General features: G+C 47.8%; 1 protein-coding gene across 1 annotated transcript; it reads right to left on the bottom strand.

Annotated features, from left to right (window-relative positions):
- Positions 1–280: 280 nt before the first annotated feature.
- LOC144098954 (uncharacterized) lies at positions 281–44010 on the bottom strand. Its single transcript, XM_077631942.1, has 4 exons — positions 43808–44010; positions 40047–40124; positions 3480–4265; positions 281–2648 (listed from the first exon to the last, which is right to left on the bottom strand). Exons 1-4 carry the CDS (start codon positions 43821–43823, stop codon positions 2128–2130), a joined length of 1401 nt encoding a protein of 466 aa, XP_077488068.1. The 5' UTR covers positions 43824–44010; the 3' UTR covers positions 281–2127.
- Positions 44011–60948: the final 16938 nt, after the last annotated feature.

The following is a 60948-nucleotide window of genomic DNA, read 5'->3' as shown; positions in this document are numbered from 1 at the left end:
ATGGCCCACGGAGCGTGAAAAGCCTTGAATTTTTGTTCTTTTCATTGTATTCTTGTTACCAACAAAATCTAGTGAAATCAGTAGTTGCTCCAGCTCGGGGTAACAGAAGATCACGGGACATTGATGATCTTTAAATCTGCCTGTAAGATATGTTGCCAGTCTAGCTCAGTTTTAGAACAAATCTTTAATTTTGTTCTTGTGGCAGGAGGAACGCGGCACGAGACACAGAAGAGAGAGGCGGGACACGACGCTGACTAACAACAAGATTTTTACTGCACGTTCGTCAAATATATACATATCGCTCGTACAAGAATGAAAAGACAGAAGCTTGAAAAACGCATAAGATGTACATGTGGCAAATGATTAAGACAACGCACGCACATATTCAGTTTCGCTGTCACGAAGCGCTATCGAAGGTATGCTGACGCATACGTCGCTCTTTTGTCGGATGTTGACGGCTTCTTCAATCTCTCTAGTCTGTTAATCTAAGTTTTACGTGATGACGATTGTGTTGCTGAGCTGCGGAGCAATGTTTTGCTAATTCACTGCTGATGGCGCCCTTTAGCGTTATTTTGTGCTCTTGAAGCCGTTCATTCAAATAGCGCCCTGTTTGAGCAATGTAGCTGCGCCCGCATGACAGAGGTATTTCATAAACCACGCTTTTCACACAATTCACATGTTTTGTCCGGTGCTTTTTCTTTCATTGATTTTTTCTTTGTTCGTTGTTGACTTTAGAGCACAGATTTCTTAACGTGTTGGGTGCTGACATGAGCACTTTTACGCCAGCTCTTTGTGCGCACCTTTTTGAGGCTGTGGGAAATATCATGAATGTAAGGATTAAACGCGTACGGCTTCCTTTCTTCTGATGTGGTTGTGACATATTATCTGCCTCTAAGTGCTTGCAGAATCCCTTCTGCGACACTGGATAGCAGTCTCGTCGGGTAACCTGCTGCTTTCAGCCGATGGTTCTGGGCGTCAAAACTGCTTTGAACTTCATGATGACAGGATTTCGTCAATGCGGCTCTCACTTCTGTTTTTGCTATTCCCCGCTTGATGATCTTGGAGTGCGCAGATGTGTAGGGGAGCAGTCCCTTCTTGCTTCGTGAGCCGTTCTGTTGTTCCGGCGGATGCCGATATGGGTAGGTAGGGAAGTCTTGTTGCTTTGTTATTTTAAACTAAGGATAGGATAGCATACATTGCGTGGACTTACGCATATCCTCTCACCATTTCGCCGTGCATGTTTAGAAAATGCGACCACCACAAAAATAATCTCAATGCTGCTATTAGTAGAAGGAAGGCTGATTCGGTCGTATATTAAACCTTTATGACCACACATTAACTGACACAAACAACTATTTAAAGGTGAATACAGTATGCACAGCCGAGTTCTGCATGCCTTCCTAAACTGCATAAAACCTACATGCTCCAGATTGGTGAGTAAAGGTGGTTGCTTTCATGAGCACGGATTTCATTAGCCCGGCACGTCGAATGACTGCACATACCACGGCCGTGGCGTCGGCGCACCGCATTGTTTCCCCCTCGCGTCCTTTACACGTTTGTCATGGCTCCGGCAACAATCACTGACTGCGGCATGAACACGCTGAACTGTCTCACTCGTGCTTTTGATCAATTATTGAGCGGTGCCCGGTTTCACGCCTTTCCGAAATGTTCGAAGTGCGCTCGCTTCACGAATAAATTTTTTTGACAAAATATTTTATACTTAGATTATGCAGGCTGCGATAAGTTTCCACGAATTATTTTGAGAAAATCAGAGGTGGTCGAGCGCCACGGCTGGGACGTTTTGCGTTGTGTGATCTACTGTAAGTAATTTGGATTCAGCCAGTGAAAACAGGTTGTGTTGCTTTAGTTCATAAGTAGCAGCTTCTGTGCTCTTTGACGACATTAGGAAAACATCACTCATTAGCAAGCACTGAGGACTTAATAGATGTAAGGTATTGTTTTATACCTCACCAAATATCAGTATTCCTCTCAGTGTTTGGAAATCATCATTTATTAGCAATAATTGAGGGCCTAATAGTTGTAAGGTATTATTTTATACCTCACCAACAACGAGCAGTATTCCTCCCAGTGTTCGGAAATCATCATTTATTAGTAAGCATTGAGGGCCTAATAGATGTAAGGTATTATTTTATACTTCACCAAAGAGCAGTATTCTTCCCAGTGTTTGCCATACTTCTTCGCGCACACATGCTCGAGGCGGCAAGTCCTGTATGTCAAGAGTCCCACGAGAAATATAACGTACAGGTACGGCACAACACTTTGACCTCCTGAAGGCAGAGCCCAAAAAAGCCCGGTGAGAATTTCGAAGACATAATGCGGATGACGGCAGATAGACCAGAACCCCGATGCCAGCAGCAAGTTTGTACGGCTTTCGTCAGAAGCGTCTTCGTACGTCGCCTTGATGAGCACAGGAGGGGAACCCCATATGGTGCATTTGTTTTGCTTCTCTCTGGCCAAACGCTTTTGGTAGTCGCACCAGTAGGTGAGTGAAATCATCAGCAATCCCAAAGTTACTATAACGGCAGCCGATTCCACGCTTATGCTTGGACTGTGATCCACCATGTAGAAGCTCGTTAGGCTGTACATTGGTCCGAGGAAGGCGATGCCACTCCAACAGAGGAAGAAACCTGAGCGCACACGCAGAAAAAATAAGCAAGATTCAGTTCACTCAGCGCCAAACTGACACGTTTAAGTTCTTTTGTCATAACATGTATTGCTTTGGCAGACTACTGCGCTTAATATGATCTACGACGCAAAAGGTGTGGCAGAATTAAGCTTAGTTTTTTAAGCTGTGCGAGTCCTGTTGCGCAGGAAATTGATGTAGTTGTTGTAGTCCTCAAGAGAACAAAAGTGCATACCCACTGCGGCGGATTGGCGAGGACATAATCGGCCACTCAAAATTGCTCAAAAACGCTTTTCAAAGAAATAAAAATAATAATAAAATAATGCAGATTGGGTTATTATAATTGAGAACAAAATCGTTGCTCTGAAATTGGTGGCTCAAAAGAAGTTTTGCTTGGTTTGATGACAGATTAATTTTGAACATGAGCAGCCAGAATATTTCGATTACACGTCAGTAAAAACAACAAAATCCAGACAATATCTTTGCAAGATGAGTGCTTTGTATGAATGCGCACTGATTTTAAAGCTAAGGTGAATCATTCCGGTCGAGTTGAAAATTATATTGGGTTCGATAGTACATCTGAAAGCGATATGCGAGACACTAAAGAATTAAGCTTCATGTGGAGTTTCTTGAGCACCATTTCTTATGCTTCCTGTGCGCAGTCTTTTAAAATGTGGTGGAATCTTGACGTGAGGTAGTATACTGAGGATATGCCCTGGATTAGCTACCATTTCTTAAGCAGCTAGTTTAAACTTATATGTTTTATATCTATTTCCTTCTGAAACACGCATTCTTGCCGGTGAAAGATATCCGAGGTCACATTATTTCCACTTACCCGCTTTGTCTATACTGATACCAGTGGTCTGCATGTAACCGTCTTCCCACCAGAAGAACTTGGCAATGTACACTGTCTGCAGTGAGGCCGTCGCCGCCATAGCCCAGTTCCAGCCGTACACGTCTACCTGTGCCTTCCAGCTCGCCAGCACCAAGAGCTGCCACAACATCATACCAAACCTCGACATGACCCACTTCTTAACGTCGAACCTGTCGCCGATGCGAGGAAATAGTTCAATGCCCCAGAAAAAATCGTACACGATGTTTCCCGTGCGGCCGTGATCTCCTGCACTGGGTTCAAGAATTCCCTTCGCGTACAGTGCCACCGCCACGATTAGCGCCAAGATTACCAGGACCATGGTGCACCCCGGTAAGCCTTCGTAAATGCTGTAGCAGCGCAGGTTCTTTCCCAAAAGAAAGTACCCCGCGAATTCCATCGTCAAAACGTAGTAGGTGAATCCTGAGTGCCAGTACACGGGTGTGAATCCCGTCGATGTAGGGGGGCCTTGGTATCTGCTTCCTCCCAAGGCTTCGATGGACAGTGAACTGTAGATCATGAACACGATGAGGAACTGCCAAGAGTCTAAGGTGCCAAAGCCTCGTTTCGTCCATGCATCACAGAAGAAGTGCAGGAAGCCAGCATTGAATGCTAAAGATGGCGAGGAACAGTGTGTGATTACGAAGTTGACGGCGCACAGAACAGCACTCGATGTTCCGAAGATGAGAAAAAGTGGCACAGCCGTGGACCAGAAGGAGCCCAAGGGTGGTTCATCCGGTTCTTCAATCTCTGCGTGCAACAAAACATATGCATATAAATTTATACAAGTTTTTAAACAGGAGCTAACACTGGCTGTACTACGTACGCCGCTGAAGAGGAGAGAGAAAATAAACATTCAGTGAAAAGAAGTCAGCCGTCCTGTTCCCACGGGTAGGATCCTCAGTTTAGAATCTCAATGGTTTTAAGTGTCTGTGTTTATTATGGATTGTTTCGGTTTTCCTCTTGTCACTTATATCTCAGTCCAGTGCAGTTTTTGGAATTCTCCGGCTGCTGAAATGCAATCACCATGGCCGTGACTGTACCCATGAAGTTGTACTGAGTGGTACAACGCCACAGTCATTATCAATAACTCTTGAATGAAGAAAGAAGTGGCAGAGGTGCAACGATCTGTTCACTGTGCGAAGGCTGTCATCTATTAAGTGGAACAATTACGCAAATGCTTTAGCTTGCTAGGGTGCTGCCTGTCGCGACTCCCCAGCTTATGGGTGGTTGCCGATTCCAAGCCGTTCAAGTTTTCGAACAATATCGCGTACTAATTAGCGCATACTTAGCGTAAAAAGCGCTTTCATAATTCCTTCGCATAAAAACTTCGAGATTTTTCGCTCTCGTCTTGGCGTTGGCTACTACCTACCTCTATGCTCTAGGCGAGGATTGTGCTCCATAGGATTACAGGTTACTTAGGTGCATTACGTAACAAGAGGCGCGTTGCGTTCATCGTCAAACAGGTAAATAGAGTAATGATTCCTACTGTTTCGTTGGAACGTGTTGACGGCATCCCGAAGGTGTGACGTAATTAACTTACGCGTTCAATAGACATATCATTCATCCTTGAATGACGACAATGGCGCATACTATGAAACTCCGCAAAAACTTACCTGGTACGGCTGCGGCAGTGAAAGTCATATTTGCTTTAAGTGCGCAGTCGAGAATATCTTTCGCGCCCCTTTGCTCATGGAGTGATTTTCGAAATAATAGAAAAAAATTCGGATAAGGGCGCCATTAAAAGTACTTGCACGAAGGATTTCTACTGTGGCACGGAAAAGCCTTTGAAAGTGTCGTCAAAAGCGATTTGGAAAGGATAAGGATGCACCGATGTCTATATCAAGCATTAAACCTTTCAGCACGTGGAGCGCACGAAGTCTGTGCTGTTTTCGATGTGAAACACACGATTCTGTGTGACAAATAAGAAGCAAACTTTAACAGAAGAGAAGCCATCTGCTTGATGTTTTATGTATTTTGAGCTCCCCAGGCGTAACCTCTGCCTACCGCTGAGCGGCTCATTATTTCGCCAAGCACGTGTATTGCGCATCCTTTCTTTCCAAGTTTTCCTTGCTGAGACCAGGAAAGTCGTTATGCTCGAACCATTCTCAGTTCTTGAGCCCAGATGAAGGGTGCGCAAGTCCATTTCATGAAGAGAAATACTTTTATTATTTTTCCGTTCTACGTTTGTATTTCTACCTTCAACAGGGACATAACTGTTTCTAACCCTTTAAGGAATAGGGCATACATGTACTGCATTCCGTGTACCGTTTGCATAAGTAAAAGGCAAAGTCCAGTTTTTAATAACTCGTCTCTTCCTGCACCATTCGCTGAATTCTGACAATGCTCTTATTCTGCCTACGTTATTCAGCTCAGAACATGTGTGCTCCGGCTTAATTTCTGTCGGACCTTCAAGAACAGTGTTCTTGAAAAGAGGCAAAAAAGAACACTGCCAAAAAAATCAGATCCATCTCAGTCGGCCTCGTTATTTTAAAGAAGAGCAGTGTGTTTGCCTCAGCCAGGACGGAGACATTGTGTGCTTAAGCGAGCGAAATGACCAAGAAATAATTCCCACGATCAGCAAGTTAATCTCACGTGCGCGTGCATAGACACACCAAACAGAATATCGGTGCACTTTCCGCTGTTTGTGCAGTTCAGCACCTGTGCACATTATTTACTACGACGTAAACAGTGTGGTCTTAAAAAAATTTGTGCGCTGCTTATAAATTCATTCATATCCACAGAACAACATAAAGGGCAGGAAAATTTGCACACAACGAAGCGCAAATAGCACCTGGCTGCGCCACTGCACTGCCATTGACAATATCGTGGAGCACGCGAAAAACAGAGAAAACGCATAGAAGCGTGCGATAAACGCTGCTAAAGTCATGTCGGCTCATTGTGCTTATTTGGTGCCTAGCCTCCACCTGGAGTTTTCAGGTTTTGGGTATGTGGTGACGGGCGTATGAACCGAGGAATTGCATTTCCTTATATCTCACAAAAATTCGCGGGACTCTTAAGTATACACTGTGGTAAACGCTTCCTGCGTATTTTACAATGATTCGTAGTAAAGGACGCAAGAAGTGTGCAGCAGAGTTTCAAGACAAGTAACAGTCATTCATGTGCGTGAAAGACAGCCTGGCGCGTGGTACACTAGTAGCGCGTAATATAAGCTCCAGAGTACATGGTGCATGCGTCAAGGCCCGTCAATTGCTCTCACGGATTAAAAAATGTAAATCCTCGTCTATGCGCTCATCGCCACGAGGGAAATCGGGCCAAAAAAATGAAAACTTGAGGAGAAATAAACTGACACGACTTCAGTGGAGGTTTATTTAACGTTTTTGAATGTTTTCTTCGTTTCTCACGTGTCGCACGACACTCTCACCTGCGGCGATTTGGCGCAGGCAGTTCGAGTTGCACATCGTTTCGTGCGCTTCGTCCTCCCTTTTTTTTCTCCTCCTGTGGAGGAGGTTTTTTAAGCAGCGCGCAAACGCTTTTCAAAACGCAACCTTACACCAACTAGCACCAGTACAACCTTTTTTTGACGTAAGCAGCAAATAGTTCAGAGGAGGCATATGCTCTTCTTACCTTTACGATGGAGTGAAAACTTAGTTTCAACCTGTTTTCTTTTTTAAAACAATGTTAGGCTGTTCTGGCCACTATTCCATCGTGAGGAAACATTAATTGCTCAGGGCCTTGGTGCGTTCAAGCATGGACCATAAGAACCATTACAAGAGCTTCTATAGTGTGCTCAGCAGTGCGTGACGAGATAAGCTATTAGTCCGGGCCAGTGGGCGTACAATGGCTGACCCTAGCAGCAACACACTCAGTTCACTGCTCGCCAAATTTCGTCACATTTACATAAGTGTGCAATTTATTTAATAGGTTCTTTTTACCTCATGGTGTTGCATTACCCCTTAATTTACTTTTGTTATCGGAGACTTGGGCCTGGTACAACCTGCTTCAGCCGAAGGGCTGGGCCGAAGACGTGTTTCTTCATGTATTATAATTAGTACGAGAACATAAATATAAGGTTGACAATGTTTCTGAAAAAGCTGTCATTAGTGCCCGAGTGAAATGAAAACATTTCCTTTGCAACTTTTCTTTGCAGCTCTATGGGTGCACTTTGGTGGATGCGAATCAGTAATTACTTCCTTTTTACAAATCTACTCCGCTTTAGGGGATTCTCGTAAACATTTGACCAATTAAAAAGCACGTTTCGTGTTAAGAGTTTGCCAACGTTCGTAGCAGAATAACAGAGATACCTCTGTCTAAATGGCGCTTTACATCTATTTTCCCGTGCCTGCAGGAATGAACATTTAATGTAACCTCTAAACTTGACTTCACATTCATTTCGCACGTTACATTTTTCAAAGAAGTTTATCTCCTGCAAATTAATGAAGTTTTTCGCTAATGCAGACCACCATGAGACTTTTACACAAGCCAAAAGAAAGGCTCTTCGTGCATGTGTGGAACAAGACCTCTATTGTATTCGGCTTTATACAGAAAACTGCTGCCTACTAGTTAGCGGAGAGATTACCGGTCCACGATTGGTTAAACCGGTTTCAGAAAGTTAGTAAGGGCTTCTGGGGTTCTGCATGAACTGAGCCTCAAATCTGGGACTCTTTCGCGAACTCGCGGACATTTGCCTTGTAGCTCCTGCACTTAAAATGGCTGGCGTAAATTAAATAATTAAGAAAAAACTTCCAAGGACCGTCTCAAAAAGCCCTCTCAAAGCATTTGTTTGTGCGAGCCCTTTAATACACCGCACTCTTCTCAAAGGCCATCCTGATACCACTGTAAAACTTATTACCCACGTTACTGCGATTCCGCTCGCTTTCTTCAGCAGAGCGGTCAGCTACACACTGCTAACATTTGCAGAGCACACACGCAGCAAAGCCGACACACTTTGAACTTTTGTTCTTTATTTTTAGGATCAATCAAATGGGATCAAACGAGTTCCCTTAAGCCCATTAGCTTCATTAACGCTCTTAGTTAATGCTCAAAAGGAAATCCTTGAACGCGCTAAGCAGAATACGAAAACACACCTAGGCTCAATCCGCATCCAAAAATAATTAAAAACTGGAAGGGACACTCCAGCTCCGCCTTAAGGGTGTGGCCCATAAGCGATAATTGGTTCATTGCCATTTATGCGAAATTGGTCGTTCCCTACATTCATAGATCGCATGCATGGTTCCTCATACCACTCCTATGCAGGTGGCTGCTTGAAACACAGCCACCGGTTGGCCTGGTGAGACTCAGGTTGAGAAATCTCTCGCATCTAATCATTAATTCAAGTGCCACATGCTTCGGTAGGCAGTCTGCCCTCCATCCGGTGGGTAGGTTGCCACCTGCCATGATAAGCTAGTTGTGGTGACGTCACAAGATCACGTGACCTATGTGGCCGCTGAACCACCTGCCGACGACGACACCACCGACGAAGCTGGATTTTCAGCAGAACCGGAGCCTTAGTGCTATCGCGTTTAAACTGTCAAACTGGATGGAGAGTAGTTTCGGGGGGCAGGAGGTAGTCATTACTGAAGAGGTATGTCGCATAGGCGACGCGAAACTTGCTGATACTGTTTGTATGTCAGCATTAGTTAAAACTCAAGAACACAGCTTTGTTGGGGAGACTGAAGGCATCCTTTCTTCAAAGGTGTACCTTCAGAATCTTTCAAATCTTGTTCTATGTTGTCGGCCGCGCCTGAAGAGATAGTGAGAACAAATTGAAGTTTCCCGATAGGCAACCCGCGCTGAAGTTTGGCATGAATTTTTGAGCCGGACCCGCAGTGCTTTCCAGCATCACCTGACTGCGCTTATAAGCATCAGCTTCCATGTTCTGTCAAAACCGCACGTGGCGCGGGTCAGCGAACTGGACTTCATCGAGAGCACCTATAGGCAAAGAATATTATCAGTCGAATACACATCTTTAATCGTTCAGAATAAAGCTGGGCTTGCGTCTGTAGCTGTAGAAGCGGCCCAAAGCAGCAATCTAGGCGCGCAGTGAAACTATTGAAGCGCCCCTGGACACTGCACGTTTCCATTATCAATTATTCAATTAATCAAATTTTTTCCGCAACAAAAAGTTACGAGGAGGGCAGGTAAAAGCTGTGCGAAACAGCTTGAGGAGCCCTGACCCCCTAGCACACGGACAGCATAAAAAACGTGCGGCTAAGGAAGTACACTTGGACAAAACAAATACACGAATTAAGCAAAATCATTCGAAGAGGAAAGCACTAGGAAAAGATAGAAGAGAAAAAAAAATAAAAAGGTCAGTGTATGGCATCATTATACAAACACTTCACGCAGTTCTTTTGGTGATATACCAGATATGTCATTGTTAGTTTCTTTTAACACGAGATTTAGAAGTGTGGGAAGTAAAAATTTCAACATTTGATGTCCATAATTGGTTCTGCATTTGGTGACGTACCACACTTCGGGATGGCGAACATTATAAATAGGGAAGTGTTCCGCTAGTTGTGCTAAGCTTGTTATGGCGTCATTATTTTTTAGTAAACAGAGTTTATACAAACGACATAGCTTGTAGTCGTACATTGATGAACCCTGAATTATATGTAGCTTCTTAAATAAACCTGCAGTGTGAGACCGATAAGGGACTTTACAGGCTAGGCGTAAAGCTCTTTTTTGTAAGATGGAAAGTTTACTAATATTTCCAGCTGTTGTTGTTGACCACACAAGAAACGCGTAACTTAATAAAGAACAAAATAATGAATTATATATGAGTATGTTAACAGACGTAGGGAAGAAGTAGCAGTGACGGCGCATAATGCCGGTTGTCCTGGATAGTTTATTGATAATATAGTTCACGTGATGATCTCATGTCATGTTTTGTGAACTATACGCCCAGTGATTTAAAGTTTTTGACCACTTCAATTTCATAGTTATTTAACAAAATAGGAGCCAACTGGACATTTGTATGGCGGCGGCGAAATAAAACAGCCTTCGTTTTATTACTGTTAACTTTAAGACAGTTCATTTGTGCCCATGCATTAATTTTTGACAGTGCGCTATTTGCTCGACTAGTTAAATCTGCACATGATTCACCTGAAAAGAACAAACTCGTGTCATCAGCATAGATTATGTGATGGGCCGTTTCATCGATGCGGTCTATCTCATTAATATAAAGGATGAACAGAAATGGGCCCAGTAAGCTTCCCTGCGGGACACCTGCTTTAATGGATTTTATCGAGGAATGTTCTCCTTCAATGACGACAAATTGAGAACGGTATTGCAAGTAGGACATAATTAATTTGTTCGCGATGCCTCTTATGCCATAATAATAATAATAATAATAATTGGTTTTTGGGGGGGGAAAGGAAATGGCGCAGTATCTGTCTCATATATCCCATAGTGATCAAGTTTTTGTAGCAGTAGTTCATGATTAATTAAGTCGAAGGCTTTTGAAAAATCCAAAAAAAGGCCAAGTACCATATTTCTGCATTCAAATTTTTCTGATATGAATTCTTTTTGGGCGAGTAATGCGAGTTCTGTAGATTTGTTTTTGCGAAAACCATACTGTGAGGAGCTTATCAATTTAAAGCGGTCAGTGAATGAAGTAAGGCGTATCCGTAGAGTACCGCCTCCTAACGACAAGGAGGACACTTTCAATGTACACAGTGCTTTCTTTAACTATAAAAAGTCAATAAATTAAATGTAGATGTCGCCACCACCTGCCGTTTTCGGCAGCAAACTGCTGTGAGTCAACATGGTTCTTGCTTTTTTCTCCTTAATTCCTTTGGCAAAGAAATTACACTATGCACTTGCAAATCGTGAGGATGATTTTCTTTTCGACATTTATGTCGTTAGTTGGAATCGAGTTGAGGAAAAATTTTAAAATCCGATATCTCGCCACTAAATGCATGTTTGGTGCCAGAAAAATATCAAAAGAGCGGCCAAGACCCACAGAATTGAATTTTGCTATGGATTTATCTCGGATTTACTCGGATGGATTTTTCCTTATTGATCCTTTAAATGCTCAGCGCTACAAAGAAACGCGTGCACAGGTACGGCTAGGAAGATACACACTCACGAGTGAAATTTATTTTTACGTGTGGACTGGCCTTTAAGAGTCATTAAGGGTATCATGCGCGCCAGAGGGAAGGATTTAGAACAAAAAAAAACGCAGAAGTCACCTTCTATCTGCATGAGGAGAATAATCGCTTACTGCGTGATTATAAATCGTTCACTTGTTTTTTTTTTGTATACCCGTATTTTCTTGCGATGTTCGTTAGTAAATGCACTATAGTCGTTGTTCTTCTCATTTTTATTTTTACTGGTATCCCCATTGAAAGTAGTATTCTACCGCTTAGCAAAAGAAAGTCCGGCTGTTCAAAACATTTATTTTCGTTGCTGATTTAAAGAACATGCCAACGTCTCGAAGAACAATCACGGTTGTTGAAAGTTCAGACTAAACATCTAACATGACTGATTCAAAGTTGCTTTTATATCTCGCGCGTGATAAAGACTTCACTCAGGTAAAATAGATAATGCTACCGTAAAGAGCCAAGTTAGAAAGGCTTTAGAAAACCACTTTGGTTTGAGTGGGACAACAGAGACACAGTTTAGGAAAGTAATGAAAGGAAGGTATCTTTTTAAAGTGGCTCTTAGAAGATACGCCAGGAATTTAGGAAACAATGAGTGCATACAACGCGGTGCGCTCCGAACATGAGTTTCGCTTGTCTATATATAAAAACGAAGTTCCTATCCACAAGCGCTTAGCAGCAGTACTTTAGCAAGGTAAAAAGTTGGGCTGGTTGGTGCATGATCTTGTGGCAGGAACAGCGCAGCACGAGACAAAGACGGGACAGGCGGGACACGCCGCTGACTAACAACCAGATTTTTAATGCACGTTCGTCGAATATATACATCTCGATCGTGCAAAAAGGAAAGGACAGAAGAAAAACCCAAAAGATGTGTATGTGGTAATAATTTACGACTATATACAAGAAGAGACTGCTCTCCTACACATCTGCGCATTCCAATATCATCAAGCGAGGAATAGCAAAAGCAGCAATGAGAGCCGCATTGATGACATCCTGTCATCATGAAGTAGAAGGCAGTTTTGACACCCAGGGACGTCGGCTGGAAGCAGCAGGTTACCCGACGAGACTGCTATCCAGTGTCGCAGAAGGGATTCTGCAAGCACTTCGAGGCAAGAAACACATCAAAATCACACCAAAAGAAAGGAAGCCGTACGCAGTCGTTCCTTACATTCATGGCTTTTCCCACAACCTCAAAAAGGTAGGCGCAAGAGCTGCCATTAAAGTGCTCATGTCAGCACCCAACAGGTTAAGAAGCCTGTGCGCCAAAGTCAACAGCGAGCAAAGAAAAAATCAATGCAAGAAAAAGCACCTGACAAATCATGTGAATTGTGTGAAAGGCGTTGTGTATGAAATACCTCTGTCATGCGGACGCACCCACATTGGTCAAACTGGGCGCTGTTTAAATGAACGGCTTCAAGAATACAAAAGATCCCTAAAGAGCGCCATCAGCAGTGAACTAGCAAAGCATTGCAGAGAGTATGCATGGATGTGCTCCGCAGCTTAACAACGCAATGGTCATCGCGTCATATTTTGATCAATAGACCAGGGAGATTGAAGAAGCCTTCAACATCAGAAAAAAAGAGCGCCTTATGCGTCAGCATACTTTCGACAGCGCTTCGTAACAGCGAAATTGATTATATTCGTGCATGGTCGTAGTCCATTACCACGTGCACATCTTATGGGTTTTTCTTCTGTCCTTTCCTTCTTGCACGAGCGAGATTCATATATTCTACGAACGTGCATTAAAAATCTGGTTATTAGTGAGCGTCGTGTCCCGCCTGTCCCTTTTTTGTCTCATGCTGCGCTGTTCCTGCCACAAGAGCTTAGCAACAGGTTGGTCCATGCTTATGGAGCTGCTGTCAAAGAACTCAACATAAAGAATGCATTAATTCAGTTGTCGAAGAGGACGACTTGAGCCGATTAGCGGGTGCTATGCTAGCGGAGTCTGGGGGTATTATGCTTATGGGGGTATTTTGGCATCAGCGGACATTATGATAGTGGGGTCTGGACGCCACGTTTGCGAAAATAGGAAATTCGTTTGGCTGCCCTATTGCGATAACGCTCAAGGGGACGCTGAGTAAAGCATCCGCACAGCTGCTAATTCAGTTTTTTTTTTCTGTGCTAATCTGCTACAAAGCACTTCACGCGTACATCTATGACACAATGGTCAATTTGGACGTGGCGGGAGGAACTAGTAGTTACGGCTTTTCACTGATGAGTTCCAAGTCGAGTGTTTGAACCCGATTGTTGGTGGCGTTGAATGAGCTTTAAGGCTAAAAAAAGGCCACTCATGTACTGTATTTCAACCTGTGTTTGTCCCCTGACCTACTCTGACGGTTAATGACACCCTAGTCGAAATCAAGGGAGATAAATGGGCTTGGGCAGGGCATGTAATGCGAAGGCAAGATAATCGATGGTGATTAAAGGCAACGGACTGGATCGCAAGAGTAGGCAACATAGCACGGTGCGTCAGAAAGTTAGGTGGGCGGATGAGCTAAGTTTGTAGAGACAATGATTGGCTGTGTGGTTTCTGCCACAAGCTTTCATTCGTTGTTGGAATTTGCTTTGCTCCCTCTTCCCAGTGTTCCGTAGGAATAATTGCAAAGCGCGTTCAAGACGAATTAGGATTTCAGTGTAGTCTAAGAGCGAACAACGCCGCCTATGTAATAAACGCGATGACTAATCCTACTGGAGTGTTAGAGCGAAGAGAGCTACACTTCGTTTCTCATAGATGGCGCTCCACTCATAACAAGCTTGTGGTCTGTAGATTTTTTTCCCGCCGTACGTGCTGCCTAGGGGCAGTTTTCCATTTTGCAGAAAGACTTGAGAATCACGAGGAAAAAGTATTATTCAATAATATTGCGCATCGAATTCACGAGCTGGGGTGTCTCGCTTATATTTTTGCAAGGATTTCTGTGAGAAATAGGCTTCAACCTACCACAGCGATATCAGGGTGGAGAAACTATGCTTTTCTGCTCTCCACATAATTTTTAACACTATTAAATGCAAGCTTCGCCGTTCTTGCAAGTGCCACGCTAGGCGCCCAATGAAGAGATGAAAGTCTCAGTACACAGCCAGACGAGCACGTTGAAAAAAGACAGGAGCACACGAGCGCTAACTTGCAACAATTATGAACCGCACAGCGGAATATGTAGGCAAGTGGTGGCCTGACAACACTCATGCGCAGACAGAAAAATAATCAATTACAACGCAGGTTTTAAAATATTTCGAAGACAGAGCGATGGACGGCTTGGGCACGCAAATACCCCCAAATGGTCAATCAACACCTCCTGGATGATTTTGCGTATCAATTGGCAGCTGCCTCTTATGATGATGGAGCAACCCTGATAGACTGGTGAAGAGTTCGATGGCGCACTTCCGTTGGTGTTTTCCGTTAGACCGGTACAGGATAGAGCACTAGGAACTTATTTGATTCACGTCTCCTGCAGTGCACATCGAAGAACCCCTTGAGCTCTCCCTCACATTTATGCGGTGTTCACGGAGGCCGATCATTGAGACCTCCCACTCTAACCTACATACGTCTTACCACTAGAAATATTTACACTATGGACGACTGATTCCGCACGTTTGACGAACTTGTCCCTGCGGTTGTTCTTCCACCCGAGCTTCTGAGAGGCGCCAGTAGTGTGAATCTGCACAGTTTTAACATTTGCCCTATACCATTTGCCCTTTAACAAAGTTGTTTTAGCATTTGCCCTTTAACAACTTTAACATTTGCCCTTTGCCCAATCTTTTTTAGTCGGTGTGACAAGCCGTTAATATACAGAATCACCGCAGTTTTTCTTCATCTAGCAGAAGGCTTTTTTGAAGACTTCGTTCTTAGGATGCCTTTACAAACTCTAACCTAGATACAGTGGAGTACCCAGACGCTGTCAGCTGGTGCGTCATTACCACTGGCAGCCATTAGTTCCGGCCAAGAATTGTGTAAGACGAAATTCAATTCCGTAAAATACAAATTATTCGGCCTGAGTTTTATTGTATGAGGTGCTATTAGCTCTGGCAATAGTACATGTGATCGTGTTGTGCAGCATTAATAAGATATTTAGTAATTTCAAGATCGAGAAAGCAGCACTATCTTTGCTTTAGCTGGGAACCACTACACCATGTTACAAATTAGGAATAAAATTAGATCACATAAAAATAACAATTTGCTTAAACGACGCACCTTTCACCTCAACAAATGCCACAGAGTGTAGCCATCGACAGTAAAGCAATGATAGGAATACTGAAAGAAATAATGAAATGCATGAATGTAATATTTCTTGCATCAGATGAGTGCTGTATGTCGTACTACCTACTACAGGATATCGAGAAAAAAAAGCCATTTTCATTTCAAAATAAAGAGCAGGAGCCTAATGCTTGATTTTGTTTCCCTTTCCTGAACGTCGCCTCACGCCTGCCTACCAGCACGACCAGCTGCACCTTCAGCGCGTCTTGGACGTTAAGCAAAATAAAAAAAAAATGCAGGCTTTCCTATGATATTGATCCGGCATCTCTCTCGCAAAATGTGTGACGGCTTTCGGAACTCCGTTTTCCAAGCCCCAAAGACAAACTTCCTTCTCGTTCCCTCGTCTCACATTCCGCTATTTTCCTATAGAGGTGCAGGATGCCTTTCGAGTCAGACATCCCCGCAGGCGTTCAGAATTCGCCAAGGCATCATGCGAACACTTTTTTGTGTTGTGCTTCTTTCGGGACCACAGAAATCCTTCTCCTCTGGGGCAGGTGTTCTTGAACCGCTACAGGAGAAGTATGAAGAGGGCCTCAGGGCGGCAAACTTGCGAACAAAAAGCGCATAGGCAAGCTTGTAGGGACTTACCGGTACCTTTTAATCTTGAAATGCTTTTAGCTCACATTCTCGGAAAACTCAGTCGAACACCACCCGGCAACCCCGATGAACCTGCCGCAGAACTTAGGGCCGCGCATGAAGGCGAGTCTGACACCGAACAGGAAGCCGAACATGAAGTCACTCTTTTCGAAATATTCAAAAATTTTTCGTCCGAGTGATATTCAGCAGGCAAAACCTTACTATACTATAGTAGCGAGCGTGATTCAAACCAGCGCCAGGAGGAACTAAGTACTTTCATTTACCTATGTCATACACCACTCAACCATCGCCGAAGATTATCACGCTACGTGTCCTGATTGCAAACTGCACACACTATGTGTTTTACGTCGCCGTCTTCATCATTTTTCATACGCTCGTTCTGGGCTTCTAAGTGCTCAGTGCCAGCAGGCTGTAGCCGTCCTGGCCGTGCACTGAAGTCGGATGCGTCAGGAGATAGAAAGCCTCGTGTGTGTTGTAAACAACGGATCTATATAATCGCACACGAAGATGAGAAGGCGGCCAAGGAAGCCGAACATGTTGCTAAGATAGCGCACGAAGGCAATGGTGCGTCAGAAAGCGAAAGCAGTGATGGAGATGAGCGTGCACGCACTGTACGAATAACAAAAGCGGCAGATGGTGGCGACCCGTAAAACACCGAAAGCGGCGAGCCAATCCGAGTGCACTGTTCAGCTGAAGGAACAGCGGCTAATGGCGAAGAACAATGAAGCCACGTAAAAAGCAGGGAGGCAGTGAGCGCTGCCTAGCCCACAGAAGAGCGGGCGAATAGAGGATTGGTTTATGGAGGTTTAACGTCCCAAAGCAACTCAGGCTATGAGAGACGCCTTAGTGAAGTACCACTGGAAATTTCGACCACCTGGGGTTCTTTAACGTGCACTGACATCGCACAGCACACGGGCCTCTAGAATTTCGCCTCCATCGAAACCCGACCGCCGCGGCCGGGATCGAACCCGTGTCTTTCGGATCAGCAGCCGGGCGCCATAACTACTGAACCACTGCGGATTCAGGGCAAAGAGAGGAGTGCGCGCAGCAGTCAAAGACTTTAGAGAATAGCAGTGTGCGGCTACCGCCATTCATATGCGGTCATGGAATCCGCTATGCCCTTTCCAACAATGCATTTCATGCTTACAGCTGCTCCAGATGGTGATATAAACTATATATTATTTGTTTCTTCATTAAATACGGCAAAGACAAACACAATGGGAACTTTAAAACACAGGGCGCTTTTATTCGCAAGTCACCGCCTAGTACTACCATATTGCCTTCCTGCTGAAATGTAAAGAACCATGGCGGCTTGACATGTGATTGAGAACGCTGAGAAATATTTCTGGAACAAACACAATTGCCTGTCCTTGTCATTAAGATATTGAATATATTATGGTACACTAAATGTGGAGAAGGTTGCTTCATACTTGCAATCCGTCTGAACTGGAAAACCGTTTAGTTACGGCACACCCTTAGCGCCTTGGAGAGCTTGAAATTAGCACGACGAGTGTACTATCGGCATGAAATGAAATGCGAACAGCGCAGTGCGTTGCCAAAGGTCCAGTTTAGTACGTCTGCCTGTCGCCATCTGAGATAGGCGGCTGATGCTGTTCGCGATAGTTTTACTTCTTCTCTGTGACGTTCGCTTTCTTTGTCACTGGCGCGTCAAGTTCACCCTTTCCACCGATTCCAGCTTGCTCGGGGCAATTTCACCGGCGGCACAGGCTCTGGCCCGCGTGGGTTGAAGCGTGCGCTTTAAGCGCCCTGGTCTGCAGCGCTTCGATTTCGCCTCCGTCATCTCCCTGTTCTCGGCGTTTGGTCGCGATGCCAGCAGTGGAAAAGACCGCTAGGTATGCGGTCGGTGCCCAACGCGACAGTTCTTGAATCGCTTGTTTCTGGTAGTGAGCGCAACTTTATCGCCTCCAGTAACTTCAGTTCATATACCCTACTTGCAATCGAGCATTCACGCGTCAGCGTGCAGCCGAAAAGAGAACGCGAATCATTTCTCTTTCCTATCACGGTGTGCAGCAGTGCGTCTTTGAAAAGGAAACACGTCTCCGATTGTCTACAATTACTAGAGTTTTCAAGGCATCTTTCAGTGACGGACGGCTTGGAAACTTGCACTGCGAGCACAGATAGGGGGTTACCGGCAAGGATGAAGACCTACTTGTTGTGGCCGCTGCAGCAGATACAACCAACATTACGGCTCATGAGGTAGACACTTTTGAGATGTGTGCCAGCACGTCAACCGTTAGACATCGTCAACACGAAGCTTCGCTGCGAAATTTCTGCCGTCGCAGTCTCAGCGGTCTCAGAAGCAACTAGAAAAGCAAGGCTTGTGTGTGCACAATCACGATGCGTCATGGACGACGGAAAATTGGCGCTGCGTGATGTTCTTTAATTATTCAACGTTTCAACTCACTGGGACCAGCATCAGCGAATTTTGAGAACCGGAGACATCAGGTAAGCCTTTCATGCAATATGTGCATGAGGATTGCTTGAATGCAATGCCTGTCCTATTGAGTATTTCGGCGCAAAAAGAGCCCTTCGTTCTTATTTTAATTCACGCAACCGGTCGGCCTTTATTTGTTCAAAGCGCAACCAGACGCTGGCAACACGTCCAGGATGGAAGCAAAACATTCAGGGGGGCACTTTGTTAGGCACTTTGTTAACCTAAAGTGCCGTGAGGCGAAAGCCTTTAGCGTGGCGTTGCTGCTTGTGTCGCTGATGTGCGGAGATGTTGCTTAAAGACTACAAAGAGCGTTTAGGCGGCATCCTTCCAGATCTTCGTTCAGGAGGCGTCCGGCAAGATTGCGTGGCGAGCGCACCTCTCGAACGATGGTGGCGCCACTCAGTGACGTAACACGCTCATCAGTCCCACGGCTTTATAATTTTCATTGCAATGCCACCAGACTAATCTCGATTGATCGCGGCTGCACGCAACTGCGTCCACATTTTTTTAGTCCTTTACAGTGATTCACAGGTGGGTCTGACACTTCCTGCTCGCGAACACCTTGGCGAGTCATGAGCCATTAAAGGCATTCACCTTAAAACGCTCTCGTTCCGTCGGACTAGGTAGCCGAGTGGTTAATACAATGGACTGCTAATCTATTGGGCTCGCCTCACCTGGGTTCGAATCCAATCCTAGTGCGATCATTTTATTTGATTTACAGGTGGGTCCGACGCGTCCTGCTCACGTACACTTTAACGAGTCATGAGCCATTGAACGCTTTCGCCTTAAAAATCAAAGCGCTGCAGACCAGAGAGCTAAGAGCACCCGCTTCACCCAAGCGGCCCACAGCCATAGGCGCTAGTGATACTGCGCTGCGCACGTTGTGAAAAGAATTCACGGGGCGTTCCAGTGGCAGAACTAAGAAACGAACGTCAAAGAAAACAGAAGCAAAACTATCAAAAACCGGATGAGCGCTCCTATCACGTATAGAGAGGCAGACGGCGCAAAATGGACCTTTGTGTCTCAGACTCCGCTGTTCGCATTTCATTTGATGCTGATTGTACTTTATTGCGTTCAATGGCTGTGTCGTGTGCTTTATGATAAATCAAAAAGGTGTAAGCAAGATATTGAGTGAAAGATTAAAAGGCGGCGTCCTTTTTTGGTGATCTGCGATATGCACTTTGAGCGTATTTCATTCCACTGTCGAGAAACGAGCATGTACTGCAGGCTTCACCTATTACGATAAGGCTGCGGCATATATGAACGGCCCGTGATGTGAGTAGTGTCCGTATAATAAATTCGCATGCCACGTCCGCCTCATCCAACCCCCCCTCCCACGCCCCCTCCCTCCCACTGTTCTTTTTCGTGGCCAGAGTCGACAATGATATCCTATAGCCACCGTTCAGACGTAAGTACATCTCGGTCTATGCCAACTCACACCATTTTCATGCTTTTTGAGGCTACGTTCGTTGGCTTCTTTATTTCTTTTATCAGTAGACCTACACTGCTTCAGTACGCTGACGTCCATGGCTATAATTAAAAATTTTAGTCCTATAAAATTCTTGTTATAGGAAATAATTAATGACAACTTTAGAGAAATATATTATCCTCATTAAAGGCATCATTTCTGCTGGGTATTGCATGAAGAAGAACAGCTTTGCGAACGATGATATTCGCTATGTGAAAGCTACCTGGAAATGATGCCGGCTCAATAAAAAGAAACAGTTCCTATTAACCCCTCATCATCATCATCATCATCATCAGCCTGACTACGCCCACTGCAGGAGAAAGGTATCTCCCATATCTCTCCAATGACCCTGTTCTTTGCCAGCAGCGGCCACCGTATCCGCGCAAACTACTTAATCTTATCCGCCTACCTAACTTTCTGCCACCCCCGGCCACGTTTGCCTCCTCTTGGATTCCACACCGTTACCCTTAGGGGCAAGCGGTCATCTTGCCTTCGCTTTACATGTTCGTCCCAAACCCATTTTTTCCCTCTCGATTTCGACTAGGATGTCATTAACCCGCATTTGTTTCTCACCCACTCTTCCCGCTTCCGGCAGTGATGGTGTAGAGGTAGAGCATCCGCCTCGCATGCAAGAGGATCGGGGTTCTAATCCCGCTACCAAGCAGTTCTCCATGTGTGTGAAAAAAAAAACTGTACGTGTCGATGGAATTGCATAACCATACCTGGGGTGGGGCCTGATCTCGGTTCTCGGTGACCGCCAGCCCCAACGCACTCCCTCACCTTGATCACGATTTGGCTACCCTGGTGTAGTACTTGGCCACAACCTTCTCTGAACAAACCAAATTTAAATACTATTGCATCCCGAAGCGTCCGTGCAGTCTCTAAATTAAAGGGCACCACCAATCTAAAAGAATTTACTTCAAGATATGCTGTAGAGAACTAATAAAAGTTACAATCGATGCCACTGCGATAGAAAGCATAGAATAGTAAGACATTGTGGGGATAAAATTTCCACACATCATTTATCTTCACCTAGCAGCTGTATGCCTGTCTTTTTGAGAGAGAACACTTTCTCTCCAAAACGGCTAAACTTTCCTCGTGCCACCCGCCGCGGTGGCTCAGTGTTTGGGCGCTCGGCTACTGATCCGGGGTACCCGGGATCGAACCCGCCCACGGCGGCCGCGTTTCAATGGAGGCGAAACGCTGAGGGGCCCGTGTTCTGTGCGATGTCAGTGCACGTTAAAGATCCCGGGTGGTCAAAATTATGTCGGAGCCTTCCACTACAGCACCTCTTTCTTCTTATTCTTCCATCAGTCCCTCCTTTATCCCTTCCCTCACGGCGTGGTTCAGGTGTCCGCCGAGATGTGACAGATACTGCGCCATTTCCTATCCCCAACAACGAATTTTCATTTCCTCGTGCTTAACAAGAAAGGCCTGAATTAGCAGCGAATAGCACTCAGATGGTCGCCGAATAGAGAGCGAAACAGCCTAGAGCAAGAACAGGCATGTGTGCAGCGAGAAGTTAAGCGACGCTGGTATGGAACGGTAAAAACTTGGCCGAGCCACCTAATTCCTTATGAATTCTGCAATGGAACTGCCGCCGCTTCCAGGGCAAACGCGCACCCCTCCAACTCCTTCTCCCCACACTTCCCACGCCCCACATCCTCCTCCTTCAGGACACACATGCCCCTGCAACACTTCCCAGCTACACATCCACTCACTCGGACGCAACGAATACACCCAGGGCTTCCACACTCATACATCGCTCCATTACACACCAAACGCATCAGATCACTTCCGAGACGTCCTGCGTGATCACAGAAATCATAACAGATGCACACTCCACACCATCTATTTTTATTGCAAATATATATCACACACTGTCTCATCCGATGGCTTCATTGGAAACGCTACTGCGCGATCTCCATCGTATTGCAGGCAAGCATCCATTGATTATCGGAGGGGACTTCGACAGTCGGCATACTGACTGGGGCTACCGCACCACCAAGGGACGAGGAAGGCGAATCTGGTCCTTGGTACAACAGCTCCGCCTCACAATACACAACAACTTTAACACTCCCACGAGAATTGGCAGCAGTGTAAGCGCGGACACCAGCCCGGACTTGACACTGAGCCGCAACCTTGCGGGTATTACGTGGAACACAACACACCACACATTAGGGAGCGATCATTACATCATCCCCGTTACAGTACCGTACAAACAAAGAACGACCCTTCACCTAACACACAAACTCACCAACTGGGATGCGGTCCGCGCCGCACGGGCGGCCCTTCCTAACGCCCCCATTACAGACATCCACCAGTGGGTGGCATCACTCATGAACGATGTCTCCGCACATACTCGAACGCTTGACACCACACCAGATACGCCCACCCTCGACACTCGCCTGGCCCACCTATGGGAGGCCTACCATAGCATCCTAGAGCGCTGGAAAGGGCAAAAGCTCAATCGGACCCTTAAAAAGCGGCTAGCCGCACTGCAAACACAAATTACTGAGCACTCTGAGGAGCTCTGCCGATCCAACTGGGGACAGATTTGCGACAGTATGGCTGGCAATCTCTCCTCCAAACGCAGTTGTCAACTCCTCCGTCACTTAATTGACCTCACGCAATCCAAAACAGCCACACAACACCACGTCACACGCCTTATACACAGGATCGACCTTTCTCCCGACGCACTCATCGACACATTAGGAACACACATACAACTCCTGGTACCTAAAACCTCCTGCCCCTTATGCCGGCACCCCGAATGCGAATCTCGACGCGGAGATTACGGAAGCAGAAGTCAGAGCGGCCCTCCTGACTCTCCGCTCTAACTCCACTCCAGGAGTTGACCGTATCTCATATAGCATGCTCCGCAATTTGGACGATCAGTCGATTGTCCTGCTCACGGGGTACTTCAACACATGCTGGCAGGAGGGCACCCTTCCGCAATCCTGGCGTCACGCCAAAATCTTATTCATACCCAAGCTCCACAAACCCCTTACACCTGCAAATCTTCGTCCCATCTAACCTAACCTAACCTAACCTAACCTAACATCATGTCTGGGCAAGCTTTTGGAGCATGTCGCACTCGCCCCACTCACCCAACACATGACGGAGCAAGACCTCTATCCGCAAAGCATGGTGGGCTTCCGTCCCCACCTGTCGGCCCAGGACGCCATGCTCCAGCCCACACAGGATATATTTAACCCCTAATACCGGGCCACACAAAAGCTGTCCTCGCCTTGGATCTCTCGAAGGCCTTTGATCGCCTAGACCATAAAGCGATCATGGCGGCGATCTCCCCCTTGAACATAGGTGAACGTATGTACACCTATATTCAAGCATTCCTTACTAACCGCACGGCCAAAATTCACTTCGGTCCCCACACATCCCGCCCATACACCCTTAGTGGAGTTGGCAACCCCCAGGGATCTGTCCTCTCCCCTTTCCTCTTCAATGTCACACTCATCCCCTAGCCCGCAAACTACTATCCCTCACCTTCGGCATACACTCTATGCTGATGATATCACTCTATAGACCACCCATGGCAGTGATGGAGACATAGAGAACACTCTGCAGTCGGCAGCTACCCTCATCCAAACACATGCGGGAGTATCGTACTCTCATGCTCTCCGGAGAAGTTGGAGCTCCTCATACTCCGCCCCACAACTCGAAACTGCCCCATAGCCCCCATAACCGTGAAACTGGAAAACCTGCACATCCCGGAGGTACACACCCTCTGGGTACTGGACCTTCACATCCAGAACAACGGGAAAAACACTCTCAACATCCAAGAACTCAAGCAGACGGCGGTGTCGATATCCCACCTAATCCGCCGAGCTTCTGGACACCACCGGGGCATGAAGGAGCATGACCTATGTCGTCTCATTCATGCCTTCGTCCTCAGCCGCTTTCTCTTCACGCTCCCCTACCTGAAACTCCAGGCCACAGAAATCTCCACCCTGGATGTCATGATCCGAACCGCATTTAAGACAGCACTACACCTACCCCTAAATACCACAATGCAAACCTCACTACGGTTGCTAACACCGGTTCACCCATCTAGGGCGGAGCGGTAAGATTAGTTTGTAGCTACATGCGATGTTGAGAAGCCGACCTCCCAAGTTTCATAAAAGTTATTTTCGCGGCAGACGCCACAACTGTACTGAGGGAACCTTCGCACGTCGTTGGTGCGCGTATGCGTGTTCTACAGGGCAAGAAGCGCAGGCAAGTCTCATAGCAACCGGGTCGTTTTGTAGTCACCATGCGCGTTGCGCTATGTATTCTCTAGTAAAGTGATCCCTGGAAAAGGGATGTGTGCGAAGAATGTTCTGAAATTTCGCTTGTCTATTAAAAGGAAACGTCTTGAGCCGCGGTGGCTCAGTGGTTATGGCGCTCGGCATCTGATCCGGAGTTCCCGTGTTCGAAACCGACCGCGGCGGCTAACGCCAAGGCGCCCGTGTGCTCTGTGATGTGAGTACACGTTAAAGATCTCCAGGTGGTCGAAATTATTCCGGAGCCCTCCACTACGGCACCTTTTTCTTCCTTTCTTCTTTCACTCCCACCTTTATTCCTTCACTTACGGCGCGGTTCAGGTATCCAACGATATATGAGGCAGATACTGCGACATTTCTTTTTCCCCAAAAACCAATTATTATTATTACTCACTTCCGCCGATATAGTGCCGTGCAAGCTTAGTACGGTGGTCTTGTTAAAGTTGAAGACGGGGGGGGGGGGGGGGGCGTTCGAAATTAAACTGGAGCCGTCTATGACTCATTTCATTCTATGGCGCACTTGTAAGACTTATTGGCCATTATTAATGTTTACTGCCTTTATGACCTGGAAAAAAAAACGCCGCACTGCAAAGAAAGTCTATAGGGAAGTATCTAGCACTATAGGTAAATGTGTATAGGTACTAATCGAGCGAGAAGTCTCACTACGCTAGGTAAACCACTCTTTGAGTAGGCAGAATAATAATAATAATAATAATAATAATAATAATAATAATAATAATAATAATAATAATAATAATAATAATAATAATAATAAAACGATTTTGAGCGACCTTGAGCCCAACCAAGGATCCCCGAAGTCGCGGTGTCTATCGAGGTGTGAGGCAGATACTGCGCCTTTCCTCAAAAACAAATTTTCAAAAAGGTGACGTAGCAAACGCGGTCGCCGCAGTCAGATTTGAATCCTTATACTCCAGCTCGGTAGAAGAGCGCTTGCACCTCTGAGCCAATAATAATAATAATAATAATTGGTTTTTTTGGGGAAAGGAAATGGCGCAGTATCGTTGGACACCTGAGCCGCGCCGTATGGGAAGGGATAAGGGAGGGAGTGAAAAAAGAAAGGAAGAAATAGGTGCCGTAGTGGAGGGCTCCGGTATAATTTCGACCACCTGGGAATCTTTAACGTTCACTGACATCGCACAGCACAGGGGCTCCTTAGAGTGTTTCCTCCATAAAAACGCAGCCGCCGCGGTCGGGTTCGAACCCGGGAACTCCGGCTCAGTGGTCGAGCGCCCTAACCACTGAGCCACCGCGGCGGGTCAACCAACTTTTTCATTTTCAGGACGAAATCATCAACATAAAAAAATTATAATAGTAGTTTGGAGCATGCAGGCTCACGGAACTCCGCACGGCCCCACTGCACTCAAGCGTGTTCTGCGGTCCATAACGCTGGCAGCCACGTCGATGGCGATGGTCTGCATTACCGCGTATTCTGAGCGCAGCGGAATCACCCAGTCCTCTCAGTTCTTAAGGTACACTGGGCCCCACGGGGGAGGATCCGCCTTACAATGAGAAAGGAGATTGAGAGCAGAAGAGACAGGTTCGGGACAAAGAGTACAGGACGAATTGAGGAAAATGGGATGATAGTGAGAAAGATTGAGAAGAGAGGGGAGAGTGTGTGTTTGTAATTTGCGCCAAAAGGTTGCCTGTCTATTGGTGAGGGACTTGTACATGGGGGGGGGGGGGGGGTTATGGGTAAGCGCCCTAAACACTAAGGCTTCCGTGTGCTGGCGCTGCCAGTTTACGTTAAAGATCCCAAGGTGGAGTGCAGTGGGGTCGTGCGGAGACCCAGGGGCATGCGCCGACTTCCTCTCCAACAATAAATTTTTTCTCTCTCTCTCGAAATTATTCCGGAGCTCTCCACTACGGCGCCTCTTCCTTTCTTCTTTCAATCCCTCCTTTATCCCTTCCATTACGGCGCGGTTCAGGTGTTCGCCGATATGTGAGACAGATACTGCGCCATTTCCTTTCCCCAAAAACCAATTTTCACGGCCGCCCAGGTGTGCTCTGCTGTGCAACTCCCCCGCCGCCCTCAGCCGCCTGCAATCTAACGGCCGCGGTGCTCCACTATTGCGGGAAATTCGCTCGCGCATCGAGCGCCTCGCGCAGAGAGGTTGTGCCGTGCGTGCACAGTGGGCGCTGGAGGACGTGCCTGCGGCCATCCACGACCATCTCCGAAAGCAGCACCCCGACCCACGCATGGCGGGAGGTGAGCGCATCGACAGTATCACCGACTGTCGCGGACTTACACGGTCACAACGTGCAATGATCCTCCGCGCGCGCATTGGCTGCGTGTGGCCCGGGGAACGACGGGTGCTTCACGGAATCGCGACGAGTGATGTGTGTGACGGATGCGGTGCAGTAGAAACACTAGAACACCTGCTCCTTCACTGTGCCGCGTTCGCCGATGCTCGTCGCGATATGCTCGCGGCCTATAGTGCGCAGGGCATACTACCAGACTCCATCAAGACGCTATTGTGGCCGCAGGGCAGTGCGCGCACTCGTGAGCGAACATTGGTGAGCCTCTGTGCATTCCTCGAACACACGGGCTTGACGTCCCGTCCGTTCTTCGTCAGGTAGTTTGTTACACTCAGTGACCGAACGCTCCGCGAGTTCTATCTTGAACGATTAATAACTGGACGCCCCACTCCAGTTGTAGCCAACACAGTGCTGTGCGCGTCTGTTTTAATTCCTCCAACATGAACTAATCACGCGCACAACCTGGACACATTTCTTATTGTGTAAATAATTCGTATATACTTCTTCTCACCCTATGCTCTCTTCCTCTCCGCTCACCTCTTTCATTTCATTTCTCCATTCTGCCTGCTATCCTTTATTTCCGCTGCCCCAGCTCAGGTGCTTCAGTATCGATGGCAGATGCCGGGGCTAGCAAAAATCGTTTCCTTCCTTTTTACTATTATTTTAATAAACAACCACTACCACTACCACCACCACCACCCAGCACGTGTCACTAGGTACTCGTGAAGGACAGGCAGCCTGATCTGAAGTACCAGGATTCGCCCTGTATCAGCTCTTTCCGCTCCCTGATCCGGAGTACCCGGGTTCGAACCCGACCGCGGCGGCTGCGTTTTTATGGAGGAAAAACGCTAAGGCGCCCGTGTGCTGTGCGATGTCAGTGCACGTTAAAGATCCCCAGGTGGTCGAAATTATTCCGGAGCCCTCCACTACGGCACCTCTTCTTCCTTTCTTCTTTCGCTCCCTCCTTTATCCCTTCCCTTACGGTGCGGTTCAGGTGTCCAACGATATATGAGACAGATACTGCGCCATTTCCGTTCCCATAAAAAACAATTATTAGTTATTTTTACTATTATTTTAATAAAAAAAAACACTACCGCCACCACCACCACCACCCATATCAGCTCCACCTGACGGAGTGGGGGACTTCAAATTAGTGCACAATGCAAACCTCACTACGGTTGCTTACCCTGGTGCACCCAACTAAGACGGAGCGGTAAGATTAGTTTGTAGCTACACGCGATGTTGAGAAGCCGACGTCCCAAGTTTCATAAAAGTGATTTTCGCGGCAAACGCCACAACTAATGACGGAACCTTCGCTTGTCGGTGGTGCGCGTACGCGTTATTCTACAGAGCAAGGAGCGCAGGCAAGTCCCGTAGCAACCGGGTCGTTTGGCAGTCGTGACAGATATTCTCTACTGAAGTGATCCCTGGGAAAGGGATGTGTGCGAAGAAAGTTTTGTAGGCAGCCCAACGACCTTAAGCCCAGCCAAGGATCCCTTAAGGCGCGGTTCACATGTCCACCGGGATGTTAGGCGGATATTGCGCCATTTCCTATCCTCAAAACTATTTCACAATTTTCAGTTTCCTCTTTCTTGCGTTCTTTTCCTTACTCCGTTATTCGTTCCCTTAGGCTGCGATTCAGATGTCCACCAAGAGGTGACGTTACTGTGCCATTTCATTTCAAAAACCAAGCAAAAGAACTAAGCTGCCGGCGTTCGTTGGCGTTGACAACGTTGTAGAAGCCGTTGATTCTAACGAAAATAAAGGCACACAGTTGGCTCCCTCGGTCAGTGGACACCTCAATGTCGCTTTCATGGAGGTGGCGTTAATTTCCAAGTTGGTTGTTGGGGAAATGCAATGGCTCAGTATCTGCCACATTTCGGCGGACACCTGAACCGCGCCGTAGGGGAGAGGAAAAATTGGCCGTGGTTTAGCTCATGTTGGCCCTTGTTGAACTGCGAAAGGTTCGCCTCCTCGGCACGTCGTCTGCGCAGCGTCTCATTCCAACGCTCTCGAGAGCTCAAACCGGCCTTTTTCGCAATTGAAGAGTCACTATGGGACGTGGCACGACTTCTAGCCGCATGTTCGTTACGACGCTTCTCGAGTAGTGCGGCGCGTTCTTCTGCCGTATCTTGAGCGCGTTGTCTCTTCTTCGCTTCGTTCTTTCAAACGTTGATGTCCCGGAGGCTCATGACGCTGGCAGCCCAGCCTGTGGAGATGGCTTGCTTGGCCGGGTCCTCAGAGCGCAGTAGGGTCTCCCAAGCCTCCTAAGCGGTAAGGTGCTCAGGCCCCGCGGGGGAGGATCCCCCGGGCACAGGAAATGGATATGATGGAGAGTGGCTTTGGGGTAATGGCAGAGGGTACAGGAGGGGTTTGTGTGGAATTGGTGATAGCGGGAGAGTATATAAGGGGAGTTTAAGGTGTGTGTTTGGTGATGGAAACATTTATTGCCAAATACAAAGGGGGGAACCGTCTAACATGGCACGAGGCAACCCTTAGGGGACTGCCCTTACAGGGCAAAGGATAGCCCTTTGAGGGCTATCCGCTTCAGGGCGTCGGTAATTATCCGGCGCCGGTCAGCAGCGGCGGAGCTGGCCAGGAGAGTCTCCCAGTATGACTCCGGCGTGGTTGGGGATGGAGGGTGTGGGAAGGTATGACATGTTAGGAGGACATGAAGAAAGTCTCCCGGTTTCCCGCAGAGCTCACAGGAAGAAAGGAATTGATCGGGGTAGCGGGCATGGAGGAGAGTAGGGTAGAGAGCAGTTCGGGTCGAGTCGGCGCCAGTGGGAGGCCTGGTTTAAGGTTAGCGAGGAAGCCGGCGGTTCGTAAACGTGCCGGGTATCTCTGTAGTAGTTAAGAATATCTTTGAACGTAAGCAGACACTCCTAGGATGGTGGACGAGGTCCAAGTCCGGCAAGGAAAGTGAGACCTCGGGCGAGGGAGTCGACCTTCTCGTTACCCGGGAGGCATGCGTGTGCGGGGGTCCAGATAAGGGTTACGGGGTGGGTGGGGTGCCAGAAGCGTAGAATCCCAGCCGCGGTGCGGGATATCAGGCCTTTGGCGAAATTGGATAGGGCGGATTTTGAGTCGGATATAATTTTGGTAGCAGAGGTGAAGATGAGAGCGAGTGCAAAGGCCGCTTCCTCTTCAATTTCCCATGAGTCTGTGGTTACGGATCCTGATGCGATTAGTCGGGTCTGACAATTAGAGACGGCGAGAACCATGCGGGAGCTCGACGAGTACGCTGCCGCGTCCACGTAGGCTAACTCGGAAATGTTGGCGTAGAGCTTGTGCAGTGCTTTGGCGAGGGCTGCCCTGCGTTCTCTGCCGTGCTCGGGGTGCATGTTTTTAGGGATTGGAAGGATGATTAGATGGGAGCTTAGGTCTGGAGGTAGGGGAACCCCCTCGGAAAGATGGGTGATCGGGGTGATGCCTAGGTGACAGAGTAGAGTACGGCCTTTGGGTACTCGACAGGCGAGTCAGCTGTGCTGTTAGGGTGGCTTCTACCAGCTCCTCAAACGTGTTGTGGGTACCGAGGTTGAGGAGCCGGGCAGTAGAGGTGCTGCGGGGTAGGCGGAGGGCAACCTTCGTTCAGCTCCTGAGGAGCGCGTTGATGCGGTCCCGCTCCTTCTGCTTTAGGGGGAGGTAGGGTAATGAGTACGCCGTGCGGCTCATGATAAGCTTGGGCGAGGCGGAGAGTGTTCCGCTCTCGCAGAGCAGCGCGCAGGTTCGCCACGCGCCGAATGACACGGGTGGCTTGCTGGGCTTGGGTCTGGAGAGTTTGGATGGTGTTGCATGCGCTTCATGGCAGTGAAGGACGAGTCCCGGGATGCGAATCTTGGAGACCAGGGGAATGGGGTGGTTTCCTAGAGTGAATGAGATGAGAGGGTTGGTGGGGTCGTGCGGCCTGTGGCGGTAGAAGAAGAGTTCTGATTTAGAAGGGGATCAGGCTAGGCCGCGCGCGCGAGCGTATGGGTCGATGATGTTGAGGGCCGACTGTATAGGTTGTGTTCCATGTCGGCATCACTGCCTCGATTAGCCCAGATAGTAATCTCGTCAGCATAGAGGCTGAAATGTATGTTGGGTATTTGGGAGAGTTGGCGGGGGAGTTGGAGAAGGGCTATATTAAAGAGGATAGAAGAGAGTACAGTACCCTGAGGGGTTCCCCGCGCTCCCAGTGAGACACCGAACAGCCGGTGGTCGCCCATGTTGAGTGTGGCTGTTCGCTCAGAGAGGAAATCGCGGACGTAATTGTACATCGGCGTGCCTACGCCTAAGGCTTGGAGGCCTTCTAGGATGGCTGAGTGGGTAACGTTATCGAAAGCTTTTGTTAGGTCGACGCCGAGGATAGCCTTGGTGTCGCCCGCGGGGGAGTCAAGGATGTGGCGCTAGAGTTGTAGAAAGACGTCCTGGGTGGACAAGCCCGGGCGGAAACCTAATTTGTACGACGGCATAAGGTGGTTGTTCTCCAAATACCGGCTGAGCCGGGTCTGGAGAACGCGCTCCATGAGTTTTCCAACACACGACGTAAGAGAGATGACGCGGAGATTAGCGGGGAGAAGTGCTTTGCCGGGTTTGGGAATAAAGACTACTTTGGCGTCTTTACACTGAGGTGCGAGGGCGCCGCGCAGCCAGCATTCGTTGAAGTAGTCGGTTAGGGCTTTGACAGAGGGGGAATCGAGGTTGCGGAGTGCGTTGTTGTGCACTCCGTCGGAGCCAGGAGCTGAGGACGCGTCGAGGCGCTGAAGTTCTGCCCTCACTTCCGCCTCGGTGATCGGTTGGTCGAGAAGGTCGTTAGGGGAGCCTGTGTAGTCAGGGTGGTGTGCAGAGCGATATGCGGGGAAGTAGATATCACGAAGCTCCTCGAGGAGTTCTTACGGGGAGGCCTCGGATGTGTGTATGAGCTTTATGAGGTTCTGTTTCTGGTGTGTCTTGGACTGAGTCGAATCAATGAGATGGCGGAATAGGTTCCAGGTCTGGGGCCGGCTCATGTTGCCGTCCAGCTTGTTACAGAGAGATTCCCAATTTTGGCGAGACAGAGTTGCAGCATGCGTCTCAATCTCCTTGTTGAGCCGGGCCAGCTGGCGTCTGAGTGTTCTATTACAGCGCTAACACCGCCACCTACGTTCGAGACCCGCCTTGGCCTCCCATGGGTGCAAGAGATGGGAATCCATCGCGTCTGCAGGGCAGTCCTCGGGGAGTTGGCGAGTCACAGCGCGGACGTCACGCTGGAGTTGGTCGCACCAAGTAGCTACGTCTGAGATGGTGTGTAGAGTGCGGGCTGCTCGGGAGGTGCGAAACGAGTCCTACTTCGCGATGGTAGCATCACGAGAGGGTCTACGTGTTGGGCCTGCTTGTAGGAGAATCTCGATAATGTAGTGATCACTACCCCAATTCTCCTGGGTGTTACACCACGCAGCGTGAGGGAGACGGTGGGTGAAGGTGAGGTCAGGAGTAGTGTCTGCGCAGACGCTGTTCCCGGTGACAGAAGGGGTGGTGGGGTCCATGAGAAGGGAGAAGCCGGCCTGCTGAGCTTCGATCCATACCCTGCGCCCCTTGGGGGTGTCGGCCGTGTAGCCCCAGACCGTGTGCGGGGCGTTGAAGTCCCCTCCAATCAGCAGGGGGCATTTGTGTGCGGCTCTCTTGGCAAGCGTGAATAGTTGGTCGAAGTCGTGCCGCAGGCACTTCGGCTGGCAGGATGAAGAGACTAATATCCGGAGTGCACTGTGGCACGAGTTCGATGAGGAGATGATCTATTTCGGGGGCCGTCTAAGGGGTGGGAGATAGTAGTGGGCGCACGGCGTACAAGAAATGGAACCCGAGGGGGTGTAGGTGAAAAGGGGACGATGGGCTCATAGCTGGGTAGGGTGAGGGGATTGAAGGGCTCTTGCAGCGCGAGCACGTCGGGGCCATCTGCCCTAGCTAGGAACTGGTGAAGCAGCCCCCACTTGGAACCAAAGCCTCGACAGTTACACTGCCAGATGGTTAGGCTAGTGCGTGGTCTCGCCATCACTGAAGCTGTCGTTTGCCGGGGAGGAGTTGGAGACGGGGTGCAGCCGGGCTTTCTTTTTAGGCCGCACGGCAGCACATGCTGTCACGTGGCGAGCCTCTTGCTCCTTAAATCGCTCGTCAATTTGGCGAGCAAATTCGTCTAGACGGATAGTGAGGTGGGCGAATTGATTTGTGAAGGCCTGGGTGGCCGTCTGCACCGTGGCCCGAATTCTCGCCCCCATGAGTTGTTCGAAATTAGGAGGCAGGGCTGGCGTTCCCTCGGTCGGGGTTGGTGTGGTCAGGGAGGTAGTGGGTGTTGCCGCCCGTTTCTTGGTCGGCGGTTCGAGAGTAGGGTGAGGTGGCGGTGGAAGAGTGGGGGTAGGAGCGGCCGGGGCTGCTGGTGCTGGGGTAGGGGTAGGGGTTTGAGCCTGCTGGTGGGCGTGCAGCTGTGCCTGGAGGCGGAGGTTGGTGGTTTTGAGGGAGGCGAGCTGCGCGGACACGAGGCAGCTCTTCATAGAGGGGGTTGGCGGAGGGAGTCCTGGGAATCTACGGCTGCCCAGCTCACCTCATTGGTACAGCGGCCGTGTGCCTGGGCAGGTGGTCTCGGTGGGACTGGAGGTGGTGGTGGCCTGGTTTCAGTCCAGGAGCAGGACCGGGCCTTGGGATTGTTTGGGGTGGACGGCTGTTTTGGTGCGGCAGGCTGCAGCACCGGAAATGACTTCGATGTGAGCTACAGGTCCTGGGGCTTGCGGGTCGTGTAGCGGCTGCGGTGTTGTGGTGGAGACTGACTGGTGGGAGTGTGGCTGGCGTTTGCCTCGGCGGCTTGCTTGGCATCCCAGTACCTCTTTTTGACGAGGTATGGGGTGCGGAAGCGCGCCTTGCACGTTCTGTCCGCCGTCAGGTGTGCTTTACCGCAGACCTTGCATTGCGGCGTGCAGGAGTGGTCCTCAGCGGGTTCGACTTGGTCGCAGCCGGGACAGCGGCGTTAATTGGGAGCCGGGCACACATCGGCACGGTGGCCGAATGCGCCGCAGTTACGACAGTGCTCGATCTTCTTTTTGAAGAGGTAGCACCTATATAGTACATAGGAGTAGTAGATGTGCTTGGGCACCCAGTCTTGTTCGAAGAGGATGATTATGGACTCTGTCGAGCCCATGCGTCTAAAGTCGAGGATGGAAGGGTTCCGCTCGTGACTGAGACGGTCCTTGATGCCTTCGTATGAGTGGTCGAGAGGGACCCCGTAGACAACGCCGCGAGCGCAGTCCTCCGGTGTCGCTTGGAAGGAATATATGTCGTAGGCGGTGCCTTTGATCGGCATAGACTTGATGTCGAGGTAGCGGAGTCTGCGCTGCGGTTCGGGAGTATTGATGATGATGAGGTGTTGGAGAGCGTTAATGATGACTGTGTCGGGCTTGGCCATTTGAGGTCCGAGGCAGGCTGCTTGCAGAATGGCATCGCGAAGAGCAACGCCGTTCACGGTCGGAAGGTTGAGGCCGCCACAGGGACGGAGGATGATCTTATGGTCAGGAGACACTGCGCTCCGAATGACTACGTACAAGATCCAAGGGTACTGCAGAGAATGAAGAGCCTTATTCGGTCGCAGCTGAAGTCAAGCGCTCAACCGAACCTTCATAGCGAACATGCCCTCTAAGTACAGGTTTTGTGAAGGAGTCCCACCTCTAATACAAGTAGTATCAAAAAGCAAAAAGAATAATTGACAAAGTGAGGGATACAACATAGACATCTGACGTAGTCCACCAGATAGATCTCTTTCTCCGGCTAAAATTGGAGGAGTATGCAAATTTTGCTCGCGGAGGCTATTCGACCAAGTGGGAGAGATAAAAGCTCATAGAGAGAACGTAAGGTGAGGAGCATGGCGAGGTCATTTTTAACGCGACAGCGTTAAGGGCCACGTATGACAGAAAAGCCCATGTCGTCGGCGTCGGCCGTGAGCGAAAAATCTCAGAAGCAATAATAAATAAAACCCAGCAGGAATTTGGTCGAGTTGGGGAATCGAACCATGGCCTCCGTGGTGCGAGACGAGCACGCTAACCACTCCGCCATGCCAGCTTTTTTTTCTTGTCTTTATTGCCTGTTTTGACAGTTTACAACAGATCACAAACATGTTCTGCGTTGCACTCTCAAACATCAAGAGCGGACATGCGTTTCACTCACGTGAGAAAATCAAAACTGTTTCAAGGTACACAACTCTCTCATCAACTGGATAACTTCATCTCCAAAACATAGCTCCGTGTACACTTCACGCAGCTTAAATCTGTTTTTTAAGTAGTAGTAGTAGTAGTAGTAGTAGTAGTAGTAGTAGTAGTAGTAGTAGTAGTAGTAGTAGAAAACATTTATTCCAAAAAGGTAGGATAGAGAGGCGAAAATACAGATTTTGGTTGGAGTCCTTATTTCAGGACCCCAATGTCCACCGCAGTTGCTCTTGCTTGGGATATCAGCTTTCGCAGCGTCGCCAAGTCAGAGCTGAGCAGGGCAGACTCCCACTGTTCCTCGGAGTGATGTTTGTCTAATTCGGGGGCTTGGTAAAGGAGCAGCCCCAAGTTACATGATATGTTGTTGGAATTCCGCCACACCAGGGGCAGATTCTGTCATATCTGTCGGGGAAGATGATGTGGTACTTGTGTAGGTTAGGAAAGGTCTTCGTCTGTAGTCGCCATTCGCTCGCCTCTGTCGCCGTTAGCTTACGGTGTGGTGGGGGATAGACTTGTCTTTGTGTTCGGAGAAGGAGGGGGCGCTCGCCGTACGTAGAGGGGAGAGGAGTGAGGTCGGGGAGATTAGTCACTCGGTTAGTATATCCTCGAGCTAGACTGTCCGCGGCCTCGTTTCCCTCGAGCCCCTCGTGCCCAGGAGTCCAAGTGATTTGGTGCTTGCATGTGGAATTTTGAACTTGTGGGGTAGTCAGAATGGGAGCGACGGAGTGTGGAAGTCTGCCAGAGAGGAAGAGGCGACACGCGGACTGGGAGTCGGTAATAAGTTTTAGCTCATTTCCCGTAACATCGCCGTGCTGGATGGTGAGGGAAATTGCAGCAGTTTCTGCTACTGTAAGAGAGCAGTTGCTTAGGGAGGCGCTGGCGATTTCCTTGAAATTGGTGTCCAAGACGACCGCCACCGCGTTTGTAGAATTGGGGTACATGGCTGCGTCGACTTATATAGCATTTCGTGCCTGTCGATGTGTGCGGCGCAGATAGTCCACTCGCGCCTTTTGTCGTCCCTTTTGTGAGTCCGAGTGCATGTTCTTCGGGAGTGGAGCTACATACACGCGAGTTCGCAGAGTTGAGGGTAGGTCTCGGTTGTCCTGGACGGCGCGTATGTCATCCGGGGAACCCACTCTTTCCAAGATTGCGCGCCCAGCTTTGGTGGTGAGGAGGTGTTCTTTTTGCGATGCTAGGACGGCTTCTCGAATTTCTTCCATTGTGTTGGTCAGTCCCAGGTCCTGCCCGTTCTTTCGGCGCGGAAGCTATGCTGGCGTTCGTGGCATCGGGTATGTCGAGAACGATGTGCCGACGAACTACAACTGCAAGTTGAGTCCCGCGCGTTTCGGCAAGGCGCCTGGCAGCGCTTCTACGTGGTTTGTCGCTCCGCGCGTCCATTTCACCGTACGTAGCAGAGCGATTTCTCTAACGGGCAAGGCGTCGCGCCGAACGGGAGATGGCGTTCCGTGGGCTCCCTGGCAACGCTGCAACATGCTGTCGCGTTCCACTCTGAAACGCCAAGCTTAAGCGTCCTCCAATTTTATTCCGACCGCTGTACCTGTGCTATTATTCAGTGTTTGAAAAAAAATATTCCTGCCGCGCGCTCCGGGGGCGATGCATATTCGAAGGGAGGGGGGGCTGTCGGTGGCCCTTAAAGCACAGAGCCATCTAAAAATAGGCGCACCTACAACAAAAGGCTGCAGCCCCCTTGCACCCCTAGCTGCGCTGGTCTGCTCGCGTCCGGAAGCCTGTTAACTAGTACGGAATATAGAAACGCAAACAAGGCGCAGTTGGTGCCCCAGCGCTGTGCAGCAGGCTTAATAACGGAGGGAGCAGTGCGACGATTTCCGAAAGCAGAGCACGTGACGGACCACGCGAGCGCCTTCTCATCGCAGCCCATCTGCTCGGGAAAAAAAAACGGGAAAATGGAGAAGACAATAAAAGCGCCCTCCGCCTTTAAAAAGAATGAGGGACCAATCTGGTTTCCGCCAGCTATGTGTGCTCTCGGGGCGCCTGTTCACGTGCCCTTCTTTGAGCACTGTGGTGTCCAGCTTTGAGCTCTCAAGGCTCGCTCGTTACAGTGGCATAGCAGCTCCCTTTAATTTTCAACTTGCATTCTTTAGTCTTCCCCCTACCCCCGCAAGAACAAAATCCATTTCCCGCTCATTTTACAGACAATTTCGCTCTCATTTAATACAAAATTCAATTTTAGGAAGTGCCATTAAATTTCACTTCTTAAGAGAAACGACGGACATTAATCTTTTAGTATTACATTGGTTTTTGTCGTCAACAGGGGCCAAGTGCTTCCTAAATCTTGCTTAGGTAACCACATAAGCCTTAAGAATTAGCTTTCGAATGCTCGCCGTAGACGAGTTCCTTAGTCAAACAGGGATCCCTATCCTTACTTGCTTCTGCCCCGCTGACGCCGCTTCGCTTGCGTTCCTTCAAGTTCGTGAAGGAGCGGCAACTAATAAATGTAGCGAGTGTCGTACTCTTCGGCAAGCAGGAGTAGGTCGAATTGGAAAGCTAAACATTACGAGTTACAGTCCCGAGCTGAACTGCTGCGCCCTATGTAGGCAAACACGGGAGCACCGAGCCGGAAACGTGAGCTGAGGACGAGACGGGGTAGTAAAAGGCGAACGCAGTTCGCTGCGGCCTGATTGCCAGAATATCACTGTACCGGGAAGGTCCTCCTTGAGCCAATTATCTGCGCGGGCAGTTGTTCGTAGTCAAGAAAGCAATAGTATCGCGTACGCACTCTTGCTCGAAGGGGCGATAAGCGCGATGTAGGCTCTACTCAGGTCTCCTCTTGGCATAGGGCTCAATTGTTCCCTGTGAACACCCTTGGGGGTGCCAATCGTGAGCATGGGCGTCATTTTTACTTTGCATGTCATCTGGAGTAGCATGCCAGTGACATTACCAGCGAACACTTTCCGGAAATTTTAAATGCTGCCTCTTCCCGTGCATGTATTTTCCTGCCCGTTAACTGACATTTCAAGCCTCTCGCAATGACATGCATTTCTCCATGGGGCTCCGCACCACATTTCAACAAATGCCTAAAGCGTCATGGTCGTGAAAAGGCACTGTGAAATGAATTGCCTGAAGTAACTTTTTTGGCAAGTGTTTTATGTCAACGGTATTACGAAAAGCATAAAGTAACAACTCGCTTATGCCCAACTTTTTATTCGCCTTTATTCATAACACGCTTCCTATACGCTTCTTCCCTGGCAGAGGCAACACTCAAGGCAGTTGACTGATCGGCAACATTGTGCGCATTATTTTATTCCTTTTCTCACCAAGCTACGCGCGACTCAAGTACTCGGTTAGCTGTCATCGTCGCTGGTTGGAAACGCACATCTCTGGCCGTAATGCGCCTCGTGTATCTCAATCAATATTTATTTCCTCTCTTCCTTTCCCCACAGTGACCGCGATTGTAAAGCAATGTGCATGGAAGAACTGTACGTTGGTGACAACCTCGCTTGATATGGTTTATCGTATCCTGCCAGCACTCTGGCGGCACCAATAACACTCACTGTCTACTAACCTACAAAACGTTTGTGAATCAATGAGCCCTCAACAAATTCCCTAGGTCGGACAAGCCTGCATGCTTTTCGGGAGGCAAAGTACACTGCTTTTGTTAGCCTATGTTCCTCGCTGTTTCTTCCATTCCATTGTTCATAGCCATGCGTGCCCAATTTCCTTTGATCATTCGGGACGATTGAAAGGAGGCGGGTGTATAATTGGTTTTGGGGGGAAAGGAAATGGCGCAGTATCTGTCTCATATATCGTTGGACACCTGAACCGCGCCGTAAGGGAAGGGTAAAGGAGGGAGTGAAAGAAGAAAGGAAGAGAGAGGTGCCGTAGTGGAGGGCTCCGGAATAATTTCGACCACCTGGAGATCTTTAACGTGCACTGACATCGCACAGCACACGGGCGCCTTAGCGTTTTTTCCTAAATAAAAACGCAGCCGCCGTGGTCGGGTTCGAACCCGGGAACTCCGGATCAGTAGTCGAGCGCCCTAACCACTGAGCCACCGCGGCGGGGCAGGAGGCGGGTGCAAACGCAGTTTTCTGAACGCTAAGGCGCCCGTGTGCTGTGCGATGTCAGTGCACGTTAAAGATCCCCAGGTGGTCGAAATTATTCCGGAGCCCTCCACTACGGCACCTCTTCTTCCTTCCTTCTTTCACTCCCTCCTTTGTCCCTTCCCTTATGGCGCGGTTCAGGTGTCCAACGATATATGAGACAGATACTGCGCCATTTCCTTTCCCCAAAAAACCAATTATTATTATTATTATGTACAAGCCCATGCTGCGTCTCGCACTTAGCTATAAGTGCTGAAGCTATAAGCTACAAGTGCTGAAGCTGAGGGTTCAGGTACGATCAGCCACCCATGAGCGCGGTCATATACTGGCGCATCGTATCGTTACATGACGTGTCCCCTCCGCATGGAGTCTTCAGGCGGAAAAAGAAATAAGGCTGGTCAGACTGAGGTTTTAAGGCTACCGAGATTGCACTCACTAAATGAGCAATGAAAAGCTTAAAGAACAGTATGATGTTTTGCAAATCAGCGAAAAAATTTTCTCGCGTGCGGAGTGGAACGACAAGGCCCGCCTCACAGCTTGTGCTTAAACTCTGAGACGGGTTTTAAACATGCAGCGCGAATGACTGTTAAAATTTAAGGGAGCTGCATAAAAGGCCAAGCGAACGTTTGAGCGATATTGAACGTACTCTACTGTACGAGAAGGCGTGATATTTGACTCAGGTGTTCGCGACAGCACGGTCTGATGAATAGGTGGGTGTTGCATCACACCTTAAAAAGTGTTTTATGGCCTCTTTTGGTTCGCTTTATATGGCCAGTTGCAAACTTCTTTCCTCTCCTTCTTCTTCTTCCTCCTAAAACATGGCACGTACCCACATGAGAGCATTGGGACTTACCTTCTTCTTCATCCCGCTGAAGATCCTGCATGCCTTTGCAGTCGAGATCGCTTGGGGTTTCAGGCGTTTCCAGTGTTTCTGTTCGGAAACAAGCGTAACACGCCTCTTAGCAACCATGTTCGTTTAGTAACGTATATTTCCCTCCTCTGTTTGCAAGCCTACTCTAAACTAAGCAATGCTTCTTTATCCCAGAGCAGGGTCTTGGAAGTGACGAATGATTGATTTATATATGCATTACGTTTTACAGGGCGTCCCAGCTAACTTCAGCCAGGGTTTTAATATACACCGAGGCACTCTAAGACGACGTTACCAAATGCATGCTGCTGGTTATTGTATGGAGCAAGTCACGCTATTTCTGTATGTGCCTAATTGAATAATTAATCGAGAATTAACCAACTTCACAAGCAGCGGAGATAGGCGAAAAAGGCCAATGAGAGAGTTGTAGAACGGTCCGCGAAACGTCCAACTGAACAGTTTCCAACTTTCCATCTACTGCGTAGGGCCATGATAATCTCTGTATCGTTCCAATTTTAGTATATGTACTTTGGAAGCTCGGCTACTGGTCCGGAGTTCCCGGGTTCTTGACCCGCCGCGGTGGCTTAGTGGTTAAGGCGCTCGACTACTGATCCGGAGTTCCCGGGTTCGAACCCGACCGCGGCGGCTGTGTTTTTATGGAGGAAAAACGCTAAGGCGCCCGTGTGCTGTGCGATGTCAGTGCACGTTAAAGATCCCCAGGTGGTCGAAATTATTCCGGAGTCCTCCACTACGGCATCTCTCTCTTCCTCTCTTCTTTCACTCCCTCCTTTATGCCGTCTCTTACGGCGCGGTTCAGGTGTCCAACGTTATATGAGACAGATACTGCGCCACTTCATTTCCACACAAACCAATTATTATTATTATTATTATTATTATTATTATTATTATTATTATTATTATTATTATTATTATTATTATTATCTACTGCGTATCAGCTTTTTTCCGCTCGCTGCAGATGCCCGCGAAATACAAAAAAAAATACCACGTGACATGCCCGCTTGCGCGTCGCGATAGCAGCGCTCTCAAACGTTCCGTGTAGGAACGAACAGATCATTTAGCCCGGTGTGTTATTGCTTAAAAGGTGACCGGGAAGCGACGCAGCAGCTGGCTGTGCGACTTACGCCAGCAGTATGCTATCCCTTGCGGCGCTCGATGATAGTGACCAGCAGACAGTCCTTACCGCTTGTGCTCGCGTAATCGCACAGCCAGAGCCTGCGTCGCGGCCCTGTCACCTTTAAAGCAGCAGCACACCAGGCTAAATGAGCTGTTTGTTTGGTGGGCAGAGCGTTTGAGAGCGCTGAAATCGTGACGAGCAAGCGGACATTTGGTTGGTTGGTAACAGCTTTATTTAAAGTCCTGCAGAGCTTTCGCCGACGGGGTCTTTGGTCTGCCACGTGGGGACGTCGAGGTGTTGCCTTGCCGAACCTTTCCTCCGCCCAACGACAAGCTGGACAGGGCGCACGCGGTGGCCCTCAGACAACTGCAGACGCTCACGCACCCGGCGCAATACCACAGACTCTACCCCGGAACATACCCGACAAATATATGCAAGGTCTGCCACACTGCTATAGCAACTTTACCCGACATGCTTTGGGACTGTAGCAAAAACCCTGACGGCGCTAACTCCAGAACCCTCCCGCCGCGGTGGGCCGCTGCCTTGCGCAGCCCCAGCCTCGGTGATCAACTCTGGTCCGTCCAACAGGCCCGCGAGACATCTCACGTGGTATTTTTTTGTATTTCGCGGGCATCTGCAGAGAACGGAAAACAACCGGTACGTAATAGATGGGAAGTTGGAAACAGTTCAATTGGACTTTTCGCGGGCCGTTCTACAACTTTCTCATTAGACTTTTTCGCCTTTCTTTTTTTCTTGCTAAGTTGGTTTATTAATCTCGACTAATTAAGCAATTAATCCGAATATAAAAATAGTGTGAGTTGCTGCATGAGCAACATGCATTTGATCTCGTCGTCTTAGAGTGAATAATAATAATAATTGGTTTTTGGGGAAAGGAAATGGCTCAGTATATGTTTCAATATCGGCGGACACCTGAACCGCGCCGTAACGGAAGGGATAGGGGGGGGAGTGAAAGAAGAAAGGAAGAAAGAGGTGCCGTAGTGGAGGGCTCCGGAATAATTTCGACCACCTGGGGATCTTTAACGTGCACTGACATCGCACAGCACACGGGCGCCTTAGCGTTTTGCCTCCATAAAAGCGCAGCCGCCGCGGTCGTGTTCGAACCCGGGAACTCCGGATCAGTAGCCGAACGCCTTAACCACTGAGCCACCGCGGCGTGTCGTCTTAGAGTGCCGGGCACATATTTAAACCCTTGATAAAGTTTGCTTGTTGCAGCCTGTATATATGACCTTATAGAAACCTTGTTAAGGAAGGGCAGTAGAAAATTGATGCATATTCCGTGATGCGAGAGATGCAAAAGCAACTGAATGTGAGGAATCCGGCATGAGCTCTGGAAATATAAAAAACGGTGTTGATGGTGTTCGTCTCAGCTGTTTTCGCTTACGTTGCCTCGGGCATACCAGACATCAGGTGTGCAACAGGCGGCGCGTTGCTTTGTAAAACATGTGCACTGCCGTCGGCCTATATGAGCGCTACTGCCCTCGCAACGTTGCGCCCAAGCCACCGACCGCATGGAATGATGTTTACGAATGTGTATGCACATTGGGTCAAGCACATGCAACAAATTTAGCGAGCATGATTAATCCCTGCACTTATGGTCCGTTCCGTGATGTGCTGCGCCATCGCCAAACGTGTTAGTTTTTCTCCTTTTTTGCCTTTTTTTCTATTCGCATAAGAAAAAGCGACGATCTGCAGGCGGATTTCTGTACACATGCCATCGTGGCACTAACAGTTGCTGTGATTGCGGCCAAGGCAGCAATACACTTTGGGAGATGTCGCCTGCTATTTAGTAAACTGAAATTTTTCCACAAAATGTTTGACACATTGCTCCACTCGAAGTTATTTTAACGCTGCTCAAGTGAATGAAAATAGAGTCGGAAGAAGTGCTCCGCTATGTGGATTTTGAAAATTTCGAGAGAGCGTAAAGAAATTCATAATCCTCCAGCCATAAAACTGTCCACATCGTGTTGAACACTTAAAGGAAGGCCTTCGTGGCGGACAAAATTCTTCAGAACTATCCTAAATTCAAGAATTAATTTGAGATTCAACATCTAAGGTAGTTTCCCACTGATACGCACTACTTCTGCCCAATGGCAGCAAATGACACCAACTCGCCTCCAGAATGGCAAAATGCACTCAGAAAATCTACGTGTTAAAAGGATATTTAAAGATATTTAGCATTTGGCGACCTGTGGAACACACTGGGAGGTGTTTGTTGTGTGCGTCCATATTGAATCTTCGTTTTTTTCTTGCAACATATGGAACTATACACTGCTATCATTCTAAATGTTGCTTAGGTATTGTGATACGGCGTAAAGCGAGTACTCTTTGCAATCTAAAATTAGACCGCTGAGAAAGTTAGTAATAATATGTGCACGCCGTTGATTGTAACGATGAAGAAAAGGGTGCTTAACCGGCTTTGGTGGCCGCATTGTGTTCCTGTATGAAAAACAGGGCCTTCAAATGTGCGGCCTATGAAGCATATTATCCGACAGTTCAACTGAATGTAGCACTTGGTATAATCCACCAGTCTTTAGAAGTATAGTTGAGCGCGGCTATCAACGAAATGTAGAAACGACAATGTAGCGCTCACCCTCACTTTGGCCCATCACGTTTCGCAGGAAAGAATTTGGAGAACGCTGTTTGTGTGTCTCGGAGGCCAGCTATAGTCCAGTTGTTCTCGGCAAGTCTCGTCGTTATCCCGTTGTGCGAGGTCGGCCGCAATACAAACTGTCAGCTTTCGAAGTAAACATGAAAGGAATAAATGCATTCCTGCCTGAGCGCTTCACAAAGGCTGAGCCGTAGTTTCGATAATAGAGTTCCGGTCTCTCCGCGTTCTGCAGCCGGCGCCACATGTTGTGGGGGAATAACACCGGCACTTAGCAGCTGGCGAGTCCAAAGTGCGACGAGTGACGTCCTCCTTTACTGCTCGTGTATGCCGACGTGACGCCATTCGATAAGTGAACTGCTTCGGCCAGTGGAAGTGCAGTGAGCAGAAGCGCCAGGTAGCGCACACAAAAAAATTAATTCTTATCTGAGCTGCGTTAGCGCAACTTAGGTGATAGAGAATTAAGCACTGGAAGAGAATGTGGGGTAAACATTAACGATGCTGGGGAAAATTTGCAGTACGCGAGTGCGTTGAGCACTAAAAACTTTGTCTACGTACCACACTGGGAAGAGGATATTCGACAGGGTCAAACTCTATGTAACGCATGGCCACGCTTGTCCAAACTGATAGCGTTTTGCATGAGTTGAGTTTTTTAAGCGCCACATGGTACCAGGTTATGGCGTTAGGCTGCTGACTTGAAAGACACAGGTTCGATCCTGGAAGCGCCGGTCGCATTTCGGTGGAGGCGAAATGTTAGGTGACCGTGTACTGTGCGATGTCAGTGCACGTTAAAGAACCCCAGGTGGTCGAAATTTCCGGAGACCTTCACTACGGCGTCTCTCATAGCCTGAATCGCTTTTGGACGTTAAACCCCATAAAACCATGGAGTTTTACAGCGCTAGGTGTCATCGCCTACATTCCCCAGTTTCTCGTAGTCGCCTACGTTGGCAGTGTCCCGTGCACAGACTCGCCCGTGATCACGTGGACACCCCGTGAAAGCAGCCCTTGCATCGTGCTTCGCGCTACCTTCGTGGTCATCAGGTGAGGCGGCCAGATGTGACCAGACACCGCCAAATGACTCGAACCTCCTCTCTCAGGAAAACATCCACAAAACTTGATAAGTCCTACTTTCCTGGTTTCTGCCGCATTTCGAGAATCGTCCTTTCTGTCGACTTCACCGTAGTCATCATTAAGCGCAAGTAATTTGTCGACTTACTTACTTCGTCGAGGATATTTATCTCTCGAAGCCGATCCAACCCGATCGATAACATCACAAAACACAGCGAATTGGAATTCATTAAGCGAGTGCAGTGTGGAGGTGCTACTCTTGAGTAGAGATAAGCGCGTCATGAGATTTTTTGCAGACGTGCACTGTAAAACAAGTCTCGCAGGGCATTGGCTCTATAGCCATCTTTGATCGACTGTTGATTTCAGAATTCTTCAGGGGCTCCCTCAAAAATTCTGTGTATAGGTGTGAAGGTGGAGAACGTGATAACACGACTGGCGACCTACCTTACAAGGCTGCTCTAAGCCGTCAGCTTCGTAGACCAAGATTGTCGCTTCTGTAATAGAAAGAATGAGCTCAATCATGACGTATACGTTTTCCGCGAAACATCGATTTATTGGCGCATGTCCGTTGTTTTCGCGGTACCTCTCGAATACACATCATTCTCTATAGTGGTATAGGCAAGGTCTCCCTTCTTAGAGCTCACACTATAACCTATCTACCTGCTTATCGAGCGCCCGTAACACAAGCGTTAACACGTGGTCTCTCATCGGACAATCCGGATTCTTATATTGCCAAGACACAGGGTACATATCATCGTTCACTACTTGATTTCATTAGATCAGCCCACTTTTTTCAATTTATTTACGCATCCCATTCATCTCTTATTTCATAACTTTTATGCCCTGAGGCAATAAACATCGCTCGAAAAAAAAATCCAGCGTGAATTTCGAAACGCGAGTGATGTTCCTGGCACGCAGAAAATTGAGACTCATTTCAGACAGACGGCAGTCGCAGGAAATATCGTTCATCTGCTGTCACAAGCCGCAGGTTGCATGCTGTTGCATGCTGTCACACGTTGCATGCTGTCACAGGTTGCATGCTGCCGCAGGTTGCATGCTGCCGCAGGTTGCATGCTGTCTCAGGCTGCATGCTGTCGCCGTTCGTATAAAGCAGCTAGCTCGCATTGCGTTTGCTTTTGAAGCGAACGTCTTCTAAACAGTACTTGAGTGAGAACAGGGGTAGTATTCTGAGTTTGTGTCATAATAAAAAGCGTCATAATCTGCCGCCGCGCCCACACCTTATTGGTCAAAACGCCGGAAGCGGATGTCGGTTCGATTGCGACTGTGAGCAGCGGCAGGATGTCACTACGTTGCGGTTGCCGCAGGTAAACGTCCAGCGGTGCTTTTGCAATTTGCCGACTAATGGAATGAGACCAATACGACAGCAGAAACATTCAGCCACAAGCTTATGTGCTCATCGGGTTCCACAGTAAAGGGGTAATATGAAAGCTGCTTTATTTGCCCAATAGGCTTCAAGAAATAGAAAGGATAGTTCAGATACTCGCTTGTTTGTGTTCTCTTTTTCTAATATAAACTGTTACACACGGTGCCACTGAAATAGAACTTTATTTGCCCAATATGCTTCAAGAAATAGAAACAATACTTCAGATACTCTTTTCTGTACCGTAAAGGCATGAGGTGTGCTTAAAGAAGAAAATATTATACTCAACTACGGATGGCTTTTCAGCGATAGAAGGCGGCCGCTACTGCCGTCAATCGCCTATGGTAAATTGCAGCTAGCTTGTTCGCATAACACGGCGTTTTATATTTATCTTGAGGAATTGAGAATTCTTGACAATTCTTGAACATCAATTTGAATTGTGAGGAAAAAGTGAAATATTGGAAGGCACTCATAAGAGAGTAATTTCTCATTGGCATCCACCCGAGCGCAGCCATACGGCTACAAAGAAAGGCTATACAGCTTTCTCAGAAATTTCGTAGAAAAAGACAAATTAGACTTGGCCCCGGTTTGAACCCCAGAAAAGAAAGAACTTTTCTTTAACTAAGAAGCTTTTGAGAAAGCTGTTCAGCTTTTCTTTGTCCCCCTATGGCTGCGCTCGGATGGATGTCAATGAGTAATTACCCCCTTATTACAAATCTACTCCACCTCGGGGGTTTCCTCTAAACATTTGACCATTGCAAGGTACTGTTGACGAAATATTGAAGGTAATGGTCTATTATTCCGATACGTAGCAATATCTTTCTTTTAACGTTTGTCCATCGCTCGCCTCGAGTACTGAAGCAAACCAATGCAAAACGTTTTTGACGGTAGCGAATGCGCTGATAGCAAAAAATGCAAGCCTGGCAAGGCGAGATCTGCTGCTATACTAACTCTGAAATTTTACATTGTTGGAAATTCATATATTATCACTGTCTGACAAAGAATAACTAGGCGCCAGTTCAAGGCACTGTTCTTGTCATAGGCTGCAGCGGGGAGGAGAAATAAAGTAGGAGACTGAAGCTCTCTATTATACTCCGCTAATCAAATGTGTTTCTTGGTTGATATATATTACCGACCGGCCGATAGCAATACAGATAGGAGGGGCAATGCAACAAGACAGTAAGTTAGAAATGATACCATTTCGAAGAAAATAATTTCCCACCAACAGGTAACCAAAACATCACAGCATATTAAGACCAAGAGCAATGACGGACTGAGGCAGACTCTCTGGAGTTGTTAGCCATGGCGCTAGGTGAGATGCAACGAAACTTCGCAGCTTGAACTCTTGGTGTAGTTTATCTGCACCTCTTCTAATAAAACATAATGGTAACAGTGTTTGGAGACAACACGGTGACAACGATGCACGAATCATTGTTCCCGGTGAAAACAACACGAATAATGCGTTTTAATTCTCTTCAAAAATCACGTCACGACTGCGAAAGATTATCGGTCTTTGCAGGCCCAATGATAATTATGTCAACAACTACCACTCGTATACGAAACAAGTGGATTCGTGCAGACGGCTTCATATATACGCAAATTAAAGCCGTCGAGCGAAAACAGAACCCCTGGACGCGGAAGTTTATGTGTAGATGCGCACGAATCGAGGATGCTCTTCCATTTCAGCCACGCATGAAAGAAGTTTCGTGAAACAAGTTTCCTCGAGTCGCCCTCGGCCCCAGTCTGTTTTCTCCATCTTCTGCAGACGCAATTTCCGCAAACGACAGCGGTTCCTCTCGCAACACGTCATCGTGTGGGGCGCTAGCTATGTCCTCATATCGCGAGCATGGCCCGTCGGGAGCGAATCCTTGCTCATTATTTCACTGGCCCGTGAAGAAAGGCACATCAGATTCCGCCCAGGCTCTAGTCACAGCTTAAATTCTGCTGACTGTGCCACTTATTTGCATGTAGCGACCGAAAGCCGCTGATTTTTCTTCCCTCCAGGATAGGTAAACAGGAGACAAGGGCAATGCGGCTCTGCTTTATTTGGGAAGCAATATGCCCACGCGATATGGTCGAGGAACTGGAAAGGCAAAGGGGAAGGGTGGGTCTAAAAAAACTAATATACAGAAAGCTAAAGTAATGAGCGATGGCCTCGGAACAGAACAACAGGTTACGATCGGCAGCGGTGCTCTGGAAGTTGAAAGGGAATGCGTCTATATAGTTAAGGCAGGTAGTGATCGCAGATCTGGAACATGCGGGTGAAATAATTAGGAACATACGAATGGGATAGAGTACATACGGCAGGCACTCTCAGGTTATCAAGAGTGACTTAGGAGTCGCTCAAGAGGAAAGTATAGCAGATGTAGCTTGGCGGTACTCACCTATGGGGCAGAAACGTACAGCCGTCAGCAAGCTTAACACAAACACTCGAGCGCTCGTCTTCCACTGACGTTAGCGGCGCTGGGCGTCGGCCGCTGGGTCTAAGACAATGTTAGAGTGGAAGCAGGGCCCGAGCTGCCTCCAGCCTCCGCAAAACATCGTGCAGCATGGTCTCGGACTCAGAGCGCAGAGCTCAGGGGCTGTAAGATCAGCGCACGATGCACAATGGAGCGTTCATGTTAAGCGTGCTGACGGCGGTACAGGCTAAATAAAAAGGTTCCGCAAAAATTTATGGCAACACAGGGAGCTATAGAAAGGAAAATTATTGATACCTGATGAAATATCTGTGTTGCAGCCATTGATTTTGCCGTGTCATCTGTTTGCCTATTAGCAAATATGTGGTTTGTGACAATGAATTGCATTAGTTGTGTACTTGGCATGTTATTACTCTTCTAATTATTTCGTTTTTCACGATGTGCATGTATTTAGGTTCTCAAGTGTAGTGCCCTGTTGCCGAATTTTATTCATCGATCTTTTGCGCTACATAAGTATGCGGGGGGGCCGAGATCCCGCCAGGCGTTCCTATGTTTTTCCCTTCTCTTAGAAGTGTTGTAAAAAAAGATACAAAAATCCTCAAGAGACAGTAAAAGAGCCGGAGGAGTCAGGGGGAAAATGCGGGTTAATGACGCATCTTGTAAAGCTCGCCTCATGGAGCTTTCCTCTTTAGAAAACAGGTGGCGTGTCCACCTCCCTTGAGCGAAAACCCGCTGTTGGCGGTTCAGTTCCCCAATCTCGGCGCAGACGATTACGGGTTTGCAACATACGCGGCTGAATTATGTAAGTACGGGTATCAAACTTAAAACCAGACAAATTTTACCGCAATGCTCAAGCTCCCTGTGCAGTTTCACCGCAATCGAATCAGCGGTTGAGGCGGAAAAAAATGTTAGTCTCCACGATAAAGATGCAAAGTACTGTATGTCATCAGTTGAGTAAAGGCTTACAGTGCTTCCTTGTCGTCTCAGTTCAGGTCACCTGCAAAGCAAACACAAGAAACACCCCGATTAAAATGGGATGAAAAATCTTGGAGAGCTCTTCAGTCTCCTGCATTGGAGAAATGCGAGAGCATTTGAGTTTGAACGTCGCCAACTTTTTTTGCAAGTCATCGTTGTCACGTGACACTTATCACGTGACCCTTGGATGACGCCAGCACTTTATTTTGTACGTCGTCGTTGTCCAACATAAGTACACATACCCAACACACTAACATCATACACACTGCAACGTGCTCACTTCGGGCCCTCTAACACGCTTGAACTAACGACTCTTGGTGGGATATCTGCACACACATAACCTCATGTAGTGAATACCATACTGGAAAGAAAAAACCCTTCGTGGCATATGCGTTGCGTGCTCGTCTGGCGCGCAGAGGGCTTGAGGTCACGTGAGACGCTTCACTTGCTGTGGACACATTTTTCGGGCAACATCTGCGGACAACTTCCGGTGACGGGTTTTCCTTCGCATGAGGCATATAACGCTTTCGCATTGAATCACTCTGTAATGCCAATGAGACAATAACATGGAAAACGCATCGTTCCTGCTTCTGCAGTGGCCAAGCGTCAGCATGATTTCAGCTTGCGGGTGCCCGCATGAACTGCGCTGTCATTTCCTCAGGCAAGAGCAGCAATCAAGCTTATTGGGGCGATACAAAGGACTCCACCAAAACGTAGGTGACCTGCCAGCCGTGATGACGCTGAAGTTTCATGATTTGTTTCGGCAGCGGCATGGCTCAAAACCATCCCACGTGTTCGCTTTGGAGGATGGAAAAACAAGCGCTATGCAAATCCACGTGCTTTCGTCCGCAATCAATTATTTACAGATAGTGCACGCCGTCCGCATTCGACTGTCATTCTTGTTATTTTTTCCGGCAGGATTTACTAAGGTCGCGCAGCCACTTAGCAGACGTCTGGCATTTCAAGAAACCTTTTGTGTGGTCTCATTTATTTCCATCGATTCTCAGGCTTCCCTAAGGCGGTGCCGCAAACATGCATAATGGATGTAGCGTCCGTCTTCTTTTGTTTCTTTCCAAGCAAGAGCTGAAAAGAATCCCCAGATTTCCCTGATTGAATTCTTGCAGAAGGAAGACTGCAGACTCTCCAAAAAATTTAACAGGGCAATACTTAGAAAGCTTCTCTAAACTGTTTTGTATTTTCGCACTTTAAGGGCTGAAAAACAAGGACTGTGCCGCGGGAAAGAAAATTTAGAGCTGAAGTCAAGAGCGAAGGGAGGCATTTCTTTAAAAGCCACTATAACAAAAAAAGAGGTGATGTTTGTGCGTTGAAGCCAGGCTATGTATACACCGCACTCATTGCTAGAAAGCCGTCCGCTAAGGGCAAAACTTGTTGACGCAGGCCAAACCTGGTAGTATAGCTTTTGCTGGCTGCCTTGCGGCACCGAATGTTCTGACTTAAGGAAACCATATGCAGAACTTGTCCACACATATGCTAATGCTTACATGTGCATGTTCAGGGCTTTTGTCTGGTACAAGTGACCTCAGATTCCGGAGCCACCGCGGTGGAGGGCTTGAGCGTCCGTATCCTAAAAGGGACGTGCTGTCTTCGACCACAAATGACACCAGCTACCCTCCGGTTTTCAATAGCGGTGCAAGCTTCCCCTAATGGCACGCTCGGATTTTCTGCGAATCCCTCTGCAACCCCCCCCCCCCCCCCGCCCTTTTTATCAATATTCTTTTCTTCTCGCAAGACCTTAAACACGAGGTGAAATGCTTTGAAAAATGGGACTTTGGCACCACTTTCTGCAGACCAAAACACGTTAGCCTTGCAGCTCTTTGGTTAAACTGGCCTTGTAATATTGAGAGAAAAACAAAGAACTCTGATCTTGCTAATTTGTTCTGGACGCGCTGGTTTTCCCCACTGACGTTTTCCGGTTTGCATATTACTCTTGAAACCTGTCTGGCTTCAGTTCTTTTTTATTCAGCCCTATATACCACAACGATGTGTTGTAGCTTTCACTTCACCTTTGTAAAATGCGGAACTATGAAGATGCTTGTTCTCCCGAAGAGGCGCTGGTTTCGGCCTGATTTAGTTGGCCAGACAAATGGGACACGTGTAGCTTCCCCTGTGGTTAAATTACCGTTTATTGAACCCGTACCAAGATCGATGTTAAATTGCGTCACCACTGCCGTTGAGAACAAATTATCGGGGCCTCAATTGGAAAGGATTAGTAGGTCGCTATTGTTTCCCAAATACGGCACGGGTACGACGCATGACGCAGCGTGCAGTGATAATACATAATGATTGTGCAACAGCGAGTCTCTTCTCGTTCAAGGACAGGCGAACAGGCGAGTGCGTTGCACCGACGAGAAATTAAAATCCCGCTGCTTGTGCCAAAGGAAATCAGTACAGAGGATTCTTGGATAACCATGTTCGGTTCTAAACGTTTGCGCACTGGTTCAAGGACGAGAGATCAGATGAGCGCGTAAGAGCAATAAAAAATGAAAATAAAACTCTGCGGCTAGCGCCCAAGGATATCAGTCCAAAGGACGTCTTGGCTACTCATGTTCACTCGCTAGAGGATAAAAAGTTTCACCGCATACGTGCCTAGACCCAGTAGAAGCGGCTTGAGAAGCATATAGATTAATTTATTCTTTTTGTCTTTCACTCGCTCACTCTGTCAGTCGTTCTGTCTCCCACTAACCTCTCACTCGCGCAATCAATCGCTTTCTGGCTCGTTCTGAGCTAGCTAACTCGTCTGCTCACAGAAGGGGGAGGAAAGCGCAAGCCACTTCCGTCCCGGCTAATTGGAGAAACCTCCGCTGAAGCCATAGCTCCGTAAAACATCCGTTGTGAACGTAACTGAAGGTTGGTTTGGCGCTAGCGTCGGTAGTAAAGAACAAGATCTAACCGCGAGAAGGTTCTGAAAAGAGAAGCGGTGTCTCCCTCACTCTATCGTTTTTGAATTTCTGATCCGCGCGGCCGCTGCAACCGCCACGCATCCGTTGCGTCTGTTTCGCGAGCTCCGTTATAGTCGCGCGTTATCTCGGGCCCTGTCGCCTGCTTTGCGGCGCCGGTGACAGACACTTTGGCGTCTTGTTAGTGGTGTCGCTGCTGCGACAACTACGATGGTGTTTGAATTTATGCTTGTGACCTTCGAAATTGCGAAGAGTGCAGCGAGACCCGCACGGATACAAAGGGAACCGCTGCCTGCGCTCGCTTTCTCAGGAGCCACCGCTCATTTCGGCACCGTGGATCATGAACAATGGTTCAGTTGGTCACTGCTGTTGACGAAGCAGTAATCGGGTTTCGTCCACAAGAGTCGCCACATTGCTGGAAGCGATTATGCAACTGTATGCTAATTGAATTTTATTGCGGTCGTATAAATCAGCATGGAGAGGGAAGGTCATTGCGTGATTGTGATTTTCTTTCACGCGTCTACGTAAAAACAAAACAACATTTTGAATTTGTCTGTGAGTGAGTGTGTGCACGCATGCAATAAATTGTGTGCACTCACTGTGCACAGACTGGTCCTTGTGTATTGCGTGAAAATTAAGCAAGAATAATCGCGTATGTATTTTGTGAATGATGCACGAAATGATGTACTGAAAGTGTCAGTTGCGCCATTTGAAATAAAATTAACCCCTCTGGCGCGTCGACACACATTATCTGTATTGTACGGAATGGTGCAACGTAGGCATGCGGTGTATTTTGAGAAATATCTCGTTTTGACTGAAAGCAACGGGAAGGATTTATGTGTCAATAAGAGCCCATAAGTAACAGCTCATTGTGGATCGTCTCTGAGTTTTGTAGGAAAGTGATCCATATGAATTGTGCGCATAGATTGCGTCGAATATGTGCATATCGTATAGCCGGAGGAATCAGCGGATGCTTGGGAGAGGTCTTGTATGCTTGCGGTTGTCGAGAGGGTTTTTGGAGTAGCGTTAGGAGGCGGACCAGTTTAAGGATGGAGGGTTTTATATGTCACGATCTGACTGTCACGCGCAATGAATTAAGCAGCAGCTCAGACCTGAGCTGGGGAAGCGTCTGTGTTGACACGATCAGCGCGTCTACAGAGGTTTCAATTGGCCGCAACGCGTTTTCAAATCGGGGTTATGCGGAAGTTATCTGGGAGCGGGGAAGGGGCACAATTATAGGGAGATCGAAGGGATTGAGAGGCAGCCTGATGAAGGATCCAGTGGCCCTGTTTGGGGCTGAAAATACGGGCGCTCTGCCGGTCTCGCTGCGGTTGTACAAGGCGTCCCAGGGGTAAGAAAAGCCCCGTGGAGTATATGCGTTCAGTTTAACTGTGCTTTGTGAATATTGTAAAGGTCCCTAAGCAATTTTTCATCCGTTACCGGGCTGATGACATCTCGGGACCCCCGCCAATCGTCAGTACTAGCATTATTCTCTGGTGGTGTCTGTGTACCTCTAGATTAATGGAATTCGGAGTATTGTAGACTGTAATTTCGGCAACACCACCGCCAGCTCCGACGCTCAGCGCCCGCAAACGAACCCATGACGTGCTCGTCCCCACGACCTCCTATCTCAGCCTTCAAAGACCAAACGACCAAGAATGCGTGAGAAACGCTCTGGCGGCGTTGTAACTGTGCTTGGGGACTGCTTATTTAGTAGTAGCACTGAAAAAGGGTTTAATGACTCAAAAAGAACCATGCACTGAGTAGCGTTTGTCTGCCGTCAGCGGTCGTTCTAAAGCCAGCCAGCAGCGCGCGCTCAGCGATAGCACCGCCGCTACTGCGTTACACATCTTCGTCGTTACAGTACTAATAAACTTTATGGTCGTTTCGGGTTACTCGGCCGGTCTTCCCAGGTCCGGGGTCTCGTTGACGAAGGTCGTTTGCCAGGCTTGGTGAATGAGCTGGCGATGTAACGGCAGCCCTGAGTGAGACAACTTCGTCCCCCTCTGCTCGTAACTTTAAATGACGCCGCGGATGAGTTCCCTTTAATAGCTTTTGGCTGTAAAAAATAAATGAACAGCAGGTAAGAGCACGAGCAAATAATTTAACCACCCATCGTAGCACATGTAAAGGAACACTCGCATTAGTCTTGCGGAGTGTCCTCTCAGTGAGGGATATACCTTTGGCGCCTGCGTATGGGGCATGCGCTCACCCGTGATCACGTGACCAGTACCAGCACGTAAAACTGAAATGAAAGTTGGTTTTGGGGGAAAGGAAATGGCGGAGTATCTGTCTCACATATCGCCGGACACCTGAACCGCGCCGTAAGGGAATGGATAAAGGAGGGAGTGAAAGAAGAAAGGAAGAAAGAGATGCCGTAGTGGATGGCTCCGGAATAATTTCGACCACCTGGGGATCTTTAACGTGCACTGACATCGCACAGCACACGGGCGCCTTACGTTTCGCCTCCATTCAACCCCAGTACTCCGGATCAGTAGCCGACCGCCCTAGCCACTGAGCCAACGCGGCGGGATTGTGTAAGGGTTGCAAGTAGCTGAAAAGAAGGGCGTGCTGTAGGTGGACATGGGCTGTACCATGAAGGAAGAGAATAAGGAAGTGGTGAAAGTTTTAGCGGCTAATAGATTTTGAAAAAAAATGGCGCAGTAACTGTCTCACCCCTCGGTGGCCGCATTCACCCAACACCCCTTTGCGCGACCCCGCCGCTTCACGGCGGCTTTCCCCATCGTGTCGGGGCCGTCGACGCTAAAGTAATCAGCCAACGTTTCTGGCTCCCGCAAGTCTCACGTCTTCAAACACGCTGGCAAAAGTGGAGGACTCGCTGAAAAGAAATCTACGCATCGGTGATTAGAGTGTGAGGGTGGCGGGAGAATATTCAGAGGCAAAGGCAGCTTGCTGCAAAGCAGAAAGCGAGAAACCTATGCGTGCAGATAGGTTTCGATTTTTCTTGATTTCTTTCGTTTTCTAGCACAGCCCTGGATTCAAGGCTGTGCCCAACCCTCCGGTGTAGTGTAAGAACCTCATTCGTTTATAGAAGCCTGGAGCGGGCCTCAGTCAATGACCCCTGGAACTTGTTTATTTCCGAGGGCTTTAAAAGCGCACGAAAAAATATTCATCAGGAATCTAGGTAGAGGCCACGTGCTTAGCACATACTACATCAAAAACGAAAACTTTTAGTCGATAAGTAATGTGCTGTAATTTTTTTCTCTGTAAGATTTTCTGTAGATTAGAGTTTTGTTTTATTTTTGTCGGTGACTTCACTTACCTAGCCTCCAGATGGGCTTTGTATTTTTATGTAAATACGTCTTCTTATCATCTGCAGCAGCGCCTCCTGTTTCATCGCTGCGTAGTCATCACTTTCGGAGAGGTCTCAGCCTCTCTGAAGAAAGGGCGGGAACCACCCTAAATACGCTATGACCGAGAGCCTGTCGTCTGGAAGGCACTTGAGAAGGGAGGAACATTTGGAAGGGCTGCCAAATATCGTTATGTAGGCGAAGGGAACACTTCGTGCCCAGTGGAATGAAAATAATTGCAATGAAATGCCTTATTTTTGTGTACATTTCAACCCAGTGCATCACAAAGCTTTTCTCTTTAAAACACTAGTGCGTTTAAATGGGGGTGGTTCGCATGATACACTAGTAAGTAAATCGCGGCAGACACCGGTAAATTGTGTGTCACCATAGTAAAGAGGTTTACAATGTTTTTGCCACTACAAGGTTTTAGAGGGCTCCAATAAATGTCTTTCGGTGCATTTGTCACGACTGTTTTCAAAGGCACGTGAAAAAGTATCCGACAACAAACATGTGATCGTTGCATCAATAGCACAAGAGAACTTTTTCTTAATTTTCCTTGCCCATAGGCAAGCAACTGTGGCACGTATTACACTCATAACGGGCTACATATGGAGGGCGCTGTCGAGTAAGCAACCCGCTAAGATATCGTCATGTCAAAGAGAATATTAAACACAAATTTCTAAGTCTTAACACGCCCATACGCGATTAATGGTGAGCCCAGTCTTATTAAGCAAACCCACACGAAAAGAAAAAGGAAGCCATTATTACCTAAGGAAAATAGTAAGAGAGAAATATAACTTCCTTGCATCGTATAAAGCTCGAAATCTACGAGACAAATCTCCATTCACGCCACATTATGTTCTCTGGGCAAATGTCACTAAAGCGTGAATAAAGTTTTTGTTTTTAAATCACCGAAGTAAAAGCCTATTTAGTGAAAGCCTATTCAAAACAATAACCAAATTTTAATCATAATAGAGCCGGATCAGGAATATTTATTAAATCCACTCAGGCGGGAGCCGCAGCATTCATTGTCATTCAACTTTAGTAGTGAACTCGAGGAGGAAATTATTTTGCTATGGTACTTAACCTCAAGCCAAAAACTTATATTAAAGTTCACTCCACTGATTCACGCTTAGGCGACGTGATTGCATAATGCTGTCTGCAATGCTGAATACAGAGTTGGGTTTCCGTGGAGATCGCAATATATAAGACGCTTCCTATGCGGAATGTCGAATATGTTCGAGCCAGCGCTGGTGTAGGCGAGGATTTAGGTCTCATAAACTTTTCTTTGTACCGCGTTTCGACATCCGTTACTTCAAGCATAGGGAGTACAGCGATTACTTAATGCGGTCACGCAGCAACAAAAAAACGATGAAAGCATAGAAATTAACTCTCCCCGGGGAAACAAGATTCTATAAAGGTTATAACAACAAGAGCTTTAAGCTGGGTGACGTGAGAAGAAAAAAGAAAAGAAAGCGCTGCAGAGCTGCTGCGCCATTTTGTGGGAAATATAAATGGCCGACTGTCTACGACTGTGGGCTGACTAGTCTCCTTGAAGCTCTCGCTTAAATTTCTTTCGTTTAAGGTGACTGGGCGACCTTGCTTTACTTTACAGTTGGCGATGTTTTTCAACATGTCGCTGCTACCGGCCCTCCCAAAACAAATGAAGAAACACGATTTGTAGGATGTGTGTTTGAACCACAAACTCCTATGATGATCGATAAAAAAAAAACCTTGTCATGGTAGTGGTTTTCTGGTTACAGCGCGTCAGAATCTTCAGGAGATAAAAGACTTTGCTTAATGTTCAAACTAACAGCTGACTAACATTCAAACTAACATTACCATGGCCAGCTGGTCACCGAGGACCACGAAACCTAACCACACCCTTCAGTGCAAAGGCCCTCCACCCTGCGTAGCTTCCGGACCATCCGCACGGAAAGCTTTCAGCTGCTCACGTCTGCAAAAGGTGCACAAACAAGGGACAATGCAGTCTCTTCAGTAACTCTAAACTTCTGCCTCACTCATAATAATGAAAGACAAGTGCGCTTGCAGAAACAGTAGACGCTAAGGTAACTGCCAGTAACATCGGCGTTTTTATTTTGTTTCCTGTTCTTCTAGAACGACTGAAAAGAAGAGAGTGGAGAATATTTTATTTGGGTAATCAAGAAAGCGCGTCGTCCTCATCGTTCTTTTTAAACCACTGGAATTTATGTTAAAAGCTTTACAGAGGACTCGCGCAAACTTCAGTGATGAGAGTTGCGTAACTGGGAGTAGTTTTGACACTAATTTGTAAACCTTAGCATTAGCGGTTAAGTTACTGCACTTCTGAGTGTTTTCAGGTCGAGTTTTTTTACCTAGTGAACAAACACTTAGCACAGACAACGTTGTAGAATAACGACGGCTCTCTCTCCTCTAGAAGGTCCTATTAAGAAGCAGCTTTGTGGTTTTTTTCTTGTCACTGTACAATCAGCACTAGTGAAGACGATGTCGAGTGAAAGTTTCAGAGATTCTATCATGACACTACCAGATCTTGCCTTCCTTACCAAACTATTCTTCCGTGCTTACTTTTCCTTAGGAACAGTAAGCACGGAGGAATCCTAGTAGGAAAGCTCCATTTACGTATTTCGGAATGGCTACTATTTACTAGGACAGACTCAAAAGGATGCTATTTCACATACAACTCAATATCCTCGAGTGGAAATGGGAATTTTATATGTTTGTCTAATCCTCTTGCTTGTATTCTTGCTGTCAATAACAGCATTGTCAGCGTTGAAGATATGTTTTCAGTGCTACTAGGTAACACTTACCTAGAAATTCTACATGCCCGTGGACATATCGAGAGATATGACGTTTCCTTATTGTTTTTTTCAAACGTCATAGCGCACAAAACAGAGGAATGCCATCAAAACGGACAATCACGTACAGTTCATTTCATTGGTGTTTTTTTCGCGGCCTCCTTATAGTGGAACATTTTTCTCCCGCTCAACTAACTTGCCCAGTGAAAAATCCGAAAAAAAGTTCTACTATGGGTATATTCACGTGCACCAACTTGTTCAAGACTACAAATCAGTTTAATTGTAACTCGAAGCAGCGTGATAGTACCGTAGCTTGTGTTCACCTCGCCAAGTGCACTTAGATTTTTTTGTCAGAAGCTCACATCACGTTCGAAGCAATTCATTTGTTAAAAGCACTGCGGGCCGTCGCAAAGCGCTCCTCGACCACCTGTTTGCTTGTAAACATCTTGTAAAGCTTGCTAATGTCGCATCGTGTGCTGGCTGTGCGTATTTTGTTAGGGCCGCAAACGATGCTTTTCACGAACGCGCATATGATGCGGATGCAGGTAATCCGGTGCTGAAGCGTCAGCTAAACGACGGCCTCAATCCGTTCGACCCGCAATTTCGGGTAAGTTATCATTCTTCGTACACGACAGTGGCTAGCCTCCTGATGTGTGTGCCTGTCTCTAACGCCGATCACGGATAATCGGATCAGTCGATGTCTCTAATGTTGTAGCTATTGATCGCACTACGCTTATACTGCGCCGGATAATTCCAATTCACCGGCAACCTGAACAGCGTTTCACAGCCCAAAGTGTTTGCAGAGAGCTTTGCTCTTGGCCCGCGTTCTGCGGTTTCTGCAGGTGGGTGCACATGCAGGGAACGGCGTATTGCACAGCGGGAGCTGAAGGCTCCGGAGGCGCGGTTGTGAAGTGCAGACATCTGTGCTGTAGGCATCAAGCCTTACCCAGTGCATCAGGGTACGTGCGCCTTCAAACGTGATGCGGCGTTAGGCGAAGGTCCCCCGAGGAGCTCCACGTCGGAGCAAACGCCGACTGGCGTTCTTGAATCCCAACCGACCCTCGAGAAGAGAAATGGCTGTTTCCGCCACTGCACGGATGAGGGGGGGGGGGGGGGGGGGGGGGGGGGAGCACGTCGTGACCAGTCGCATTGGTGAATTCGCCGGTTTCTGCGAAAAGGCCTCTTCGTTTCTTGTATCGACTGGTTTGCAAAAATTCTTGGTGTCTTGCGGCAAAAATATTTTTCTCTCGACACCTACAACTTCATATCAAGAGAAAAGAATGTCCCAGGTTGATGAAATAAGACACAATTACGTCTTACTTATGACACATTAACAAAAGGTGCAAATCAAAACATAGAACTCGAGATCATGAAGTAGCTGCTGCGACGGGCTGCATTTTACCAATCTTGTGAGTCTGTTAAACATAGCGAAAAAAAAATAAATGGAACAGAGTTGGTCGGAAGCATTCGAAATTGCTCGAGAACGCCCCAGTAGGCGTGAAATTGAATTAGGCCTCACCGACAGATATCTCTTTAGGCGGGTTAGTCTCGCGCATAACTCTCAGCTCAGCAAAGCAGAGTTAATGGGTAGCGGCTTTCTAAACACACTGCCTGAGCCGGCTGTGGTCTGCAAACTTGGCTGTCTCCGCAGTTTTGAACACGCCAGAGTTCGTGTAGGATAGTGCAGGCAACATCTTCACAATTCCAGTTCGCTGCTCTCCAAAACTTGCGATAAGGACAGTTGAGCAACGGAACGACCTGAATTTTTATATTTGTCCTGAGAGAGAGAGGGGGAGAGAGAGAGAGAGAGAAACAAAAGAACGGAAAGGCAGGGAGGCTAACCAGGCGATGCCCAGTGGGCTAGCCTACACGTGGAGAGGGGAACACAGGGGAAAAAAGGGAAGAAAGAGCGGCAATGAAATGAGTTTTTCACGTCTTCATCGAGCACTATGAGAAGGGGAGAGAGGGTTCACACTTAAAGCTTGAAATTTATAGTCTGCAAATCAACCTACAGTCCTTTAAGAACTGCATATTTGCCCCGATTGTTTCTACACAAGTCTACACTGCATTCTGGACACATTAGGCTCTCATAAAAACGGCACTTTATTTGTGGTAACAACCTGAATAACCTATGAATAAGCCTGAATAACCTATCGCCGAAGGCTGAAATTCTCTTCAATGGCCTTCAAGAATGGCCTTCCGAAAACGTCATGAAAGCATCATAAGTCATATAAAGCATTATAGGTGTATTTTAGCCATAT

The sequence above is a fragment of the Amblyomma americanum genome, chromosome 7 (assembly GCF_052857255.1).
Source record: "Amblyomma americanum isolate KBUSLIRL-KWMA chromosome 7, ASM5285725v1, whole genome shotgun sequence".
NCBI classification, from domain to species: Eukaryota; Metazoa; Arthropoda; class Arachnida; order Ixodida; family Ixodidae; genus Amblyomma; species Amblyomma americanum.
Note: the sequence above shows the minus strand (reverse complement) of the source record. Positions and strands in the feature narration are given on the sequence as shown.

Coding starts and splice junctions, on each gene's coding strand:
- LOC144098954 (XM_077631942.1), bottom strand. Junction 4,266..40,046: donor TCAGCGGGATGAAGAAGAAG/GTAAGTCCCAAT, acceptor TGTTGCACGCAG/AGATTGAAGAACCGGATGAA. Junction 2,649..3,479: donor TATCAGTATAGACAAAGCGG/GTAAGTGGAAAT, acceptor GTGTGCGCTCAG/GTTTCTTCCTCTGTTGGAGT.